The following is a 72,089-nucleotide window of genomic DNA, read 5'->3' as shown; positions in this document are numbered from 1 at the left end:
TAGTGATCTCCCGCTTGTTTTGTTAGGGGATTCTTTTGGGTGTTAGCTTTTGGAGTTCGACCGAGATTGGGTTGTTTAACCCCAAACACCATGCTCTAGTGTCGTTTGGAACTTAAACTTATATTTGGTCGAAACTTTTATTTTAGAACGAAACTCGTAAAATGGGCGATGTGGGCCCGTTGATGTAAAACTTGATTTGATGATGAAAATCTCTTAGTTTCACTTATATTGACTTGTGGTAAAAAGGTTTTCGTTTGAAAGTGTCGGGAAGCGAGTTTTCCGCTCGTGTGAGTTGGACCCGTGATCAGTAGCTGGAAGGCCATTGGGACGCCGTCCCAATTGATTGGATGCCGTCCCAGTTGTGTTGAGCTGGACGCCATCCCAAACTTTGGACGCGGTCCCATATTTCTGATCTGGACGCCGTCCAGGATTCTGGCCGCCGTCCAGATGCCCTGCCTTAAAATTTTTTTTTGGTACGCGTTTTTGGGTTTATGAAGTCGGGTTGTTACAATTTGTTTTAATTGTGGCAAAGCTGGTCATTACTCTCGTGAGTGCAAGATGCCTAAGAAGAAGGATGCAGCTTACTACAAGAAGAAAATGTTGATGGCTAAGATTGTAGAAACTGGAGGAGAGCTTAAACCGGTTGATGATACTTGATTTAACTGGACTGATGATTTAGATTCAGAGGTGGAACATGCAAATGTTTGCAAGGTGACTAAACTCATCAAAGCTAAGGAATCAATGGAGAATTGTGACTCAGCATCTGATGATGATGAGGTACAATCATCTGATATCTCACCTGATTTTATAAAAGTGCAAAATGACATGATGAAGAATCTGGTCTCAATGTCAAAAGAAATCAAAGGTTTAAAATCTGAAAACAAGGTTTTAAAGGATAAAATCAAACTTTCTGAGACCAGACCATCTTCATCTAAATTACAATCGAAATTGCAAAGATTGACTGTCCAACTCAGCACAACGGAAACTGAGTTGGGAGATCTTAAAAAATCAATTCATCCGATTAAATTCGAAAGGACAGATTATCGTTTAAAATCGGAACGACTTGCAGAAAAAGTTCAATTTTTAGAAAAAGATCTTTCTGATTTGAAAACTCAACATGAACCCACACTTTCAAAGCTAAACAAAAAAATTATTCAATTGGAAAACACCATAATTGAAAAGAACTCTGAAATTTCTTCATTGTCAAAATAGTCTTTTCAAATGAAAGCACAACTTGCTCGATATGAGGAAAAACTCTATCGAACAGAGCAATCCAAAGCTATCATGAATATGGAACTTTCAAAACAAACGATTTTCATGAATAGACCAAAAACGATTCATGGTGAAAAGTGGGGGTTGGGTTATGAAGATCCTAAGATCTTAGATAATGCTTCCAAAAAGATTCTAGGATTGTATCATTCTGATTACTTTCAAGCTGGTTTACCATCTCATTTTGTGCATGCTTCTGATGCTGATTTTGATGATATTATTGTTAATCGCAAATCTAGGAAATATCATCAAATTAGCTTAATGTATGAGAAAATTAATGCTAAAATGGGTAAATTAAATCCTGATTTCTTGAAGGAACTTGTTGAAACTAAAAAGAATATGCAATGTGAAAATTATGTGCCTAAGCGTAGACTGGTTTATATCTCAACACTCATGCTAGAGAAATACATTTTAATGCTTGAGAATGAAGTGTTTAACAAACCTACTTCTAGCATTATTGCCATAGATGAGGTGTTTGATGAACCAACTTTTGATGTGAAACCAATTCTACCGGCCTTACCTGCATTATCTGATAATCTTTTCCGTGAAGACCTAGCACATGAAGTAACTGTCTTCTTTGAGACAGAATCCCTAGGTCAAATTGATTTAGATGTAAAGGTAGAACCTCGAGATAAACCAACTGTTGAAAACTTGATAGACTTTGACACAACAATTGATCCTTTGAATGAATTTTACGCAAACATACCTGTTGTACGAAACTTGAAACGTATATTAGGTATAGTTGAATAGGAAAATGTTGATTTGCAACTTAAGTGTCAATCATTAGAACAAATGCTTGCTTTGTGTGATAAGTTGCCTCCACTTCCTAAGAAAGAATGTACTTATGATTTTAAGGAAGGTGAAGTGCTAGTTTCTGTAGAGGAATTATGTCTTGAAATTAAGAGCTTAAAACAAAAAAAAATTCAACTGAAACAGGCTAACACACTTAAGCAATCATCTACTGTTGAAACCATTGTGTCTGAATGTGTTGGTGGGATTAATAAGAAAGGGAAGGGGACAACAACATCTACGGATGCAAAACCCATTACTATTCTTCAAAACCCACTACGTTCTCAATTTGGTAAACGTGTTTCAAAAGTTGCACCTTCAACACAATTTGTTGTCAAGAGAGTTCATTTTCAAAATGGTTCTGTGATAACTGAAAAGATTCCTATGATTCCAATGTCAAATCGATCGAAGGAAAGTCTTTTAACGAAATCAGTCAAGTCAACACAACACACGAGTCCAAAAACTGATTTGAGTGAGTATGATGCAAAGGAATGTAAAATCAAATTAGAAATTTTACAAAATCAATCATCTCATGTGTCAACTGAAAAGTTTGGACGTCTAACTAACAGAGGTGTTTTTCGTGTCACAGGTCATAATCCAAATTTGACTTACAAGTCTGTATGGGTTCCTAAGTCCACGACTAAGAAAGTAGCAACCAAACCAAAGAAATCTGCTAGTCGACCTAGGAAATCATCTCCTGTCTTTCAATTTTCGTCTGTGAACAAAACATCTGCCTGGAATAAGTTGTGCGTTAAGACTTCTGATAATGATATAAAACTTGATATTGCGTATGATGCTTCATGTAATGTGGTTTTAAATGATGCTTTATTGTCTAAATTGCATGATGCTTTACGTGATTATCTCGTTGTTGATCCAAAGTTTATTGTTGGTACTAACCGTAGAGGACCCAAGAAATTTGGGTACCTAAACTCTTGGAAATTAACATTTATAGGATTTCAACGTCTGTGTTTGGTATATCAATTCCGGTTGCTCTCGACACATGACGGGCGATAAATCCTTACTTGTCAATTTTGTTGACAAATTCCTAGGAACGGTTACTTTTGGAAACGATGAGATTGCAGCAATAACGGGTTATGGAGATTTTGTGAAAAATGGCATAACGATCAAACGGGTCTCATATGTTGAGGGTTTGGGGTGCAGTTTATTTAGTGTCAGCCAATTTTGTGACGAAGATCGCGAGGTTTTGTATGAACGTCGTCAATGCTCGGTGCAATCCACCGATGGAAACGATCTCCTTGTTGGTAAACGTTGTGCTTCACTTTATACTATTGACCTCAATGATGCACCATCACATGAAACCATGTGTTTGGTTACTCATTCAACAAAGGAAAATTCATAGTTATGGCATCACCGGATGTCATACCTGAATTATAAGGGTATTAATCGACTGGTCTCTAAAGACTTAGTTGATGGTATTCCATGCTTTCAATATGATAAGCATCATGTGTGTCCATCATATGTGATGGGTAAGCTGAAACGGACTAATCATCCGCTTAAGCAAAACCCCAGTACTTCATCTCTCTTGCAATTATTACATATGGACTTATGTAGACCCATGCGTATTTCTAGCCTTGGTGGCCGAAAACATGTGCTTGTCATTCTTGATGACTATACCCGCTTTACATGGATTTTACTTCTAAGGACTAAGTCAGAAACCCCCGCCATTATCATTGTGTCAATTAAAAAGACTCAACGCTCTTTTAACAAACATGTTAAGAGTATTCGAACTGATAATGGGACGGAATTTAAGAATGACCTGCTTGATAGTTATTTGAATGACCAAGGCATTGAACATCAGTTCTCTGCTACACGAACCCCTCAACAGAATGGAGTAGTCGAACGACGTAATCGTACGTTGTGCGAAGCAGCTCGAACGATGCTTGCTTACTCCAAACTACCTCCGAAAATATGGGGGGAGGCCATTTCCACTGCATGTTATACCCAAAATCGTTGCATTAATAAACATTTGATAAAACTCCTTATGAGTTACTATATGGTAGACGCCCGAATGTCAAATATTTCCGTGTCTTTGGTTGTATATGCTATGTGCTTAACGATTTTGACAGCCTTGGAAAGTTTGATCCTCATGGCGATCAGGACATATTTCTCGGTTATTCTTCGAACAAAGTTGCCTATCGTGTCTATCACAAACGGACAAAGACGATCAAGGAAAGCATTAATGTAAGGTTCGATGAGTTATCGGGAATGGCTTTTTGAACAACTCAGTTCAAAACCCGATCCTAACCTGACTGCTACTTCTTCCATGTAAAATTCAGTTTTCTTGAAGAATGGTGTTCCTACGGTAACAACAGAGGAACTGGATATCCTGTTTGATAGTCTTTATGCTCCTCAACGGACTTCAAATGTTCAAGCCGTACCAGTTACACTATCACAGTCAACTACTGTAGAGACTCAACCAAGTCTTTTTGATGAAGATACAACACCAACTGATTCACCTGTTGCTTCTTCATCCTCTCTCCCACCCCCTGTTACTGATAATCTTGAACCAATTCAAGATTCACCAGTTGATACAACTCTAGTTGTTTCTTCAGATATTCAATTGAATCCATTAGATAGTGTTACATCAGATCAAGCAGATTAAGGCTCAACATCAACAACGGTTGATGTTTCAATGGATACCACTGATGTACAACCTCTTCCACATAACAACCGATGAACTAAAAGTCATCCAATTGATCTTATCATTGGTGATGCATCTGATCCAGTCTTAACTAGAAGGGAAACTCGGAATATCTATCTATACACTGCCTTTCTTAGTAAGATTGAACCAACAACGGTTGCTCAAGCTTTACTAGATCCGAACTGGGTGGTAGCAATGCAAGAAGAGATCAATCAGTTTATTCGTTTAAAAGTATGGCGATTAGTTCCAAGACCAACGGGTCAACGACCAATAGGGATTAAGTGGATTTTTAAGAACAAGAAGGATTCTGATGGAATTATGGTTCGAAATAAGGCACGTCTTGTGGCCAAGGGATATCGACAACAAGAGGGTATTGATTATGATGAAACGTTTGCTTCGGTTGCTAGGATTGAGGCTATTCGTCTTTTCCTTGCATTTGCTTCTCATATGAAGTTCACGGTGTTTCAAATGGATGTCAAAACTGCTTTTCTGAACGGTCATCTTCAAGAGGAAGTTTATGTTGATCAACCAGAAGGTTTTGTCGATCCCATTCATCCAAACCACGTCTACTACTTGGAGAAAGCTTTGTATGGTTAGGTACCCGAGAAGGAGTAAAACGTGTTTCCCTAGCCTTATAGAGGATCCTTTATACGAGGCTATATAAAGGATCCAAGACTCCCTAGATTAGCTAAGCTTAGCCACTGTTATGTAGAGATTTTCAAGAGAGTCGTGGAAAGTCAATCTTGACTGATTGACTTTCTCTCTCAATCTTAATGGTTAATCTTCACATTCGTTTATATTCATCTGTCAAGGGTCCTATCAATTGGTTTCAGAGACTAACCTTCAACGAAACGAAGGAGATCCTATGAATATTATGAATATTTTCCCTCCACCTTCAAACCTTCAAACACCAAACACATATACCTTCAACCAAAACCTTCAAATCTTCATCATGAAGATATAAAGATCTTCAAACTTTTTCGAAAATTTTTCGGACCGAATCCTTTTATCATTTACCGAATCTCACATTCGATTATCAAATTTAGATCTAAACCGCAACTTATTCTAAATTTCACCAACACTTATCCATATCAAATCAAAAAAATTCACAAATACTTAAATATTTCTGAATTGCTTCTCATTTTCACCTCATTAAAACATTAAACAAATTCAGATTCAGAATATTTCTGGCTACAGTACATGATTTTATTCTTCATCTTCAAACACAACAAATTCAAAATTCACAGTTGATGATTTTTACAACAATCAAATAGAGAATAGAGATCTATAACATCATTATAACTTTCGTGATCTACTTCATATGAATAACAACAACAATCAGTGGAGATTCAGACCGAGTTTTTCATTGATGTTCTTCGTAAATCGTTTTGGCTTCCGAATCGTTTCGGCTCGAAATCGCGAAAAGTAAAATTGCAGAAGTGATTCAAATCACTTCGTGATACTTTCTGGAAAGTTATAGATCTTAATTCGAGAAATCAAGGATGAATTTTTGAGTCAAAGTACGAAATCAAAAGTCAACAGTTTCTTCGTTCATCAAATTCGAATGTTCTGTGATGATTCAATGTATAAGGATGATTCACGAGTATTCCTTGATGATTTTTCAACATATTTCAAGGGGAAATCGTGACCTAATAACAAACAATTCAAAAAATTCATGTTGAAGATGAAGTTTGTCCTACGCAACTGTTCATCTTCGGATCTGCACTTTAGATGATGTTTTAATGCTGAATTAATCAAGCAACATGCTAATCGCTGCTACAGTGACCTGTTATGAGTGATTTGAAGATCTAATTCACACAGATTGATGATGATGATGGTTACAGTAAGGATGAACACATTCGGTACCAGTCTCTTTAATTTTGAATTCCATTCGGTATTGATTCTTTGCTTGTGAGTATTGATCTCTATTGATTCACATTCGGTATGGCAACTCTCCGTATTACATTCGGTATGATCAATTGCTTTTGGATTCGGTATGTTACACTAGATTGAAGATGATTCGGTAATGACCGAAGGGTATTGATGTTTATGGATTTGGTATGATTGGATTCGGTACAAGATGTGTTTCTGGTACCAGATTCATGGTTTAATAATTGGGCCAACTACGTATCTTTCAAGCCAAACAAGCCATAAGACCAAATCTACCTTGTTTTCTTAATGGGCCAACCGAATCTCTCAAGCCCAACATACTGAATCTGGCCTTTATTTTTCTGAAGTTTCAGTTTCAGTCCCTGATAGTTTCAAGGGTTTTGCAAGCTCAGTCCCTTTACCGAATCCGACTCACTTTTTGACACTTTTAGCCCCTGACTTTTGACAGAATTTTTAGAGGTGGTTCTTTTACCAAATCTAGCCTTCCAAAACATATTTTTCAACTATTTTCGAGGCTCGGATTCACACGGCTTTTCTCATAAGCGTTCTTTATGATATTTTGGAGATTTTCCGAGCACGTCAACCATTTTAAACAATGAAGCTCTTATTTCATGCGACCATCATTGTGGGGGAGATATGTATATGGTTGATTTGCGTGTGACTTCAATACACGTATGGTATTTGACTCGAACTTCAAAGAGACAAAGTCAAAGCATTACTTATTTGACTAGTGAGCAAAGGAAACTGAAAAGGACTTCCACATCCTTGGGGGAGTACTGGAGACGTAAGGAACTTCGAAGGAGCCAAGTCAAAGCCAACTATATTGATACTGGCAATATATGAATAATTGAGGCTATCAAAGATGTGATGAGTACACAATTAATTGGTCGTATGCCCCATACATTCTGGGGGGAGTTTCTCAAGTATTTCGAGCTTACTAATCAAATCAAGTGTTGGGGGGGGGGGGGGTGGGAGCTAAGTGATTTCAAAGAAGATCTTTCTCCATTGGGGTTAAGTTAAGAGCCGGGACTTTAGCAATTTTTCGATAATCGTGATAAGTTAGAAGATGCTTGTTTCAAGATCGTTCTTAGTTCACGTAGGAAAGCCCAAGTACTTTGAAGGGGGAGATTCTAAGATTTTGAGGTATTCTTCATCAACATGAAGTGATGCAATGATGAATGTCTACCTTGCGCATTCCGCTGTGCAAACTCAAAGACCGTTGAAAGAACAATGATATCAAGATTTAAAGATTCAAGATCTTCATCAACGGTCGTACATCATTCGTGGGGGGGGGGGGAGTTAGTTAGAAAAAGTTGATTCTTTCCTTGTAATGTTGTATGTTTACTAGGGAGTTAGTTTTTGGAAACCCGTCTCACTCCTGGGGGGAGATTTTTAGGTACCGGAGAAGGAGTAAAACGTGTTTCCCTAGCCTTATGGAGGATCCTTTATACAAGGCTATATAAAGGATCCAAGATTCCCTAGATTAGCTAAGCTTAGCCACTGTTATGTAGAGATTTTCAAGAGAGTCATGAAAAGTCAATCTTGACTGATTGACTTTCTCTCTCAATCTTAATGGTTAATCTTCACATTCATTGATATTCATCTGTCAAGGGGGAGTTAATTCATTTTCTTAGGAAAATATCAAAATGGTGACTTACTTTCTTGTATATCACATTTTGAGGGGGGAGAAAATGGGAGAAAATGAAAAGAAAATTATTTTTCAAAAGTGAATTTCATAAACCTTATGTTTTTTATCTGAAAATAATTCACTAAGGCTTGTATACATCTCAGTATGCAACCCATTTTAACAATTGGTATCACTGAAGATTTGTACTTTATACATATCTCAAAATTTTCTAAGTACAAATCTCATTTTATAAAATTCATAAAAATTGGAAAAGATAAAATCCAAAAAGATGTGAATTTAACTGAATAAATGCTAATTTTAGCATTATACCGAATCTGACAACCAACAGTACATATTCGGTAAGTTCAGAAATTTCAAATATTGTCTCAGAAATGTTTTTCATCAAAAATGTGATAGTCCTGAATGATTTTTGATAAAGATTTGTCAAAATTTGAAGTGAATATGTTTAAATCTGAAATTGGACTGTATTCGGTATTTAAGGCCCATTCGGTAAAGCCCATGTCTTCAAAACATTTGGTATCTATAAATAGCATGGTCAAAGTCAAACTTTCTCTCACTTTTACTAATTGCATACCGAATCTGATAAAACCTACCGAGTCTGCCTAATCTACCGAATCCGTCTCTCTGTATCTTCAAATCTTTGGTATATTCTTGTTTTAATCAAATTTCAGTATCACATGTTGTAGATCTGAGATAATTGAATACTTATAAACCAGAAAATAATGCAAATAACATGATTGTGACACTTAATTTTGAAAAAGTGTTGATTATAGCGAATCTGAGTCGAGTCTCTTAAATCTTAGATTAAACTCATCTGATTTGGTTAATTAACATGAAATCTTGTCAAATCTATGCTAGAATTGTTGATCTATCAATTGTTCGAGTCTGATTACATGTTTAATTGAGTATTTGATAGATTCTGTATATACCGAATATGTTCTTGCTATAATACGGAGTCTGTTCAAGTCATTAACATGTTTTTCTGATTTGTTTGAGTTGTTAATTGATTGTGACTATATTTTTGCATGATATAAGACTGAATATGCATGTTTGGGTGATTATGTGTGATTTTTGAAGATATCGAATCTGTTCTTGGCATTTTACCGAGTCTGTAATTTGGTACTTTAAAAATAATGTGATTTTCAACTTGATAAATCTTACATGCTTTATTTAAGTCTTTGGTATGAAAACTCAAGCTTATTTGGTTACAGAATCTCAAGTTTTCATGACTACCGAATCTGCTTGATTTGTGCTTAAAATTGACTAAGTGTTGTTCTGATTCTTTGTGATATATAATTGACTTTGCATGATGATTGTGTAATGAGATGAATATCATATGAATGTCATGTTTGTCAATTATTTGTTCATATTTGAAATAAATGATTTTTATAACTTAGAAAATCATAAAAATTATAAAATTTGAAAAATACAAAGTACTTCAAAGGAAATAAGAATAGAGATATGTGCTTTATGTTAAACATCTTGTGGTCTTCTATTTCTTATTTATACAGCTAAATGGCGAACAATCACTTCATCAACTCTGAAACCAACATTCCCTGCAACTACTGGACTGCAATACTAGAGAGGCATACACTCTGGCCTGCTCTAAGCTCAACTGCCAGTGTGCCTGTGACAGATCTGGAGCTCCTGAATAGAACCATTAGGTTTGTGGAAGCTACACAACCTACTGCTGCAAATCCAGAGGGTACACAAGCTCGATTTGAATTTGAGCTAAGAGGAGTTCAAGGGATGAGGAGTATCACAAAGGCTGACTTCAGGAGGATCTTTCAGCTTCCTCTTGTACAGAATGCTCCTGCTTTCCCTGCTACTCAGTAGATGATGTCTTCAATTTTTGATCTTGGTTATGTTGGAGCTACCAATGTTCCACCAGCTAAGTTTCAAAAGAAATACCTGCACTCAAGGTGGCATGTGATCTTCTCAATCATCAACAGATGCTTGCTAATGACAAGGAGTGGATCCGACAGCTTGACTGCGCCAATGCTGAGACTGTTCTACTCTTTCACAAGAGTAGAGACTCCTGACTATGCAGAGCTACTATGGGATTTGGTTCAGGCCCAACTTGATAAGACAAGGGGTTCATACATCCCTTGTGAAAGGTTTTTTTGTATCTTTATCTATGATGTTATAAATGCTTGTAGAAATGCAAATATTTTTATACCATGTACACATGGATTACTGATGAAAAGATTTGGGGAGCTGAATATGATTACCCCAATGGTATCTGACAACCAGTTCAATGTGCCGATTCCAAATTGGCTTGTGGGGCTAGCTGCACCCCAAGACGCTCGAATGCGTTCATATTTTGAGGCTGTAGGGATACCTTTTCCAAACCCGGTACAACAAGAAAAAATTATAACCGCCGCGGTTCCAGCCCCAGAGGTTGTAGAGGAACCTGTAGTACAACCACCCGGGCCAGCTAATCCTTCACTTAGGGTGAACCTCAAACGTTCTAGGGTAGCACATCAAGCTCAACCCATGAGGATCTGGGAACCTAGATGTGACGATCGCTCCAAATCCATATGGACAATACGTCATTCATTGATTTCATTGCGAGGTATTTGACCTCTATATGATACGTTTTGTAAACATTGCATTCTTTTGAAAAGGCACACCATAAATGAATATTTAAATTAAAGGTTTTCGACATCTGATAATTTCTACTTATAGACAATCACTATAAATAATAGTTTACAATAGTACTTCCGTTGACAATGCAGTCAAAATAAGATACATGGTGATGATTTGGTGAATGCAACGTTTCCTTGAAAAATATGCCATGTATGACTCCATGCACATAGCTTATCTAACATATAAGCAAACAGCGGAAGACTTCTAGGGAACCTGAGAATAAACATGCTAACAAGTGTCAACACAAAGGTTGGTGAGTTCATAGTTTTAGTGTTTCGCATAATCTGTATATAAAAGTGGATCACAAGATTTCAGTTGTTTCATCCAGAAACGTTTATCAATAGATTATATAAAAGTGGATCACAAGATTTCAGTTGTTTCATCCAGAAACGTTTATCAAAATATTCTACGAAATTGAGCACCCTGGTAACTAAACTTTAACGTATATATAATTTGTACCCTTTGTATAATCATCTTAATAATACACTCAAACCAACGTGTACGCTTCTCAAATAGCATACGTCCGTTAAAAGGCTAGCGCTCTAGCTCGGACGAGGATGTCAAGCCCTATGGATCCATATACTACTACTCGCGCCCACCAGTTCTTATAACTGGCAGTTACTAGTTACCAAAGCTAAGGGATTTTCGGTTCAAACTCAGTGTAGAATTTAGTATGTACTTGTATCCATTGCGTTTAAAATAAAGTGCATGTATTCTCAGCCCAAAAATATATATTGCAAAAGCAATTAAAAAGGGAGCAAATGAAACTCACGCATATATATATATTGTAAATCAGTTAATAAAGGATTTGCATGTATTCTCAGCCCAAAAATGTAGAGAGTAAAAGGGATCATATGAAACTCACCTTAGCAGCACATAAAGTTGTTCATCGTAATGTGACCGAAACTCGGAATATCAAATAATCGTAGATCTCAACGTATCAATATTGAGATTCAATATTGTAGGAAAGTACGTAGACATAACGGAGATGATAAACACTAGGTTTGACTCGCGAATATACCTCCGAACATTTCCCATAACCGCCTTGGCAATAACCCATAATTTCCTTAACTCTATCCCGCTTGAAAACCATTTTAAAAGTGACACGCTCATGACTTCGTCGTAGTATTTTATGTATAATACTAATAATAATAAGATTAATAATCTTAATAATCTTAATAATAATAATAATAATAATAATAATAATAATAATAATAATAATAATAATAATAATAATAATAATAATAATAATAAATATTTACGGAGTAAAATGAATATATAAGTGTGTAAAACTGAGCTGAAATTAATCGAATTTATAGAGAGTGCCTGACCCAGACTGCCATGCGATCGCATGGCCTTCATGACCATTTCCCATGCGATCGCATGGGAAGATTCTCCAGCTCACAACTTGTTTGTAATCTAGTTCGTCGACATAATAAAATATAAATATAATATATATAATTTAAATAATTAATTATATAATATATTATATTTACGTGTATAATTAACTTGTAATTTTGGTACCGATGATTCGTACGTTGTCACTGGACTTATGTCCCAGTTCCGGTTTTTCGAATGTCCCTTCGTACGCTGAGAAAACTTGTAATTTACATTTTGGGACACGTACCTTTGTCAAAATATAATTTTAAATTATCCCTAAATTATATCACTCAAAGTGTATCTTAAACTTTCGAGTGTTTTGGTCATTTACTTCTATAAATTATTGTCTCAAAGTAAATTTTACTGTAGCAAATAGTGATTTTTGAAAACACTGTAGCTTTTCGGGTACTGTAGCAATTCGAAAATACTGTAGCATATTAGTGTTTTACTGGTTCATCTTAAATGTTTTAGTTAACTTATCTAAATATTAATCAGATAATCAAACCAATAAGGTTAATGCACAGTATCATTTTCATAACACTTTGTTACGTTTTCAAGTTATAGTATATGTATCTATTTACATATAATTGTTCGCGAATCGTTGAGAACAATCGAAGGGTAATTGAATAGTTCAAAATTTTGAGATTCAACTTCACGGACTTTGCTTATCGTGTCGGAAACATTAAAGATTAAGTTTAAATTTGGTCAGAAATTTCAGGGTCATCACACTAGATCATCTAGGATTGAACCAACCCTTTCAACAACACCCGAAGTGAGCAGTGACACTGATTCTTCAGCAACTGAATCATCTCCCGAACATTCTCCTAAGAGAACTCGATTTATGCCCGATGAGATGATTCAGAATCCGCCAACCCAACGAGCAACTAGATCTAGGACTTCAACACCTATCGTCCGCCAAACAGTTCCTCCAACCATTGGTGATACAGATCAAGGCCTAGAACCGATTAGGTCACCCTCACCCATTTCCGTATCACATCCAATAATAACAGTAAGCCCTACACTAAATGAAGTGCAAGCTTCGGTAGGCAAGAGAGCTAAACGCACGGATGGTAAAAAGACCAATAAGCCCATCCACTCTAAACAGGACTTAATAATAAATCCTACTCAGCAAGATGCTTTGGCATCTAAGGAAGTAAAGTCTTACTCTGCAGTAAAGTCTGCATTTACTCAATCGATTGAGGAAACTCAATCATTGAAGTCCAGAACGGCTGAAGGGGAGTCAAAAAGTCTTGAAAAGGCACCCTTCGTATCGGCTGGAAATCCTCCTGTGCCTCAACGTACAACAGGGTCTCGAGGCCCAGCTTATCTTGATGAAAAAGATCTACCGCGTCCCATGAAAATGAGTCAACATGACAATCCTTCAGGATATTTATCAGACTTCCAGCAGACTGATCCCTTGGTTCATGAAAGTGATCCATTGGTTCAAACCACTTCTCTTCCGGATTCTGAATCTCAGGGTCTGGAGGAAGAGTCATTAACTGAAAGAGATGTACCACCTCATGGTATATCAATGATTTCAGGAGTCGGAGATGGCAATATCTCTGCGAGATCTAAACCGATGGGTAGTTTAACTACTTTGTCAGAGTCCCATGAGACTAAAGTCATGAAGGCGGATGCTTTGAAAGAAACTTCGCCGGCGACAACTCCGGTTGTTGCCCAACCTCCATCAGAAGGGGATATCACGAATCTGACTAGTAGTATGTACAACCCTACATATAAGAATAATACCGTACGTATATCCTTACCCACCCTCACGGCAAATCAGACACTTACACCGACATCACCTCCAACTGATGCTGCTGCTGCTGTTCCTATTGTCACTTTACCACCATCACCCTCGCGTTCACCAAATTTCTATGATGCTTTGGAGCAAGAATATTTTAGTCGTATGTTTTCTCGAGTTAATCTTGATGTTCTTCGACGCACTTCGCTTCAAGCATTGTTTCGCGCTCGAGTTCGATATCCACTTACTTCCTGCTCTTCTCCAATAAGTCCTCACCGTGATAATGAACATGATGATTCTGATCCTCAGAATAGCCATGAGGGGGAGATAAGAGTAGATGGAGATTATATAATGGTGAACATTTCAACTAAGGGTGGTGGTGTGAGGTCTTCATCAGCTTCTCAAGCTCAACAGGTTCAGACGGAATCAGAAATGGTTTCTACTCATGATGAAATTGATGATAAGGAGCCTGAGCAAGTTATAATTCCAATTGTACATTCAGAGGCTGATGGTGGACCAGTAGATGAGGATTTGAACTTAAGTGATTTTTATTTTGAAGAAATAGATGATGATGAGTTTGTCATTCTATGCAAATTATCTTCAGTATCTTCAATCCCGGAAAATGTAGAGATTGTGGATGAAGGGAATCCTGATCCAGTAACTGAAAGTGATGATGAAATGGATTCTTCTGATGATGATGAAGACAATCTTTATGTTAATCCAAATGATGATGATATCTTTGACCATATTGAAGATGATAATGTTCCAACTTATGATGCGACAAATCCTACCGATCATTCATTGAATTCCACACCTTCATCGAGTTCAAATCAATGCTAACGAAAGCTCAACTTCTGGTACATCTACATCAAGTAAAACAGTGAATCCAGATTCAAATACAACCATGGTATATTCTTTAAGAATCGGGAACAAAGATTGTTATTGAGAGTTGAACATAATTTCATAACTTTACGAAACACATTCATCGAGGAAAATTCTTACAAGATCTTCCGCATTAATGAGACACCAAGGAGTAAAAGATTTACTTATATAGGTTCACGATTACTTCCAGCAAGTGAAAGAAACTGGTATGAGTTTATGTGGAGGAAACACATCAACAAAGATGAAGATGATTTGTGGCTTCAAAGAAAATATCGTATTTCAGAAGTGTTAAATATTACTCGAGTCGGAGTAGAGATAAGTGAGAAAAGAGACGTCATCAGTTAGTTCCACATTATTAAAGAAGATGAGAAGGAATACAAGTTCACAGAAGCAGATTTTCTTAATCTAGATATGCTTGATATCATTCACATCTACAACTACCTCAGTATCATCATCATTCGACCTTTTGCTAAGGCTCGAGCTTTGGAAGCTGTGAAAAGATACATGATGGAGACAATCGAACTGATGAGACGTGAAGATTTTCAAATTGGTCTCGAAGCAAATATGAAAAAGATTCGAATAACCTGTCCGAATCAATACACAGAGGGACTGAAGGAAATGAGAATGTTTCAAATGCAATTTGAACCCGAAGGGTTTGTATTTGTGAATTCTCAGAAAGAAAAAGTGTTCATCCGCACTGAAGATTTGAACAAATACTCAGATGGTACACTCAAGGCTGCACTGAAGTATCTTAAAATTCGTCAAAGCAAGTTTAATGACACTGATATGAAAATGGGTCTTGGAGAGTTTATAAAGCATATCAGAGATCGTCTGAAGCTCCGAATCCGTACAAGATAGTTTGAGATTCTTCGTGGCCAGAGAAAGAGAAGGTATTTCAAAGAAATGGATGAATATCCATTACATGAGGGAGATCCAAGAAAAGCGTGGGGCGTCTGGAAACCTTCTAAGCAAATTTTAGAAAATCAAGTAGAAGTTTCAAAACGAGATGGCACACGATGGAAACTAACATTTGGACCTCTCAAGATTACTCAATAGGATTATATTGTAAAGTTCACATTTAATACTAAGGGGGAGATTGTTAGGACCCCGAAGTTGTATAGTGTTAATGTGAAATAAGCTTAAATGAAGGTTCCTTAGAAGAGGGCTATATAAGGAACCTAAGTAGTCCTAATTAGATAACCATTGCATTGTAATTGAGTTCTAGAAGCTGTGGAATGTAAATCTCATTGATTCTCTCTCATACCGAGTCTCCTTTACACTTACCGAATCTCATTCTAACTTGTCTTTTCTTCTAATCTCAACATGATCTAACCTATCAGTTTCCCAAGAATTGTTCGAGAAAGAATGAGGAGTATCACTAGCAGAATCAGCGGGTTCATGGGAGTGTCAATAGAGCCAATGGAACGAATCATGATAGAAGTGATCTTGGGGGAGTACCCGGCAATGCGCTCTGAAATTTTAGATTTCATTATCATAAAGAGTACGTCAAGGTACAACGCCCTAATTGGCCGAATAACAATGTAGAAATTTGGAGAAATCCCGTCCATAATTCATGACATGATGAAATTTCCAACCCCGAAAAGGCATCGCAACAATATTATCAGAACCGGTAGCTACGAACAGGGAGCCTTCAGTAGGATCAGAGGTTAGTCTACTACCTAAGATAGCAACCAGAAAATATTCGTGTAATACCAAGTCAGGAAAGTATGAAAAAAATGTGTGAACAGAGCTTAAAAGTTCCATGGAGGTTAGCCTCATCAGCATTCCAATTTGGGAAGATGCCAATTAGAAAAAGGATGTATGGGAAGCATGGAAATGATATCTGGGAGCATAGCACAATTGAAATGTTGCATTTATATGTGCATGTTTATCAAGCCTTCAGTAAAGAAGTACATGCAAATGAATACTAGCTCTCTGAGGATTGATCACCCTAACAAGAGCATTTAGCAGTAGGAATTTCATGTAAGATCTTATTATCCAGAGGCAATAAAATCTTAAGTTTTAAAATGGTTCTAGCCATTAAATTTGACTTAAATTTTATAAACTGTCAACGCATTATGCCGCTTAAAAGCACACCAATCTAAGCCTGATGCATCCGAATATGTGCCAAGCCTGCCCCATAAGGGATACATTACAACTTTAGCTGGCAGTGGTCTGCCTTAAAAGTTACAAGATGACCAAATGAGGACCGTGACTGGGATTTTATTGTTAGGCCGAACAAGTATCCACTGCATATACTGATATCGGCTAAAAAGTCACATTTTTACCTCGATATTCAGGCCCAAAAATAATAAAGTTCCAAGCTTTATCGCAAAAATAATCACTTTGTTAGTTGATTTTGTAGATTTAGTAATTACAAAGACGATGTAAAAAGAATCGAGCAAAACGAAGCTAAAAGGAAGATTCTAGAGCGAAAATGGTGAGAGACAAGTTACGACCTTGGAAACCAAGTTACGATCCCTGGAACAAACAAAACAATCCAAACAAATAGAAAACTAGCAAGCCACACTGGCCTACTAAACTGGGCTGCCACACTGACCTGCCACTTTGTCACCGGCTTGCCTGATGATTGGGACACCGGGCACTTGAAACGGCTAGGGAAAACGGGTTGCCTGGCACCGGCCACTGGCACCTGCCCTTGCGCCGGCCTGCCATGCCGTCCTGCTAGCCATTTTCCCAGTCACTCTCTACTATTTAAATACCACTTGTCATCCCATTTCCACACATCTCTTCGCATTCTCTCACTACAATACACTTTCTCTCACTAGAAGCTTTCAAGGCCTTCTCACCTCTGAGCGGGATATTAAGTACCCGGAGTCGAACACCAAAGATTGTACTAGGAGCGGTGTAGAGGATGTCAGCACTTGTAATAGTCCAGATCTTGTCTGTAAATAGTGAACGCATTCCTTAATTTAATAAAGTTATTTTGTTACTTTAAGTTGCTTTCATCCTGCATGCTTGTCTATCCGTTACAAATTTTTATTATATGTTGAATATCTTATCTGAAACTTATGCTATTATTACGCTGAATCCTTGACGAGTTTAGAAGTCTAATTTATGGACCACCCTTTCCATTTACTCACGTGTCTATAACCTAGTATTAGGACATGATCAACCTTAGGATACAAGGTAAGTAGTTATGCGTGCTTAACATCACAATGGAGAAGTATTACCTACGTACGGTTAATCACTTATCCGTCAAAGAAGAGCTGCCCATTTAGGTTGTGATTAGAGTAAGAAATATAGAGTTCGGTGAACACTGGCTTACTCAAAGCATGATTCTCGTTAAAAGCAATGTTCTTGAGATGTTGTAAGATGATCCCAAGTTGAGTAAGTGATCGCAAAGGAGAGACCTTTAACCAAATTAGTAGTACCTTAGAATATCTAAGATTGCACATCTGTTAATGTTTAAGGATATACCACTTTATTCATGTACCTAGGATTCCATCCTCACGGTCGTTTAAACCCTTTAAGATTAACGTTGGGAGTAGGGATATCCGTCTTAGCCAGAATCTTCAAAGCCTAAACTCTTAGTGACAAATTGATTAGGTTCTTAATGTAACACCCCGTTTTTCTAAGCATGACGCTTGGGGTGTCATACGGAGTCCAAGGGTAGGTATTTAATCATTAGGAAGTATTTACTTGACAACATTGGACTTTGGATGTTTTTAAAAGTGGAATTGGGGTGAATTAAGTCATCTGTCGCGTTTTAAAAAGGTTTGTCGCGTACAAGTACGTCGCGTATCCCGACAAACGTGACCAGAACGTTACAAGCTAAACACCCCATCCCTGCTCGATCTGTCACGTTTTGGTTGACCCCATCGCGTTTTGAGTAGTCGCGAACTGCGATGACGTGTCGCAAAACGCGACACATTGACAGATCAGATATCCAGCTCGTTTTTAAAAGGGATTTTTGAGGGTGTTTTGGTCATTTCACATTATGGACGAGTTTTAAGGCCACAAATCTGGCCAAATCTTATCTCATTCTCATTTTCCTTCATCTCTTCTCATTCTTCGAACCCTAGTTAGAGAAATAAGGTTTTAGAGAAAGAAAGTGGGTTTTAAGGAACAAGAAGGTTGATTCGAGTTAGGCGCAAGAGGCAAGGTTATTCATCTCGTCAACGGCAACATTTTGATGGTATTGGTAAGTCTCAACTCCGAATTTTGTTTTGTTGATTTGATATTCAAGTTAAGGTTTGAGCTTAATTGGTTGGAAAAACCCATTTAGACCTCAAATGGGTTATCTATAGCTAGTTATTGTTGTTGTTGGTGGGTTTTATGTTGGTTGATGATTTAGCCATGATTAGGGCTTTAATTTGGGTGTAATCACTATGATTAGTGATTATGTTGTTGATAGAACCCAAATGGGTGTTTTTGGAAGCTTGATTTTGAATTGGGTCAAAAATAAGGGTTTGTAAGCTGATTTTGGTGAAGACAAGTGTTTGAAACTTGTGGTTTAGTTAAGTTGGCATTGTTAGAACCGTTTTCACTAGTGTAGGTGATTATTGGTAAGTTTGGGCATGAATCGTGTTTGAAAGTGCAATTGGGTCGAAATTACACTAGGTGTCATTATGGGTTAGTTTGAAATCCACCCTAATCGTGTTGCTTGTTATGTGTTAAATGGAATAGGTACTTTCCATTGGCGATTGCGGATTGTGATATTGCATACATCAAGATGACAATGTGAGTGTCAATATACTATGTGCATATGTATGTATAGGATGGGTGCGAGTTAGGTGAAGTGATCCTCGGCTATAGAGCTCACTTCATATATAGGTGGATTTGATGGGCTTGTGTAATAGGTCCAATTGGCACGGTTGTGCTTTTTGGTTGACCACCTTTGGCGAGGTACACACTTTGTGTGTACGTTATCACATGGGCTTGTGATTGGGATAACCCCGATGATGTGGATTATTATTATATAATCTTGATGGCGTGGGTTTGGTCTTCGGGTTGCGGTTGATTAACTTCGATGATGTAGATTTTTATAATCCCGGGACCGTGGGTTATGGTATGGGATGTAAATATCGGGTTGTACGTATTCATAATTTTTCGGGTAGTACGATTGTCCCTTTTAGTTGGACTCATAGTTTGAGGTAGTGAATATCGGGTAGTTCGGATTCACTAAGGCTCGGTTTGCGCGGCCATCCTCGGTTATACTTTGTAGTAAAGGTAGTGAATATCGGGTTGTGCGTATTCACTAAGGCCGGGTTGCACGGCTATCCTTGGGGTGATTAAGGTTAAGTGGTTAACCTTGGATTGTAGGTTCGTTGGTTATATAGATATATGTATATGTTATTGATATTGTTGACATATACTTAACCCTCCGGGTGTAGCTTGATGGCGTTGTTCATAATGTTGTTGGTGTACTTAGTTGATATATTAGCTTGTTGTATAGCGATCGTACGGTATGCTTAGATTAGCTTGCCTTTATGCTTAGACTCCGGTATGTGCTATTTGATTATTATTGTGTGGCGTGCTCATCTTATGTATATATATGGATGTAGTATATTTTCATTCACTAAGCATTAGCTTACCCTCTCGTTGACTTTATTTTTATAGGTTCGCAAGATGGCGGAAAGGGTAAGTACCTGGATTAGTGAGCTAGCGTGTGATGCTTAGAGGACTTGGCTTTTGGATTACATAGGATTGGGTAGATCGATCCCAATCACCATGTTCGGTCTTTTGTCAAAAAACTTATTAGTGTCTTTTGGTTTTGTAATCGGATTTGATAAATATGATTTTAATTTATGTAGCGTGTGTTGTTAAAGTCATTTGTACTAGTAGGTATTTTAAAGATAATTGGAAAACATAAACATGGCGTCGTTTTAATTGTATTAATTGTTATAAAAGAAGGAAAAAAAATTTATGGGATGGTTTAACGGCGGGTTGGGTCGTTTCAAGTGGTATCAGAGCATGGTCTAAGGGATTTAGGCGACTTGATATAGGTTCCTAGACTTAGATTTTGCGTATGTGTTTATTTGTTGCGGGACTTGTAGGAGAACCGGTCGGAACGGGTTGTAGTTAGTACCTTAGCTTGTGGGTGGGCTAACATTTATATTAAAATGTTGATATTAATCATATATCATTGTGTTTTGTTGGATTATATCATCGAGCGAGGCGGTCATTGTACTAACAAGTTGATACGGCGTGTGCGCGTAATAATGACTAGCTACCATTGTTACGGGCGCAAATCGTGTTTATCAAGTGAAGTACAACGAGTGTTGAGTAAGATGGGGCGGTGTTGTGCGTGTGGTTTTATATGTTCATGGTCTAATCGTTTTGCATTCTTTAGAATGACGACGAGAAACGGGGTCGAGACGAGCGACGATGAGTTTAACGCTAGAGTTGCTGCCACCGTGGTGGAGCAAATGGGTGTGTTACGAGAAGAGTTTGATAAGAAGTATTCCGAATTTCGAAGTAGTGGTGAAATGGAGCGTTGTCATAAGAGCTTCATGAGGACTAAACCTTCTATGTATGACGGGAAATCGGATCCTTTGATAAGTACAACATGGATCTCGAATGTTGAAGGGTGTTTTCGCACTATTGAATGCCCACTCGAGAAGAGGACAAGACTCGCTGTTAGCTTATTGCGGGGTAGGGCGAAGGACTGGTTGGATGGTAAGGTTGACATTGTTGGTGGTGAGTCATTTATGGGGTTATCATGGGACGATTTTAAGAAGGAATTCTTCGAGGAGTTCTGGACGCAAGCCGATTTGTCAGAATTGCATGATGAGTTGCGAAACTTGCAACAAGGATCTATGGACTTGAATACTCTCAAGACGACCTTTATGGCGAAGGCACGATTTTTTCGGGAGTATAACGGGAATGATCGTGTGTTGATGGGAGATTTCTATCGAACCTTGAATGATGACTTGCGAAACAAAATTAGCATTGGTCAAGTGAACTCGTTTACGAAGTTATTCACCGTGGCTAGGGGTTTCGAATCACATTCGCGATCGATGGTTAGTGAAACCTTAAGTAAGAGAAGGGTTGATTCGTATGGTGCTCCAAGTAAGAAAACTAAGGGTGCAAGTGCGAGTACGAGTAATGCGGGGAAAGGCACGACGAGTTCTCGTGCACCTAGATGTTTCAATTGTGGTGTTAGGGGCCTGAAGTTATGGGAGTGCACAATGCCGAGGAGTGGTGACAGAATGTGCTACTATTGTCATAAGGAGGGACATCGCAAGTCAGATTGTCCCGAGTTGGCAGTGGCCAATGCCGCGAGGAGGCTTTAAGGTACTTTTTATGTCCCTAATTATTTATTTTGTGCCGATGAGTTCGGGTGTGTTGAATGTATTGTGTTGTGCGTGTTATTGTTATGGGTGACATTCCTAATGGAATTACCCTATGGTGACGTTTTGATAAATGGAAGAAGGGCGTAAGACTTGGTGTAACCAAGCATTCCTTAGTGTTTCGGAAAATGTTTCTACCAAGCCATGGAAACGGGCTTTGGTGTTTGGATGTTAGCGCGTGTTCGCTCTTGTGTTGAAGTTGATGAATCATGAGGTTCGTCGGGTGGATGGAACACTAGAGATCGAGTGTTTTTGTAACACCCCGTTTTCCTCGTATATGATTTAAGGTGCGTACTTAATCTCGTGAATGTTTAATATCTTAACCATGATCAATTTTATATAGTTTAAATGTTAAAGATTGAGTGATCAGGCCTTCTATCGCGTTTAAAGGTGATATACCGCGTTCTGGCGTTTAAAGGCCATCGCGATACTCATGTGCATTTAAAGGCCATCGCGGTACTCATGTGCGTTTAAAGGCCATCGCGATACGCGATGTAAGTGTTTGGGATGCGATGACTTCAGAAACCAGCCTCCTGTCCAAATAAACGTGATAGTGTCGATGTATTGACAATTTTAACCCGTTTTAAATGGAATCTTTTGGGGTGTTTTGGTCTTTTTACTTGGTGAACGGTTTTGGGAGTCTAAAAACTGATACAACCCTATCCTAACTCATTAAACACTCCTTCACCTTCACCAATTAAATTCTATAGAGAGAGAGATTGAGTTTTAGAGTGAGAGAGCTCACTTTGGGGAAGAAGAAGACCAAATCTCACCCAAGCCCAAGTTTTAAAGTTGTTCCCTACGTCTCTAGCTACGTCTTAATAGTGTTGGTAAGTCTTAACTCCGTGTTTTGAGTTTAACCTGATTTATGGCAAGGGTTGTTCATTTAAGACTTGTAAGACCCATTTGGGGGTTAAATGGGTGAATTTGGGTTAAACTGGTGTATGGAAACCCTAAGGCTTGAAATCTAGGGTTTGGTCATGGGTTTGGTGTTTGTAAGTGTTAATTGAGTTGTTAAAACACTAGTACACTTGTGTGTTAGTGAAAGGTTGTTAATGGGTTTAAGTTTGACCAAATTATGAGTCTAAATGTTAAAATGGGTTAAATGGGTAATGGTTGACCTAGCTGGGTAAGATGGGTATGAAATACCCTAAGTCTGTGTTAGTTGGTGTTGTGGGACTTTAAGCACTAGCTTTTAGTGATTTATGACAAGTCTTGACCTTAAATGGGCGGTTTTGGTGTAAATGGGTCATTAAATGCACATGAGTTAATTGTTGGTGTTTAGTCCAACGAGTTTGCGTATTGAATGTGTACTTAATGTATTAGGTACTTAACTTCGAAGCTTGCGGATTGTGAAATCGTCACCTAGGTGATAAGGTGAGTGGAATAATTATATGTGCGTATATATAATGTATTTTTTTGTGTAGCGTGAGGTGTGAAGTGTCGACGTGTTAAGACACCACATCTCACGTGACGAGTGAAGTGTCGACGTGTTAAGATACCACTCGGGGGTGAAGTGTTGACGTGTTAAGACACCACTCCGGGAAGTATGATGGGTGAAGTGTCAATATGTTAAGGCGCCACCCGGGGTGAAGTATCGACGTGTTAAGATGCCACCCATGGGGTTAGGGTACGACGTGTTAAGTACTCTAACAGTTGTTATGAACACCGATGGGAAATGCGAGTACCATTCCTTTGTACGATTGGTTAACCATGGTTATGTATTGTGGTGTAGCATATTATATTTTTTGTGTTATATGCTATTGTTATGCTAGCTTGTGTTGTCGGAGTTCTAGCGTCATACTTTGCGATGGTATGCTAATTTATATTGCTAGCATGTATGCGGTAAATATGTAAGTGATTGCAAGTGAGTAGGTTATATATGTATATGTATAAGTATTGCATTCACTAAGCGTTTTGCTTACCCCTCTCGTTGTTTACATTTTTAGGTACGATTATGGAGAAGGGAAAAGCGGTTGCCGGGGATTAGATATTCCCATGTTAGTTGCTAGATGAAGCTTTTGGAAGTCGACCTAGTGTTTTGGATAGTTTAGCCCCAAACCATGATCGAGTGTCGTTTGGATTAAAACTATCATTTTAATGGGTCGAACTTGTATTTCATTTGATTAAGGGCCTTTAAGCGGATGATGTAAACTTTAAACATGTTAAACGTTTAAACGCTTGTATGAAATGGTTGACATCTTATAACCAATCGAAGTGACGTGTTATTGGTTTGTTAATTTAAAAGAAATTTTTTTATGTCGGGTTAAATACGGGTTGGGTTGTTTCAAGTGGTATTAGAGCATGGTCTAAGGGATTTAGGCGACTTGAGATAGGTGCCTAGACTTAGACTTTATTGTGTATACGTTGTATGCGGGACTTGTAGGAGACGGGTAGGAACGGGTTTGGTTAGGGCCTAGGTTTAGGTGAACTAACCTTGCGCTACTTGTTTTGTGCTGTATTTGCAACTATCAAGTGAGATAGACGTTATACTAGCAAGTTAATGCGATGTGCTCGCGTAATAATGACTAGCTACCATTGTTACGGGTGCAAATCGTGTCAACGAGCGATGTACGAAGATTGTTGAGCAAGATGGGGTGGTGAGGTGTGTGTGTGTGTGTATATATATATATATATATATATATATATATATATATATATATATATGTATGTATGTCATGTCTTTTTGTTTCGTTGTTTAACCTATTCCATTTTATAGAATGAAGATGAGAAACGGACACGACACCGATAATGGGGGCACGAGTTCACGGCCAAAGTTGAGGCCATTATGCAAAGGCGTCACACGGCCTTTTTGGAGGATGTTAAGAAGATGTTCTTAGATTCGAGTGACGAGCAAGTAGTCAATCTAGTCAAGAAACAAGTAAAGGTTGTCATTCACGAAGATAATGTGGGAAGACGAGACTTTTTCTATAAGAATTTCAAAGATGCTCAACCTCCCACTTTTGAGGGCGAACGGGATCCCCTAAAGAGCAATCGTAGGATCTCTGATATGGAGGGGGCGTTTCGTACTTGTGAATGCCCTCTCGATAAGAAGACGAGGTATGGTTGTAGCATGTTAAGGGGTGACGCCAAGATGTGGTGGGACGAAAAGATTCAGCTTTCTGGTGAAGAACAATGTATGGAATTCATGTGGGATGAATTCAAAACGGAATTTTTCAAGGAATACTGAACGTCGGCCGATCTTTCTATGCTTAAGGACGAGTTGCGTGCCTTGAGGCAAGGGTCGATGGATTTGAACACTCTCAAACCCGTTTTCTTATCAAAGACCCAATTTTGCCCAGAGTACGTCGGTAATGATCATATGTTGAAAGAATATTTCTATCGAACCTTGAACGACAACTAGCAAGAAAAGATTAGTAGAAATTCGGTGAAAAATTTTGATGAGTTGTTTGACATTGCTAAAGGTTTTGAGTCGTTCGTTTCAAAAAAGAGTGGCTTTACGTTTGGCAAAAGAAAGTTTGAAGCTACTAGTCATTCGAACAAGAAGAGTAAAGGTGCAACCGAGAGTGTTGGTAGTGTGAAGAAGGGTGTTTCCAGAGGTTTTTCTTACACGTGCTATAATTGTGGACAAAAGGGTCATATGGCTCGCGATTTCCTGAACCCATCTTCCGCAAGCACACTCACGTGTTTTAATTGTCAAAAGCAAGGACACCGAAGGTCGGAGTGTCCCGAGTTACGGGGTGATCAAGTTAAGAGGTTGGAGAAAGCGGCGGCTACGGCTCGGGGGCGAAATTATTTGATGACCAATGATGAGGCCAAGCAATCCAATGAAGTTGTCTCAGGTACTTTCATGGTTATGGAATAGAGTTCTAAGTGGGGGAGTTTGTACTCCCGCACGAAGAGGTTTTTAGTGAGTTGATGTTGGATGGAGCACGTATAGATTTAGAGCTAGTGTTGACACCTACGTTGGTCGATTGGGGTGAAAGTACGATTTGGATTAAATTGTATCTATCAAAATGGATTTAGATTATCACCGAGGTGGTAATATGGTGAATATCATTGAGAGATAATGGACGTGTTCGACGAGCAAGGATAGATCCCTGGTTAAGGGATGTGCATGTCGGATTCGCTTCTAGAGAATTATTGTTTTGTGCCTAGGTGCGATATTGGTGGTTCTTGCTCGATTGTGATGGTGTGTGCACGCATACGTGTAATGCGTGTGCGAAGATTCCAAGTGAGTGGAATGTTTCGAAGTATGTGTATATACTTGTTGTGTGGAGGTGGATGGTTGGTGTATTCCGTTAGGATTCACTATGGCGTGTGTGCAGTGCGGGATGCTACACTACTCATTGATTGAGGCCAAAAGTGCGTGTGTGAGATTGGTGAGTTACGGTCGTTGACTCGGTCCGCTAACTTCATCTTGGGAGTAATGTTATATCGGCATGGTATAACATTATCGGGAAATGAGAGTACCGGTGGGAAATGAGGGTACCATTCCTTGTGTTGTGATTTGGGAAGTGAATATCGGTTTGCACGTATTCACAATGACTCGGGTTGTTGTGGTCATCCCATTTGTTGGAAATGTGGATTAGGTTGGTGAATATCGGGTTGTTGTAAATTCACTAAGGTTCGGGTTGTTTCGACCATCCTCCATATATGTTTAGGCTCGGGTTGTTTCGGCCATATTTTGTGTGATTAGTGATGCGATAGCCGTGTTTCGCTCACATGTTATTGAGGGTGTGACTATAGCCGTTTTTGGACACCTTAGGGTTAGCGTTGCCATAGCCGTTTTGAGCGCTAGCGGATTTAGCCGTTTGCTTACGATTTTACGGTAGTTGCGTATTAGTCGTGTTTTTTCACTACAGGGGATGTTAAGTGGTAAGTGTTATCCGTAAGGATTCGCTTTTATTCGGTCTTCATCAGTTTGGTTGTTGACCTTATTTTTGGGCGTGGTTACTTTAGCATTGTACTTGGTAAGGGTACACTAAAGGGGTGATATCTCGGTACGAGTTTGTTTGAGTTCTTCCCAAAGCGAGGAATTGAGCAAGTTTTAGTCCTCGGATTTGCGGATCCGATAAATTGCGGGTGACGATTTAGTTGTTAAAGGTGACTCATTGAGAAGAATTGCCTAGAGGAGTTGGAAGAATACATGGTGATTCCGCGTATCCTAAGTGATTGTTGTAGACTTCGAATGTTGTGTACATAGCATGTCTCAGAATACGTGCAAGTGTGTATTTGATAAATGGAATAATCTTCGGGTTAATGGAAATGTATTGGAAGTTGGATTGGAACGTATGTTTGAGGACCATAGAGTGTGGGTCTGAACGGTAAAGTGACGAGGATCACGGGAACGTGATCGAATTCAAGTGGGGGAGAGTTGTAACACCCCGGTTTTCTAAACATGACGCTTGGGGTGTCATACGCAGTCCAAGAGTAGGTATTTAATCATTAGGAAGTATTTACTTGACCACATTGGACTTTGGATGTTTTTAAAAGTGGAATTGGGGTGAATTAGGTCATCTGTCGCCTTTTAAAAGGGTTTGTCGCGTCCCAATAGTCGCGTATCGCGACAAACGTGACCAGAACATTACAAGCTAAAAACCTATCCCTGCTCGATCTGTCGCGTTTTGGTTGACCCCTTCGCGTTTTGAGTCGTCGAGAACCGCGATGACGTGTCGCGAAACGCGACACGTTGACAGATCAGGTATCCAACTCATTTTTAAAAGGGATTTTTGAGGGTGTTTTGGTTATTTCACATTATGGACGAGTTTTAAGGCCACAAATCTGGCCAAATCTTATCTCATTCTCATTTTCCTTTATCTCTTCTCATTCTTCAAACCCTAGTGAGAGAAACAAGGTTTTAGAGAAAGAAAGTGGGTTTTGAGGAAGAAGAAGGTTGATTCGGGTTAAGGCGCAAGAGGCAAGGTTGTTCATCTCGTCAACGACAACATTTTGGAGGTATTGGTAAGTCTCAACTCCAAATTTTGTTTTGTTGATTTGATATTCAAGTTAGGGTTTGAGCTTAATTGGTTGGAAAAACCCATCTAGACCTCAAATGGGTTATTTGTAGCTAGTTATTGTTGTTGTTGGTGGGTTTTGGGTTGGTTGATGAATTAGCCATGATTAAGGCTTTAATTTGGGTGTAATCACTGATAGAACCCAAATGGGTGTTGTTGGAAGATTGATTTAGAATTAGGTCAAAAATAAGGGTTTGTAAGTTGATTTTGGTGAAGACAAGTGTTTGAAACTTGTGATTTAGTTAAGTTGGCGTTGTTGGAACCGTTTTTACTAGTGTAGGTGATTATTGGTAAGTTTGGGCATGAATCGTGTTTGAAAGTGCAATTGGGTCGAAATTGCACTGGGTGTCATTATGGGTTGTTTTGAAATCCACCCTAATCATGTTGCTTGTTATGTGTTAAATGGAATAGGTAGTTTCCATTGGCGATTGTGGATTGTGATATTGCATACATCAAGACGACAAGGTGAGTGTCAATATACTATGTGCATATGTATGTATAGGATGGGTACGGGTTGGGTGAAGTGATCCTCGGCTATAGAGCTCACTTCACATGTAGGTGGATTTGATGGGCTTATGTAATAGGTCCAATTGGCACGGTTGTGCGTTTTGGTTGACCACCATTGGCGAGGTGAACGCTTTGTGTGTACGTTATCACAAGGGCTTGTGATTGGGATAACCCCGATGATGTGGATTATTATTATTATATAATCTCGATGGCGTGGGTTTGGTTTTTGGGTTGCGGTTGATTAACCCCGACGATGTGGATTTTTATAATACCGGGACCGTGGGTTATGGTATGGGACGTGAATATCGGGTTGTACGTATTCATAATTTTTCGGGTAGTACGATTATCCCTTTTGGTTGGACTCATATTTTGAGGTAGTGAATATCCGGTAGTTCGGATTCACTAAGGCTCAGTTTGCGCGCCCATCCTCGGTTATACTATGTAGTGAAGGTAGCGAATCTCGGGTTGTGCGTATTCACTAAGGCCGGATTGCATGGCTGTACTTCGGGTGATTAAGGTTAAGTTGTTAATCTTGGACTGTAGGTTCGTTGGTTATATAGATATGTTTATATGTTATTGATATTGTTGAGATATACTTAACCCTCTGGGTGTAGCTTGATGGCGTTGTTCATATCGTTGTTGGTGTACTTACATTGTTGATATATTAGCTTGTTGTATAGCGATCATACGGTATGCTTAGATTAGCTTGCTTTATGCTTGGACTCCGGTATGTGCTATTTGATTATTATTGTGTGACGTGTCCATCTTATGCATATATATGGATGTTATATATTTTCATTCACTAAGCATTAGCTTACCCTCTCGTTGACTTTATTTTTATAGGTTCGCAAGATGGCGGCAAGGGTAAGTACCGGGATTAGTGAGCTAGCGTGTGATGCGTAGAAGACTTGGCTTTTGGATTACATAGGATTGGGTAGATTGATCCTAATCACCATGCTCGGTCTTTTGTCGAAAAACTTATTAGTGTCTTTTGGTTATGTAATCGGATTTGATAAATATGGTTTTAATTTATGTAGCGTGTGTTGTTAAAGTCATTTGTACTAGTAGGTGTTTTAAAGATAATTGGAAAACATAATCATGGCGTCGTTTTAATAGAATTAATTGTTATAAAAGAAGGGAAAAAAAATTATGGGACGGTTTAACGGCGGGTTGGGTCGTTTCACTTAACCCGATTAATTGAGGTTTAGTGTTCATTCTAGGAAGTTAAACTCTTTTAACAGCTCTCCATTAGTAACATATTCTCCATACCTATCCCTTTTATCTTTATAATTCATACTACCCTAGTTAAGTTTACTATATCACCACTTGTCACTATGGTTAGCTATATAGGCACTTTTATCCCACATTACTGAGCAAACATACAAAAATACGAACCTAAGTTATAATTACCACTTACTCGTTAAAAGGAAGACAAGTAGGTGAATTATAGTAAGGAAAACCCAGCTAAATATAAATAATAAAAGTATTGCATCCTCTCCTGATAGCTGATTCTGACGTCTTGCGACCTAACGACACCGCATAAATAAAACCGTCCATTTTGGTCATATCATATACCACAATAACAATGTAGTCTGAATTTCTATGATCTGTTGACAAACAAACATACAAAAGAACTAGTTATATACAGATCCTATCGGTAAACCGAGAGTGATCACCAAAATGACATACTTAGCTTGAAACTCAGGCAAGAGTCAAAAACCGTAGCATACAGTATCGACAATGAGTCACAACAGTTATCAGCTGCAAGTCGGACATTAACATATCCAGATTTACATTATCTTATTAATTACTAAGGAAAAGAAGTTATATTCATACAAAGTTTAAGTCTACCAGCATATGGTCAACAGTAATGTTTATAAAATGCTTTCACAAATGCAAAGCATAAGTGCAAACATAAAAGACAACATTCTCAAGTATAATGTGAAAGGCACGTGAATAAAAAGCATATTATATAAAGAAAAATCATAAAAGATAGTCGCAAGATCTAACAACCTACAGCTTCAGCTTCAAGATGTCATCAACGAAGTATACAAATCTTCCAAAGAGGGAAATTTAAGCTCACCCAATTGAGCACCTACCACACGAGCTTGATCCATAGCATACGACACAATCCTGACGACAACAGAATTAGGGATCATGATATCATGAATTTGATGGCAAAATACTCCAACAACCTAATTGCATTCGTCCACTTTGCATAGAATTACATACTTCCTGAAAGGCTGGTTCACGGCTTCCGACCCAAGAATGTTGTTGAAAACCTTGGGGATGCCAGCTTTCAAATTAAAAAATTCGGCATCCCTAGTCGCCAACCTGTCCTCAGAAGTTTTACATCGAGACTGAAGATCTGTATTCTTGGTCTTCAGCTTTGCTCGGTCTCAACCCAAGCATACCGAGCCAGCTATGCTTTTTAGCATGCTCTTGATGAAACTGGATACGACCATAAAGTTCAGTGTTCGACTTCTTAGCTTCCTCCAGCTGCTCAAAATGAATACGAGATTGTCCCAAACGGACTTCACAATCCTCCCTCCTTCTAAGCTCATCAACAACAAGATGAGGACTCAAAACAGTCACATGAGCCCGGATGAATTTGACATCCACATCATCAAGGATCAAGAGCTCAACATCAAGGGAAGGATTGCCAAACCTACCCAAAACTTGCATATACACTGAATACTTAGATTTTGAGATAGGCAGGGAAGCAAACATCTCGGAGAGATGACATTCCATGAAGGGAGCATGAGAGGTACGAGGAGACAACTGCCGGAAACATTGGGAACCATCCTCCCCAGGAGAGCTCTCACGGGAGCTAATAATAATCTCTGCATAATGATATCACTCAAAATGGTCATGTTTTTATTAGTGATATCACTCATATTTTAACCTTAATATCAACAAAAAGAGTTATGAACATGCAAAATCATACAAATTGTAATATTAAGGGGTCAAAAGGCTGAATTGCCAAAATAAGACAAAAACGGGGTTTTTAACAAGGTTTTTAGTGCATTTTATATCCAAGAGGTGTACTCTACCTACTTAGCCTTAAAATAGGTATTCTTAGGCTCATATACACCTATGGAGAACTCTTGAAGTCTAGAATTTACATGCTTAAACGAAATAACAAGGCAAAGTCAGGATTAGGGTTTGCCAAAACCCTGATATCAGAGATCACTCTAAAACACTACTCTGGAAGATCAAGAAGACTAGCAAACTTACCGAAACTTAATTGAAGCTCATCCATGAAGATCTAACCATGACCTAGATCATATCTATATCCTGCTAAAGAAATCAAGAAGATACAAGACTTACACACACTGAAACACACACTAAACCCTTATCTCTCCTGCACTCATGTCCGGCCAAAAAGAACTTCAAGGATTAACTTAGGAACTAGTGTATTAGTAATTACAAGTCTAATCAACCCCGAGAAAGTGCATCTGCTGAACTTCAATTCAATATGTATAACGGTACTCACACAACATACTATCAGAAACTAGTATACGACAAACACGGAGTGCAACATTGCAACTGGCGACACAGTTAGCTAAACTGGAAACCCCGTTAGCTGAATTGGCGACCCAGTTATCCAAACTAGTGACCCCGTTAGGCTAATTGGTGACCCCAGTTAAATTAACCAAGTGAAACTAGCGACCCGTGGTTAGTTAACTAATTGAAACTGACAACCCATGGTTAGCAACTGGCGACCCCGGGCTCAAAACTGACGATCCAGGGATCAAATTGGTGATCCAGGTTAGTTAACCATGTGAAACTCGCGACCCGTGGTTAGTTAACTAACTGAAATTGGCGACCCAGGGATTGAAACTGGTGATATTGCGCATTTTATCTATTAATTCTCTCGCAATATCAGTCATATTTTGGTCCGTTTGGATATGAATTGGGGTTATTTAGTTGATTTTTTGAAGATTCGAGTTTAGGAACCGAGAAGCGTTGATTTGCATATTTTGAAGATGTTTGAGGTACAATTTACATCGTGTTATTATAAGTACCTATGTTTGTTAAGATGACAAAGTGGTTTGAGCTTTAGTGGATGAATGTAAAAATTTCAAGCTAGTATTTGGAATAGAAGAGGGCCGCGGTGCGGGTTCCAAGGGCCGCGACGCGTGTTTTAGTGTATTTTGTTAACAGACGATTTGTAAAAGAGGAGTTTCAGCTACAGGGGAGAGCCGCGACGCGGGGTCCTAGGGCCGCGACGTGGGCCAAAGGCATTTTTAAAGACAGAAGGTTTGTTAAAAAGTTGTTTGAATTTTGTTCAGTAGGCGCGGCGCGGCTTAGTGTCGGTCAGCATTTTTTTGGACGCCTATTTAAAGCCCGAATTTCTACCCTAATATTCATTCTGCTATCCAGATGAATTCCAGCAGCTTTTGAGCGAACTTTGGTGATTTTTGGGGACTCCCAACATCATTCAATCAACTCAATCATTCCAAAAATGCGTGTCGATTCGTTCATTATTCAAGATCACTATTTTCATTAGGTTTAATTCTTTATCAACATAATGAATTCTTTTAATTGTTTATTTATGATTTTGTTTTCAGCCATGATTGTTGGCTAAACTTTTAATGCTTGTCTAGATTAATAACCGAGGTTTTGGATGTTATGATTTATGATTTAAGAACTCATGCATGTTTATTTCAATAGTTTGAATAAAAGATCGATTCATATTGATGTTTAAATTTATAAACTTGATTGATTAGTGTATTTGTTAGATAAAGAGAACTCTTGTGGATTTAATACACTAGTTTATAATTGATTTGTCTTAATTGATTGTTTGCTAAACCGGACCAAGGGGGTAAATTAAGTTTAAACGATTAGACAATATAGGGGTGAATTGTGTAGAGCGAATGCAAAGGCAATTGTTATTCAAATCTTTGATCTAGTTAATTAATTAGTCATAAACGAAAAGGTCTTAGGTGCTAGGGAACCCTACATTTAGTAATTCTAGTTTGAGTACTTGCTAAAGAGAACTCTTGGCGGGTCGACTGAGTAATTTGCATGTATTGAGTATTAAATCGGGCTAAAGTATAAAAACATCCAATTCCGAGGGTAAAAGGTCTAGACGAGTATTTTCAGTCCATTTGATATCAAAACTATCTTAATTGCTTTCTTATTTTAATTTTTATAAATCTAAAACTCAAAAATATTATTCTTACTTTCGATCAAATCTTGATTTGGCTAATCGTTAAATAGCCACAAAACCCACTATCTCGTACTTTCAATTTTAATAGATTAACTTAGTTTATTTCCATTAGTTGCAATCTTAATTCTCACTTTTAAACTGTCCTTGGAACGATTTCGGATTTACCAACTTTATACTATCGCACGATCGGGTACACTGCCCGTTAGTGTGTAGTAATATTTAAACCGGTATTTTCCATTATAAATTATAGACACAATTTTACACATCAAGTTTTTGGCGCCGCTGCCGGGGAAAGTTGAGTTGAAAATTAAGATTGTTATCTAATTGTTCTTAGTTTAGTCTTAGTTTGTTACTTTATTTTTATTCTTAGTCTATTCTTGCTTGAATCGGTGCGTTTAATCAGTTGTTAGTTGTGATTTTGCAGTTTATAGTTAGTTTATGCTAGATATTCGTTCGTCAAATGCAGAGTTATATTTACCTTATCCGGAACCAGAAAGAGTATTTTGGAATCGTCATACGGACGAGTCATCTGAGTCTGACACACTGGATTCAGAAACTAATATTCCCACTGCACCATCAACTAACAACCCTGTGATTAATTTGGACAGTTTTACCGATTCGATTGTGTTTGAAACTCAGGAATCACCGGTTATTCAATGTAACATCCCGCGTTTTTTCGTTAAATTTATTTTTAACACTATCTTTTTTTTAAATAATACCTTTCGTTATTTAAATTCGTAGTTTCCGTTGACTAACGTTCATAATATTCCCGTTACTTAATTATAACATCACTCGTTTACTCGAGCGTTTTTAAAATATTCGTTCGGTAAATTCTCGCACCCGACTACAAACTCGAGGGACTAGTTTTGCCATTTAATCAAAAAGGTGACTAGTGGTTGACTAAGTCAACCACCTCCCACCATCTCATCCATTCATTTTTCACTTCTTCTTCTACCTCCTTTTCTCTCATCCATTTTTGAACTCAAACACCCATCTTCACAAAATCATCATCTAAATCCGAATCAAGAAGCAAATATCAAAACAAATTACATATTTGTGATCCTCTCTTCATCCTCTACATTTTGGTACCAATTTCATCTCGTTTGGGTAACATTTCTAAAACACTAAATTTCTCTAAATTCGTTTTATATACTTGAAATGGTATTAGTTAGTGTCTATGGCTCGTGTATAACATGAATATATGATTTGTTTGCTCGATTTGTTGTTTTGAGTCACTAGTTTGAACATTTGAAAATGAGTTTGCTTAATCTTTGATTTTGGATGAGTTAATGTTGTTAAATTGTTAAAGTTCATGTTTTAATTGTGTTACTAGTATCACTAGCTTCGTTTTGATGCGTAGGTTGATTAAGAAAACTTCAAAAACATGAATATTGATTTTTGTGGATTTTGGTTAGGGTTTGATAGACTTAAAACGAGCTTTTGATGTTTCGAATGCCATGAAATGTTATTAGTAAGTGTTTAGTTGTAATGTATGTTTCATTACCTTCAAAACGGCATATCATATGTGTAAATTGGATTCCCGAAACTTAAAATGCATTTGATGAACTTGAAACTTTGAAAATAAACCTTTATTGATCACTTGATGAGATTTCGGTTATTGTAATTGATGTTTTTGCTTGGTGAAAGGTAGTTAGTTGTATTCCTTGTCAAAAGAGCTTTCCAACGATATAAGATACGCATTCTAAGTGTTTACGGTTTGTATTTTGTGCTAAAATGAATTTGGATCAAGACTTGAACTTTTGAAACTGACCAGGCATCAGGCCACGCCAAGTGGCGCGGCGCGACACCTCTGGCCGCGGCGCGGCATATGCCTTGTTCCAGAATATGTTTCACTTTTTAATTTCACGCAAAATGTTTGCTATACTATGGACCTCCGATTCACATGTAACTTGTTCTAACATGCTTATATATGAATAATTAGCACAAAAAAATAGTTCGGGACCCGACCCGAACGTGTTGACTTTTTTGTTGGCTTTGACTTGACCGAGTTTGACTTTTAGTTAAACTTAACCAAACGTTTATGCAATCGTTCTAATCTTCTTTTATACTTGATTCTTGCATGAAACTTGACAACGTGATTCACATGCTATACTATTCGAGTCGTAACGAGCCATAGGACTAATTGAACACATTTCGACCGACCTTGTTTGTGTCTTACCCGGTATTGATACAACTTAATTGTTTAGGTCAAGGCTAAGCAAATTTCATGCACACGTTTACTTTGTGAAGTACTTTTATACTCTTGCACTCGAGGTGAGATCATAGTCCCATCTTTCAACAACTTTTATACTTTTAAATCATAGGATGAGAAACATATACGGTTTTATACTACATACTTTTACACTTTGAACACAAGTACGAAAACGAACATTCCACGTACGGGTTTGAACAAAAAGCCTCAATTCAATTATCATTAGTTACACTTGCAGGGTGTAAACGTGAACTTATATTATGTGATCACATGGGCTTGACGAGCCTCATTCGGACGGTTCACTACCGTTAGCGGATGAAATATATTTTTGGGTCTAATGTATGTTCTAACACTACGCAAAGGGTGCAAAATAGTTAAGTTTGATAATTTGGTACCCGTGATACAAATAAAAACTTTGGAATGCAAATGATTTTGATAATCATCTTATATTAAATCTTGTGGTTCAAATACAACGTTTACTAAAACACCTATGATTTCACCAATGTTTTTCGTTGACAGTTTTCTATATGTTTCTCAGGTTCATACTTGGCTATTTGTTACATGCTTCCGCGTACACTCATACTTGCTTGGAGTCAAGCATACATGCATACACTTTGATTTCGTGCTTGGAGTCAAGCATACATACATACATACGCTAGTGATAGCACCTTTGGATTCAAACTTTTGTCTACAGACTTACGCTATTTATAGCAACCGTGATTTTCAACTTACATTATGTCGCAAGTTTATTTCATTTATACATTATACTTTTGTAAACTTAAACTTGTAGTCAATCCGTTTGGCAAACTAAACTTTGCAAGTCTTGTACTTTTCAAATGAAAGCGACGTAATTTTGGTCAAACGAGTCTCATATAGGGACTACGACCACGTAACGGGACCTAAGTTAGCGGCGCCGTCAATGACAATTTTGTCGGTTCGCCACATTCAACCCCCACCAGTGGTACTTAATACTCGAATTGTACCTGAGCTTCCAGTTATACCTGAGCTTCCAGTAGCTCATCAAATGGCTCAACAAGGTCAGAGTATGGCGGAAAATATGAAGGCCTCCCGAGTAGGCCAGGGTCACGCTATCAGAGTTCCAGAAGTTAGGCATTATATTGAGATCAAAGGCTCCATTATCAGTATGATTGCGACGAAATGTCAGTTTGGAGGGGAACCACAATAGGATGCTAACGAGCATATTCGTATTTTTCTGCAGATTTGTGGGTTGTTTAAGTTTAGTAATGTCCGCGATCATGTCATTTACTTGAAGCTTTTCCCATGGTCTTTAAAAGGTGAAGCTAGAGTTTGGTTAGACAGTTTACCTGAGAGGAAGATCAAGGATTTGAATACTTTGATGGAAAAGTTCTTGAGCAAATACTTTCCTGCATCCAAAGCTACTCACCTTCAATAGGAAATTTCTCAGTTTCGTCAAAAGCCTAACGAGACTCTTTATGATGCTTGGAATCGCTTCAGTCGATTGTTGTGATCTTGTCCTCAACACGGGTTAGATACTTTTGCCAAGGTACAAATATTTTATAAGGGATGTACCATCAATACTCGTATTAATATTGATCAAGCAGCAGGAGGTATTCTCATGAACAAATCCGAAGAGGAGGCGTATGAGATAATTGAGAAGCAAGCTGAGTACTCTCATGAGTGGCATGATGATAATGATTTGGGTCGTTCTTCTTCTTCAGTTGCAGTCGCCGGTGCATTCGATGATTTTGCTTCTATTAATGCTGAATTAGACAAGTTTGGAAGACACTTAGAAAAGGTGGACAAAGACATCCACGAGATGATGGTTGGTTGTGAATTCTGTGGTGGTTTTCATTTGGGTAAAGATTGTGATGCGGGTTTGACTATGTATCAGAAAGAAGAGATTGCTTTTATTAGTCAACAGAACAACAATCAGTTTCAAGGACGGGTCCAGTTTAACAGAAATTTCAATAATCCTTATAATCCTCAAGGTAATCAGGGTTCGAGGTTCCAGCCAAGTTCTAGTGGTGGTTTTCAGCAGCAGGCTCTGGGGTATTTCCAAAAGCCCTAAGCTGAAGAGAAAAAGTCTAATCTTGAAGCTATGATAGAAAAGCTTGTGGTATCTCAAACTCAGCTTGTTACTACTGTTAATCAAACCAATGAGAAGAATGATCAAATGTTTCAAAATCAACAAGATGCTATTCAAAATTTAAAGAAACAAATTGGTCAGTTTGCTAATCAGCGGAATGAGAGGAAACCCCGAGAGTTACCGAGTAACACCGATACTAACCCGAAGAATGGGCACATTAATGCTATCACCACCCGAAGTGGTTTAGCATATGATCCACCGAGGAAGCCCGATGAGTATGATTTGCGGGTTCCGTTAGCTAAGGATAGTGAGCCGGTTGTTGTTAGTGAACCAGAGGGGGAAAAGGAGTCGGAATAGGTGATTGAGAAAGTTGTAAAGGCACCGAAAACTGTTGCTGATAAACCGGTAGTTAAAGAGTATCAACCACCGCTCCCATTTCCGAGGAAGCAGAGACTGGAGAAGCTGGAGGCCGAAAAGTCCAAGTTCATGGACTTGATTAAAAAAGTTAACATAAATATGCCTTTTATTGATGTGATTGCAGGTATGCCAAACTATGCAAGATTTCTTAAGGATTTGCTCATTAACAGGAAGCTGGAGAACGTGTCTTCAGTAAAGTTGAATGTCGCATGCTCAGCGGTGGTTGCAAACAAGCTTCCCGAGAAGCTTGAGGATCCTGGAAGTTTCACCATGCCTTGTTTACTTGGTAACTTAGATTGTATGAGGGCATTGGCGGATTTGGGGGCTAGCATAAATTGAATACCTTAAACTATTTATCTTAAGCTAGACCTGGGGAGTTAAAACCCACTCGTATGGCTATTCAGCTAGCTAACCGCTCTATTAAATTTCCTCACAGAATCATAGAGAATATGCTAGTTAAGACCGGGTCATTGGTTTTCTCGGCCAATTTGGTGGTGTTGGATATGGAAGTGGAAGAACGGATTTCACTTATTTTGGGTCGGTCATTTTTGAATACGGCTAGATGTATCATCGATGTTAAAACCCACTGTGGATGTCCAGTCTGAGTTTTTGCAGGAATTCCCAGAATTACAGGGTGATATGTGTAAAACACACCTAATCTTATTGTAATATACTTACGAATTCGTTCACAGGGAGCAGAGTTTAGGATTAAAAAGACTAACAATTATTCTAAAGATTTAAGTTGTAAAATGTGGTTTTGATTTAAAACTAATTAAAACAAAGAAAAAAATACGAATTCAATAGATAAAGGGGTATTCACTTAGATTCATTTCCCTAGGTTTCGGATTGCTTTTATTAAGAACAATGTAATTAAATCCCTAAGTATAACTCTCGTTAACTAAGTTCATTAATCAATTAGTAAGATAAGCTGGTGTCCCTCACTTAGATACTAATTCTATCATGAAAGTGTCAGTTTTTGACGTTGGTCTCCCATACGCTTCTGAAGAACACAATCAATTAATATTAACTACTCAAGATTATGATACAGTGAAAGGGTAAATCGGTGTCCCTATTTAGGCTTCGCAATTACCTACTCAATTGATGGGATTAATTACTAATCTAATTACACCGGACTCCCGTATGTAATTCAACTTATCTATTTATTTCTCAATAACCTAGATAAATTAATTGATCTAGTAACTCTCGTTACATCAACCAACAAACTAGTAATCAATGGGATCAATTAATGGGAGTAATTAAGAATCACAATCCAAAATAATTATCAATACATATAAAAGATCAAACAATCCTTCACCTAGGTTCAATCATCTAAGCAAATACTAAGAATTTAGCTACTCATAATGATAATCAAAGCACAAAAGCAAAGAGATAAACAATAATCAACCATTGTAAAGATTAAAATAAAAGACAAGAGTTTACCAATGATTAGCAATTGAAATCCTAGTATTTAGATGCTCCAAAATACCTTAGAAAGCTCAAAAATTCGTAACCCTAGCTAAAATATTCATAAAACAAAAACTGCATACCCTAAAAAGGGTTAAAAACGAGTATTTATACTAATCCAAAAATCTGAGTCGGCTGCTAAATCTCGTGACCGCATTAGAGGAATCGCGGTAGCGAGCCTTCATCTCAATCGCGGCTGCATCACACTAAATTGCGACCGCGAGATTGCCTTGTTCCTATTTCTGAAGTTCTATTAACGTATTGCCAACGTGAGACTTTTATCATGAGAAAAGGTCAAACTCGCAACCGCATTAAGGTGAATCGCGTCAGTGAGATGCACTTATTCGACCAATATTTTTTCTGTTTTAAGTCTTTACTTGGTACTCCGTTTCAGCTCATGTTTTTTTCTTTAAAACAGCAGAACTTTTAACCAAATAACTTCAAAAACCATATAACTCTTCTAACCATTTCATAGGAATGTTTCGACTCAAACATTAACATTTCTTTCACCAATTCCTCAATTATTAACCAAAACTCAATAGAAACTAACCGATATTGCGAGTAAAAATATGTATGAATGGAGCAATATCAAAATCCCCCACACTTGAACCTTGCTTGTCCTGAAGCAAGTGTATCTTCAAATAATAATAACTCAAACAAAGATAAACAAACTTGAACAATTCTTCAAAAGTAATAGAATCAAGAACATACTGATATCGTCTTCAAAAATCATTAACTCCATATCATGTAGTCTTCACAAAATTAGTACAAGGCTCAAGTCTTCAATCAAAACCATCAACATTCAACACTGATATCGGCTAAAAAGTCACGTTTTCACCCCGGTATTAAGGCCCAAAAACAATAAAGTTCCAAACTTTATTGCCAAAATACCCGCTTCATCGGTTAAAATTGAAAAACAGTTGATTTCGAAGATGTTGAAAGAAGAATCAAGTAAATCGGAGCTAAAACGAAGATTCTAGAGCGAAAACAGTGAAAGACAAGAAATCAAGTTATGATCCAGTAAATCAGCAAGCCAAACGGGCTGCCAAACGGCCTGTCTGGCTTGCAAATGGTCTGCCACACGCCCAGATCAAACGGGCATGTTAAACGGCCTGCCAGCCATTTGCAGGCAAATTTCATACGACCTGCCAAATGGCCCCTGCAAATGGCCTGCCAAACGGCCTGCCAGCCGGTTGTAGGCGAATTTCAAGCTTATTTAAAGGGTCTTTGCCATTCATTCCAACACACATTTCAATTCACTTCTTTCTCTCTCTTGTACAATATTAGTCATACTCTCAAGGCTTTCAACTTCGTGCGGGAAACCTAGTACCCGGAGAAGAACGCCGAAGATTGTATTAGGAGCGATCTGGAGGTTGAAGTTGTCACTTTTGTATTCAGAACTCGTTTAATCTACTGGTACTTCTATCCTCTGTCTTTATATAATGTCTTTCATTATTATGCTTTGTGATACTGTTGCAATGATTAGCAAGTAGTTATCTTTAGTGTATGTTATGATGTAGTCAGTTATAATGCTGAAATTATATTATTACTTGTGTATGTTGTCAAAATCCTTTCCGATTATACTTTGAACTCAATCGGTTTTCCAACTAATAGAACGTAGTTATTGGCCCTATTATTGGGAAGTCACGAACCCCAATTCATAGTACACTATCTGTGTCACCCCTTGGTAAGAGAAGTCTATCGGATACAACGTGAGTTTGACTGAGGCACACCGGTTGTAGTAAGTCCACCGAGCCTTGGACTCCAACTGAGGACTCTTTCATAGTGAAACATCTAAATAGACCCCTAGTACATTGTCGGTCCTAGAACATGCTAGTGTAGTCACCAAGCATATAAACTTCGTACGTGCACGCTGAAGCACAACGGTTGTTGTAAGCTGTACCTCTGCTAAGTAAGGCCATAAAACACGGTTAGTGCTGACTAGTACGCTTCACCATAACGCGATCTCAAGCATTGTACCCTGCTTGAGGGATTCTTGGTTAATTAAGGAACTGTTTGTTTGAACACATAAAGGATTGGACCGTTATGATAACTGAACGTGTTCATGGAAGTCACTAGACTTGGCCATGGTGTTCTTTATGGCTGAACTCTTATTAAGGGCCTAACTATCTTTTAAAACCAATCATTAATGAAAGCATCGAGGCACATCACGTCTCTCGAATATGGAAAACCATGTATCCCATTATGCTTAAGAAAGTTTAGACCATTGTGGAATGTTAATACGTCACCCAACCGAGTCGCTCAATTGGATGAGCCGTCTGAACGTGTATGCCTGTAGTCAGACTGCACGGGCGTCGGGGGTAAGAGACGTTGCTGTCTATTTAGAATCTTCAAGCCTATCGCATTACCCAGTGACATGTCTTCTGACAGGGGCGTTTAGGACTAGTGTAATGAATACAAGGTCACTGCCTATCCATGAGCCAGCATTCTATAATCTCGGCAAAGTAACTGACGAAGTCATAGCATGCACTTGTTTTAGCCTTATCTGAATTACAAATTTTATCGTATTTACTTTACTTTATCTTATAAATTAGAAAACCCAAAATTAGGTAATAAACCACTACTCCTGCACCTTAGAATTATCTTAAGTTTTAGATATAGGTTCGATTCTACTGATATCTTAAAAATACGACTCTAGGTCATACTTCCCTTACTCATAATAAGGAGTAGTAAGATTTAGGCCCCACTAAATATAAATTTAAAACCATTACCCCTTGTTGGTGGTTGATTCTGATGCCTTGCGGCCTAACGACACCGCATAAACAAAACCGTCTGTTTCGGCCATATCAAACACCTGTTCAAGCCTAAGTCTACCCAACACAATCATTCCCCCAGTCAAAGTCAACTACATCTTCTAAAAGGTCATCAAAACATCAATCATCAAGTAAATACTTTTCATATTTCAAAAGTTGACCTCCTTGACTTTGACCGATTATGTAGGATTCACGGAATAGCCATTGACTCAACAAATTACCAATCAAAATCACCCTCAATATTGTTAACAATTTACTCAATTTCACCAAAATAAGTTCAAGGTATCAATCAATATGTATCATGAATTATAGTCACCTTGAAAATCATAAAGTATAACCAAAATGAGTACAACTTTAAGCATCATAAAAATTACCATTCATCAAGTGTACGCCTCCAAAAATATGCTCCTCTAATCAACCCGTATTGGCTATCCCTCTTTCACCTCCATGCCCCCAAAACACCAATAATCGTCAATTCCAAATATAACCGTCAATTCCAAAATCTAGGTTAAGGTGGGTGCGCCAAAGCGTAGGGGACTGGTTACCCTATCTTTATGGTCAATCCGGGCACAGGATGACCGGCACTCATCAAGCTTTCTATCACAACTCTATGGTTTCTCTCATAGTAGGGCGAAAGTGTTGACGGAGGTTCGTGGAATTAGTGCCCCACGTGGCTAATTAAGAGGTCCATCAATTCCATGATTTGGCTCAAAAGCATGTGTACATACATGCCTTCCCAATTATGGGACAGCTGCATGGGTAGTTGCACTGAAGCGAACTACCTTGGGTGTAATTTTTTCAGAGGGTTTATTGCACAAAAACCTGAAAGACTTTACTTTCAAGCAATGGTCTTTTGAAACAAGCATAACTTGTAATTTAAGGTCCTTGGACCCCACTTCCCACGCATCTAGCTTTTATGCTAGTTTTAAGAAAATGTAGGAAACAAATACTACATTCCCGTATTTTAAAGGTTACCATGGCTTTTGGCCATGGTGTGTGTTGTCTAGCAACATTAGCATGAAGCCATTGCTCTTCCTAAAGAAGATAGCACATTGTGAAACTCAAGGCTCCTCTTCCCACCGTATGATACATCGGTGTAACACATCGTGATATGATGAATTAACCAATGTCAGTATGAAATGATGTAGATTAGAAAGTCTCCTACACCAAGTAAGACGGGTATTCGAAAGACTTAACTTCCTTTAAGGATGGACTTGAATCATCCTACAATTTGGATTTTTTTTTTTAAATCCTGGAAGACATTACTTCCTTATTACATACACTCACGCAAAAGAAAATACAAAACACAAATAACCATTGAGGTACATGCACAATTTAACTTACAATAGTGATAACATTTGCTTCATAAAAACAACTACACTAGCCTTTTGAATGAGTCAAAAATTTAAAAATTCTCAATTTTTCAATAATTAGTCAAAAATATTCAAAAATAAGACTCCAAGCCAAGTGTACTACATCCAAGAGAATTTATATCTCTCCCCCCACACTTAAAATCATGTAATGCTCTCATTTACATGAAATCAGATAAATCAAATATAAATTCAAGAGGACAATAGAGTGAAAGAGAAAAACATAACCGGATGTAGAGCAATATAATCGTGAAACGGAGTGATAGACGGCTCTGCACTGACAGTCATTCCTCGATTTTCATCACATAATGGTACCTGTAATGATTACAAAAGAACAAAACACAAAAAGAAATTTTTTTTTTTTGGGTATTTCAATTTTTTAGGTTTTTTTAGTTTTAAAACACATGCAATATACAAGTTATACAAGGATATACACTGTGCAAGTTTATTAACGAGTCTTGCACTAGACTCCACCTCCTTCTCAACTAATGCCCGGATGGTGGGTTCCCTCCTTCAAACCATGGGAACCACACTTTCCAATACCATTACCTATCATGCTTATTAACCAATCATTAGCTGCTCTTGACTCCCTAGTCAACTCTCTTAACTTTTCTTTCTCTTTCTCCGATAAATTAGAAACTAACCAGAGTCTTAACCGCTCATCTTTCTCACTCATAGCTTTCTTAACCCGCCCGAATAACGTTATCATAGACTTATCAACAACGCTATCATCGGGCAGTTAAACCATGTGTTTTTCTTTAACAACTCCACCCCCACACTTAGGCTTTCTACTAGTCTCAGTTTTAACATTATCCATTTTACTAGTCAACACATTCACAGAATCAATGGGTGTGGGTGGTGGTTTAACTCTAAACTTGGTTTGAAAACTTAAAGTTTTACCTCTATCCCTCAAAATTAATTTACAAGTTCTCCAGTCAGTTAATGCACCTGCAGTTTCTAAAAATGATCAACCTAAAATAATGGGTACAACCTTATCCTCCGGCATATCAACAACCACAAAATCCGCTGGAAACTCTAATTCACTTATTTTAACCACCAAATTTTCAGCAATCCTTTTGGGTTTACTAACTGTCTGGTTAACTAATCTAACTCCAATTTTAGTCGACTTAAGCTCATTCAAACCCAAACGTGAATAAACAGATAACGGCATAAAATTGATACTCGCACCTGAATTAGTTAAACACTTAAAAATTCCAGAGTCATCAATCCTACAGGGCACTATGAATGGACCGGGATCACCTAACTTTGGTGGCATATCACTCTTCTTCAAAATAGCAGCACATATCGCTTCAAGAAACGCGGAGGATCCCTGCTTATGCTCACCCTTCTTCGCCATTAAATTATTCAAAAATTTCCCATAATTGGGCATACCTGCAAGAACATCAGGCAAAGGTACACGCACACAAATATTTTCATTAGTATTAATAGACTTACAAACAGTGTCCTTCGACTGCTCGGATTGAATAGCTTTCGGATATGGAATGAGCGGATTGTAAACTTTCAGCTTAGGTGAAGGTTTCACCTTGATATCGGAAAAATAATCGTTTTTTGGTTAAATTTGCAGATAAAGTAATTACAAAGACGATGCAAAAAGAATCAAGAGAATCGGAGCTAAAACGAAGATTCTAGAGCGAAAACGGTGAAAGACAAAAAATTAAGTTACGATCCAGCAAATCAGCAAGCCAAATGGCTTGCCAAACGGCTTGCAAAATGGCTTACCAGTATGGCAAATGACCTGTCATACGTCCAGATCAAACGGGCATGTCAAACGGGCTGGCCTGGCAAACGGCCTCACCAAACGGCCTGCCAAACGGCTTGCCAAATAGCCTGCCAGTCGTTTTCAGGCCATTTTCACTTTTATTTAAAGGGCTTTTGTCATCCAATTTCAACACACCTCTCCTCACTCTCTCACTACAATACACTTTCTCTCACTAGAGCTTTCAAGGCCTTCTCACCTCCGAGCGGGAAATTAAGTACCCGGAGGTGAACGCCGCAGTATAGAGGATGTCAGCACTTGTAATGGTCCAGATCTCATCTGTAAACGGTGAACGCTTTCCTTAATAAAGTTATCTTGTTATTTCAAGTTGCTTTCACTTTGCATGCCTATCTATCTGTTACAAATGTTTATTATGTGTTGAATACTTTATCTGAACCTTATGCTATTGTTATGCTAAAACTTTGACGGTTTAGAAGTTTAATTTACGGATCACCCTTTTCGCTTACTCACATGGCTATAACCTAGTATTAGGACCTGATCAACCCTAGGATACAAGGTAAGTAGTTATGTGTGCTTAACGTCACAATAGGGATATAGTACCTACGTACGAATAACCATTTATTTGTCAAAGAAGAGCTGCCCATTTAGGTTGTGATTAGAGTAGGCATTATAGAGTTCAGTGAACACTGTCTTGCTCAGAATCATGATTCGCGTCAAAAGCAACGTTCTTGAGATTTTGTAAGATGATCCGGGGTTAAGTAAGTGATCGCAAAGGAGAGACCTCTAATCCAATTAGCAGTACCTTAGAATATCTAAGATTGCACATCTGTTAATGTTGAGACATAGCATAGTATTAAGTGGTGGAATATTGCTTTAGTCAGACTAACTAGGATTAAGAAAATATGAGACTTTCCTTTAAGGATATACCACTTTGTTCATGTACCTAGGATTCTATCCATAAGGTCGTTTAAATCCTCTAAGGTTAACGTTGGGAGTTGGAATATCCGTCTTAGCCAGAATCTTCAAGGCCTAAACTCTTAGTGACAAATCAGTTAGGTTCATAGCCTAGTTGATTGAGGTTTAGTGTTTATTCTAGGAAGTTAAACTCTTGCGATAGTTCCCCATCAGAATTATATTCTCCATACCTAACTATCTTTATCTTTATAGTTATATTAAAGTTATAGTAGTTAATCTTAATCTATCACCTCTTGTCACTAGGGTTAACTATATAGGCACTTTTGTCCCACATTATTGAGCAAACATACAAAAATACGAACCTGAGTTATATTTACCGCTTACTCGTTAAAAGGAAGACAAGTAGGTGAGTTATAGCTAGGAAACCCTAGCTAAATATAAATAATTAAACCATTACTCTCTTTTGGTAGCTAATTCTGACGTGTCGCGGCCTAACGACACCGCACAAATAAAACCGTCTGTTTTGGCCATATCATAAGTAGAAGTAAGTTTTTAGCGCCGCTGCCGGGGACTTATTTCTGTCTGTTAAGGTAACCATTGATTCTATCAAGATATCTGAGATTCTTGAGTGGTGTCTAAGAAAGACAATTATACACGGACTTGGTTGTTGGATTTTCCGAACAGTCTCCAATTATATTGGAACCAAAAGGATCCTGCCTCTCCGTTGTCGGCCTGGCCACTTGTTTCCAAGATAAATTGACAAGAAACACACATGATTAACAAACAGGGAGTTTGTCAGTATAGGATTTAAAGTCGCCATTATAAGTAAACCCTTTTTTAAACTATAAAAACAAAATATTAATTATGGTATTGATTTCTGTAGATTCCAGTTTAAACTTAACCGACTACGAAGAGAGTGCGAAAGGCAGTTGTTCTCCCACAACTTCGGAAATCGAAGAAGTTTTCCTTTATAAAACCAAAAAAAATCTAGACCCTGATGAATCTCATCAAGAATTAGTTCTTGATCCTTGTAGTCCAAGGAGCCGGCTGACTTCATCCGACTTAGAGATTTCATTGATTTTAGAAAATTTTTACTCAAATGAACCAGGATTCGACCCTCTTCATGATCCAAAAGGGAGGCTCAGTCTTAACGAACTCTTGATTATGGAAGATGAAATACAGATAGAATATCCAACTATTTTCAATTATCCAGACTTGTTTGAATTTAATCCAAAAGAGAAACGACACATTGATAAGATAAAAGTTCGTTCTCTTCACAAACTATTAAAAGAATGTAGGGATGATATTTTAGTCAAGTATCGGGATGCAAAAATTGATTTCAAATTCGATTTAGAATCATTCGTCAGTTTTCTACCTCACATCAGTGATAAGGAATTTTCTCAAATTCATATCAACCGTTATGTCGCCACAATGATTTATGAATTAGAATTTTGGATTGAAAGCAAAAAAACTCAACCCTATTTCAAAATATGGAGATCGAGATTTCTTTTACTTTGATCCAGCCTCATCTCTCATCAAAAGATTAATTGAAGTTTTTCCGAATTCAACCAAGGAAAGAATACATCAGAATTTCTTCACAAAAAGAAAGAAAATATATTCTGAACTCGTACAAATCCTCACTATGTCAAAATTTCCATTTACAACTCCGAAAAGAAAGATCATTCGAGAAATATCTGAAAACTTTAAATTTACTATCGGTGATCCTGACTGCACGGAAGATCTTTTATTTCAAGACACAGTGTCTAGACTTCTTTTCGAGCTTAATTATCGAGATACTGGACCTAGGGATGGAATTTCAAACATTAAAAAAGTTAGAAGGGCTTTGGTTAAACTTATGGACGACATCGGAGATTTACAAAAGCGTGAGCATAAAATGTTAAGTAATTTTGAAATATTTTCAGTACACTCCGATGATTTACTCTGGATGGTCAAGGAAGCTTTAAACTTATCTTTTTTTCCGCGTCATTTTTGGAACTTAGTTGTGGAACCTGTGTAATTTATGTTTTTAATAAAATAAATTTTTTTTACTCCGTCCATTTGTCGTTTTCTTTTATATTTTAGTTTAATTAATAAAAATAACCGGATTAAGATCCGAAGTAAAATTTCATTTTTCTTTTATTAATCTAGTGAAAATTTTAAAATTTTCAAAATATAAAAATTCGCGAGTCTGGTTGGGAAAATAAGCCCGTGAGTCACACGGGCCAAATTTTCTTCTCCTTTTCTTCTCCTCCTCTTTTCTTTCCTCTCTCTTTTTTCATTTCTCCTTCCCTTCTTCCTCCTTCGGCCGACGAGTGAGCACACCACCACCACCATTTCTTTACCAATTTTCACGATTCAAAGCTCTAATCCACATCTCTCGTACCTCCTAAACGCGCTTCCATCATCAATTTTGCATAAAATGTACTCTTTCACGGTTAAAATTCGAGTTTTATTCGGAGTCAAATTTTTGACTTTTGAGAAATATTGTGTATTATGCCCAATTTTGGATTCTTATATGTTAGTTAGATAATGTGATTGATATGTGTTAGTTTTTAGGTTCGATTGAAGCATTTTGGTTCACTTTTAGCTTTTGATTCGTTAGTTTAGGTTTTAGGCTAGAAATTGGTGAAATTTTTGGGAACTTGATGTTTTGCTAGCTCATTTAGGCTTAGTGATTCATCTAGAGTGCTTAGAAACTAGTTTTGGAATAATTTAGACTTGTTTGCTTGAAAATTGAAGTTTTGGTAAAACTACACTAAATTAGGCTTAGGGTTATTCCAATAGTTAAAACGTTTTTTTAAAACTTAGGATCGCTCGAAAATTAGCCTAAATGAAGATATCATTTACTTATAAATGAAAATTGAGCCTAGTCTTTGACTTTTCTTATTTTGTACGTTTTAAGCAAAATGAATATTTTTCGGTAAAAATGGTCTTAAACCTTGACTTAAGGACGTTATAGATAAAGTTTGATGATTAAAAATATTTAAGGTAATTTAAAATGGTCATTAGAATCATTGTATGCTTAAAAATCATCCTACTTTAATCAAAGTTGCTTATTACGACTAACTTGCTATAATTATTATTTTTAGCATTATTTATTGTAATCACGGGTACGCTTTGAATTTTGCTTGAAAATAAGTTTGTAGTAAGATTACATATTGTTTGCGGTAATTTTGACTATAATTGACTACAACAGAGAATTGGAAAATGCCATTTTAAAGCCCTCATTTCGAATTTTTTTTTCTTCGAAAAATATAAGCATTTTTCATTTCTAAATATTATTATAAGTCTTATTATTTTGGAACATAACCTACATTACTTGACTTTTGTAGATGGCCAATTATCTACCAGAAGAGTATGAGTTGCCCCATTATCTCCGCGGGAAAGACAACCCGGCGGATAACGAACCGTTCATGCGGAATTGGATAAACCGACAAAAGGGTGCCAACAGATACATAAACTGAAAAATAATGGAGCAATATGGTTGGGCCGATGAGCTAAGATAGATTTTGAGTTTTACAGCACACAGGAAAGTAAACAGCGCATGGCAAAGGCTGTTTGAAATTCATGAATGGGTGTACCAGGAGCCGTATGCAGAATTCATGAAAACATGGAGATCTGAAGAAAATGTTGACCAAGAAGAATATAACAATCATGAATGCATCCATTTTCGCCATCAGAATCAGATGTATCACCTGACTCTTGAGCAGTTTGCAATGTATCTAGAACTGTACAAGAGAGCACACGTTAACCGGTCTGTGTTTAAAAGGGGATACACCACCCTTAACAATATTGATCATCAAGATTTCTGGTGCACCTACACCTCCGAGAATGAATCCTGGAGGTCAAGTAAAAAGGCTTTAAACTTCACCAATCACGTTCAGCGCATTCTTCACCACCTCATCGCCAAAACCCTTCACTGGAAAACCCAACATGGCGGTGCCGTCACCGTTAATGATATGCGCTTAATGCACGCCATGATCAGTAACCAAAATATGCAAGTCGCACACCTTCTAGCTCAAGCATTTACCAATGAAAAAAATGCCTCGAGAAAAGTTTTGCCGGTTTTGGGAGCCGTTGTCACCAAACTCCTAGTGGAAAGGTGGCCGTATATAGCGTAGTTTTTGAGCGGGGGAATATGCGCACTCCCCTCACAAATTTTATTTTGCGCGTGCTTTCTCATTTCAACATTTGTGTGGGTCTGTTAGACCCTGATAGCGCTTGTCGCCTAGTTGTAATCTAGATGTGGTGCAAGGCGCATGATTTTATTCCTACGGTGAACTTGTTCAAGAATATATTTTCTTTTGAACGGCACGATACGGGCTGGTTCTCTTTTCACAACAATGTCCGCTTTACTGGTGAACCACTAGAGGAATGTCCACCGGACTGGAAAGAACGCTTCTTCTTCGTGGATGATACCTTCATTCCTCTAGATTTTTCGAATGTGGGTTCCTGGCAATATGGTTTTGACCGGAGCTTAAATACAGCGCCACCTTTAAGTTCAAGCGAAAGGTCAATGTTGGACACCTTTAAGTTCAAGCGAAAGGTCAATGTTGGACAAGTGCGTGGGTCACGCGCTTCCCTTACGTGCGTATAGAAACAATGTGCTGTATGCTAGGGGGATATCTAAGCATTGGCCAGATCCCAACTACTATCCTCACTTCAGTCGCCATTTGCAAGGTATGCAGAGCTTTTTACTTTCTTCTCTTTTACTCCTTCCTTAACATCTTCATCTTTTGTTGACAACAATTACCTTCTCCGAGTACCTTGAATTCTATTCTTCCACGTCTGTGGTGGTGGATCGTATGCCTTTGTGGAAAGGTTTTTCAGTTAAGCGCCCCGTTACCGCAGCCTCCGCCTCTGGGTCTTCGCGCAGGAAGAAGAAGAGGGTTTCGACGCAATATGCTGATTTACCTAAGCGATGTCCTCGTGGGAAACTTGTTCCGTCACATAATGATGCTCCTGCTCCGAAGAAGCGCAAAAGACCAACCGCTTCTTCTTCATCGAAGCGCGCTCGTACTGGGAAACTTGTTACTCATCATCATTATTCCTACCCAGATGACGGGTGCAGGCGTAATGCAGAAGGGGGCGTGAACAAACCTCTCCCGTCCCCCATTCAGGTTGATAGTGACTCCTCCGTTGAAAAACAGCGCCCTAACTCGACGGGGTCTGCTAAAGGTAAGAATGTCCAGAGCCCCGGGCCGAGCAGTGGGTCTTCCGGTGACGAAATGTCTATAATGAGGGACACCTTAATGCACCTTTGTGGCAAGCTTGAAAATGCGCAACAGGCCAATAAAAAGATACAGGCACAACTAGATTGTGCTAACTGCCAGAATAGTGACCATGAGGAAACTATTCGTGCGCTTATGGCACAGTGCACTAAATCGGAGCGACGAGCGAAGTCGGCTGTTCATGAGTTAGGGGTGTTAAAGGTGGGTCTTTCTCGTATAGTGGATCACTCTTTGAATAGCGATGCCGTAAATGATTGCTATGAGAGTGCCTTGAAAGCTATACAGGATGTTGAGTGCCTCCACTTTTGGGACATCGTGAAGGAGCATATTCAGGTGCCCACCATTCTTCCTAAAGCTATCCTGGATTGCCTTATTCCTGAAGCGCACAAAGCTGCTAGGGAGGCTTGCAGAGCCTTACGCCACATTCCTATTCCCCGGCTCGAGGAGTTGTTACGCGATTCGCGAGTGACGGCGCAAGATTTAGTAGATTCTAAATTGTAATTTTACTTTGTAATGTCATAATGCGTTATGACGCGTGTAATATTTTGTACCATGTGTATTTTTTGAAAAATAGAAAATATATTATCGTGATGTAGACTTGTGGTACATCAATTTCTTGTATTATTGCTTTGTTATCGATAATCATCATTATTTTTTTACTCTTGGCGTGTCATCGCTAATCTTTATGTGCGTTGATGTGCACTCAACACACATTTGGATCACGCGCTCGTAGTCGCGTCGAAGAGTCTTCCAAACTTTAGTTTGGGGCTGTGGTCAAGCATGACCAACGCTTTTTTGTTTATAGTCATTACTTGCAGATCCTTAGGTCTACTCGGGTGGAACTAGGTCAACCCAATGACTGTCGCATTCCGGTAAAATAGTCTAGTCTGTCACCAAACAGACTTCTGCCTCGCGGGAGTTAGGGAAAGTCATCCCTTAAGTAGGCAGGAACGCGCTAGTATTGTATTGTGCGCATGCAGTTCAAGTCATAGAGCTATTCAGCTCCGAGAGGTACATGAAATCATAACCGAAAATGACTTAATGCTTTAATATAATCGAAAAAAATGATTTTACAGTAACGCAGCACACGGTCGACCTACAACGGCGCGTTGTTTAGTAATTACATGTAAATCTAGACAAAGTAGGTGAGTGATCAATTCTCCTATTTTCTATATTACAAGTAGCATTTTTTAAGCGCGGTAGCATGCCAGGTCCGCTTGATTGGATTTCCCTTAAGCTCTGTCAGTTTGTAAGTTCCAGTGTTACTGATCCCAATGACCTTATAAGATCCTTCCCAGTTTAGCCCAAACTTCCAGTGTTTTGGGCCCTACTCGCTTAGTTGTCACGCCACACAAGATCTCCTACCTTGTAAGTTCTTGCCCTCACGCGCTTGTCATAATATTTTGCAATGCGTTGCTTATTGGTGACTTAGTGGATCGCTGCCATTTCCCTGCGCTCCTCCGCATAATTTAGATTAGTGCGCAGCCTTTCGCCATTTTCACCTTCACTGTATGACATAATTCTTTCCGTTGGGACGGTTATTTCTGTTGGGATTACCACCTCTGAACCGTATACCAAACTGAACGTCGTCTCTCATGTGCTGTTCTTGTGCGTTGTTTGTGTGCCCATAGGACTTTGGGTAACTCATCCACCCATCCGCTGCACTTTATTCCCAACCTTGATTTGATGGCGTGCACAACATCTCTATTAGTAACCTCACATTGGCCATTAGCCTGGGGGTGCGTGACGGAAGTGAAACGTTGTTTGATGTTCAAATCCTGACACCAGCTGCGGAAGGGGTTGCCTTCAAATTGTGTACCGTTGTCGTTGACAATTTCGTTAGGTATGCCGAACCTGCACACAATGCTTTCCCATAAAAAATCTCTGATCTGGTTACTGATGAAGGTGCGCAGGGGTTTCGCTTCCACCCATTTGGTAAAGAAGTCAATAGCGACCACTAGGTATTCAGCGTTCCATGCGCCCTTTGGGAAGGGTCCGACTATATCTATAGCCCATTTGCAGAACGGCCACGGTGACGTGATGGGTATCATAGGGGGTTGTGGTACCCTGCTAACGGGTGCGTACAATTGACATTCTTGGTAAGCTCTTATCCTCTCTGCTATGTCAGCGTACATTCGGGGCCAATAATACCCTAGACGTTTAATCCTCTCGGTGACTGTCCTCGACCCAGAATGTAACCAGCAAGATCCCTTGTAAATCTCTTCAATAATTGTAGCGGCCTCTTTGGGTCCCACGCAGCGTAGGGATGCGCCTAGATAAGATTTTCGATATAGAATTTTCCCTCATAGTTCGTAATTTGGCGCTTTTACCCTGATCTTCATTGCTTCCTTCTCACCTTCAGGTAAAGACCCAATCCGCAGGAATTCTATGATGTCTGTCATCCAAGTCGATTCTTCTTCTTCAACGGATGTAATCGTTGTCTCCGGCTCGATGGATTTCTTGAAAACTTACTCCACTAATATCTTCTTTTTCAGATGGTTGAAGGAGAGAGCTGCCAGCTTACTGAGTACATCTGCCTGCTTGTTCTGACTCCTAGGGATTTGACTGATCCTGAAGTCGATGAATGTATCAGCTAGAGAGTGGACTAGAGCCAAGTATGATTGCATGGATTTGTCATTGGCGTCAAACGTGCCATTTATCTGGTTAACGGCTAATTGCGAGTCCACATAGGCTTGTAGCTTTTTTACTCCCAACTCTCAGGCTATGCGCATTCCAGCCAATAGCGCTTCATACTCTGCCTCGTTGTTTGTCACCTTAAAGTTGAACCGCAACGCGTATGTGTACTCTTCCTGATGCAGACCTGTAAGGATTAGACCTGCACCAGCACCCTCAGAGCTTGCTGTACTATCAGTGTAGAGTTCCCACAGCTCGGGAGAAGGCACGGGGAGTTGTTCAGGGTTGCAGATTACTGGCATATCAGCGGCTATTTCGGCCAGATAGTCAGCCATCACCTGTCCCTTGATAGCGCTTCTGGTGTAGTACGCGATTTCATGTTCGCCCAGCTCTATCGCTCACTTGGTCAGTCTTCCTGATATCTCTAACTTGTAAAGCAATTGTCGAATAGGTTGGTCAGTGAGTACCGCAATTGGATGCACCTAGAAGTGCCTGCGCAGATGACGAGAAGTGATGACGAGCGCGTATACGAGTTTTTCTATGGGGAGATAGTTTAGCTCGCTTCCTGATAATGCTTTGCTGACGAAATATATTGGCATTTGGGCGTCTCCTCGGTCGGCAACTAGGATTGAGCTAACGGCTTCCTTAGACACTGCAAGGTAAAGTATCAGGGTTTCACCCTCGATAGTCGCTGTTAATGTAGGGAGATCTTTGTGGAGCGCCTTCATCTCTTGGAATGCCTTTTCTGCCTCGTCAGTCCATTTGAAATCTGACTTTTTAGCACAGTCTTTCAAGGTATGGAAGAACTAGAGCGATCTTTCCTCGGCCTTAGACAGGAATCGCTTTAATACGGCTAATTTCCCATTGAGGCTTTGAACTTTCTTTTTTGTTTTAGGAGAGGGCATTTTCTCCATTGTTTCTATTTTCTTTGGGTTCGCTTTGATTCAACGCAGAGTCACGATATGCCCCTAAGAAGTTTCTCGCTTCTTCTCCAAAGCTACACTTAGCAGGTTTGAGCTTCATATTGATGCTTCTGAGAGTGTTAAATGTTTCGAGGATATCTGCTAATAATTGCTCCTCGATGTTACTTTTAATGACAAGGTCATCGACATACGCCTCAAGGTTGCGTCCAATTTTTTTAGCGAACGCTGTATCGATGGTGCACTGATAAGTAGCACCCGCATTTTTCAGTCCAAAGGGCATTTTGGTGTAACAGTATATCCCTTGGTCTGTGTGGAACGCGGTCTTCTCTTCGTCTTCCTCCGTCATTTGTATTTGGTGATATCCTTTGTAGGCTTCTAGGAAACATTTAAACCTAAAACCTGCAAGCAACTCAACTTTCCAGTCTATCTCTGGCAACGGATAATTGTCCTTGGGGCGAGCTTTGTTGATATCTTTAAAATCAATACAGAGCCGCCACATTCCATCGGACTTGGCTACCAGCACGGGGATAGCCACCCATGTCTGGTAGTTAACTTTGTGCAATATGTTAGATTTCACCAGCTTATCAACTTCGCTACGCAACCACTCACTTCTTTCTGGTCCCATCGGTCGTTTCTTTTGCTTGATAGGGGTCAAATTGGTGCTAGCGCGGAGAAATGCTGCGCTATCTCTCGAGGTACTCCGGTCATATCGGCATCGCGCCAACAGAATACATCGGAATTGGAAATGAGTATATTCGTCAGTTTCTCTTTAGTTTCGTGAGTGAGGCTCCCCCTATATTTACCTTTTGTTCCAGATATTCGGGATTTACTACGACCCACCATTCATTCGCGCCTTTTTCTACGGGTGTAGTGCTTCCTTTGTCAGTAATAGATGCGTATAAGGCATCTAGCGGCGTTAATTAGAGGGTGGCGACTCCTTGCTCTGTTGGAAATCGGACCATCCCGTGGATTGTGGATGGTATAGCACCGAATTTTTAAATGGAGATTCTTCCCAGTATAGCATTGTTTCTAGAATACGATTGCACTACACAAAATTCTATGCTCTCAGTGCGTTTTTTAATTTGTCCTTGCTGTCCCTTAGCTCCAGCCTCAAGTCTAGAATTCCAATGGGCCACGCTGATTCTCCTGAAAACTCGGACACGACCATGGTTGGAGGCTTGATGGTTCGCCTCGTCATTGTGGGCGGCTGTCGGAAGCAATGCTCGTACATGATGTCAACGCTACTGTCGTTGTCCATATGAAGGGACTTCACGCCATGTCCTGACTCGGGTAAGTATCCCTGCAGTACAATGGGCGCACAGGAAGTGTTGAACATTCGGATAGTGGGGAATGATATCTCTGTCGCCTTCGAGTTTTCACCAGCACCAGCTTTGCACTTAGTTCCTAGCTGCTGTCGACAGTTGGCCATTTAATGCACTTATCTTTTCGTAACAGATGCCTGTATAGAAAAAATAAATGAGTAATAGACATATAGAGAAAAGATTAAATCAAAACCTTTTAACTCGTATGTCCCACGGATGGCGCCACATGATCAAGCATAGATTAATCGGGTCGGGTTCGGTCCATGCTTGACATCAATGTAGGGGGATTTAAGGGTCAATTGGGATTAACTCTCTGGTCTGGAGTACCTTGAATTACCCCCTGCGAGATAAGGATCTCAGCGGGGGTTGTTAAACATAGACCCATCATTGACGGGTCGTCCGGTTAGGGATGTCTCGCGCTGGGAATAGGGTTTATGTTCATAGAACGTTACCTGTATATCGAGAGTATCTAGTGATATGCTGTGAGTCCGATAGCGCGGGTATAGAATGCGCTATGTGAATAGCGCACTTATTCCATACGTGGGTACTAAAAATAGTATGTGTGTAACTTCCCAAAAATGGATCTTTTGCATTGTGATTCGAGTCCGTTATTTATAGCTACAGTGCTGTTTGCCTATTAGAGCCACATGTTCCACGTTGCTTTCTTGTTTGCACTACCTGGTAGTCCAGGGGAGGGGACCAGGGAACAATACTATTACTTTTTGCTAGCTGTCGATCTTTGTACAGAGATCATGGTAAGTACAGGACACGTCATCTTTATACAGCGCGCTATCCTCATCCTGGCGCTCCCTAGCGTACATATACTTGCGCCTGAAGTGCCAGAGCACGAGGGATTTGCACATATGGTGCAAATGTGATGCGCAACATGAGGCAATCGGCGGTATGAGTATCATTACCATCTCCTCCAAGGGAACCGAGGACAATGGCAGAGGATTTGGCTAACAACATTTTTGGAACCACCAACGTCAGCACCCACAGAGATACGTTCGCTGATGATCAGAACAGTGCGTGGGACCAGGCTGCGAGTCGATATATGGCCGAGGATGTTACACAAGGAATGGTAGGTATGGGCATAAACTCGAATTTGGGAAGAGATTTAAAAGAATGGAAGAGTTGGCGTACAGGGCCTATGATTCACACGAGCACCTCATCGCTCACGGGACTGATCGCACGATCAGACGAGGTCCAGTTGAGGATATCCCCGGGGATGAACATGGCATAATTGGCACAACAATTCACTACAGACGAGGAGATGACTGATGAGGGACAGTCTGCTTTGAGGAACCCGACGAGGCCACGCACGATTGTATCTTACTCTCTTCCGTACCATCCAGGTCAGCCATAACTTTCCCTATCTCTGAATTATTTTTATGATTGCTTGTGATACAGTATTACATTATTAAACTATGTCTGTACACCCGATCTCGGGCATAACTACTTTTATGTTTTTAAGTTTGTATGATAATTAGAATAAAATCGCATGAATAAAACGTCACAAACAACCGACGATCGACATCATACAAGATGGAAGCATGACTTGGAGCAAGGACGTACTGAATGAGGATGACGCCAGCACGAGAATAGAAGAAACCATAATCGGTAAACCATCCATCGCACGCCTTGCAACCATAGGGGAGTACTACATCTTCACCGCTTTTTCAATAGAATATACGCAAATTACTATACCACTTTAAACACTAAGTGTGGGATTGGCAACCCCATCAAAATAAACTTTTAATAACAAAACGCCTCTTTCAAAACCTAAGTGTGGGATACGTCGTATCCTTTACATTGAGGACAATGTTATTTTAAAGTGTGGGATAGCAAATATTGCACATAATGATTCTTGTAAAAATCCTCAAGTGTTTTTCACAAAATTTAAAACTTTTCGAACTATAAAACACTAAGGATTATAAATTATATAAAAGATCAAAAAGATTTTGCTACAAAATAGACAAAAGAGTAAAACAAGGTGAAAAACCTTTTGCGAAAATCAGACCGAATTTTCCAAAAGAGCATTGCATAACGAAAGGCGCGATTCGACCCATTATAATTATTGTGAGGCACCCCCAAATAAGGCTTTATAAGCACTCATTTTTAGTGCTTCACTATACTTCCATTGAGGGCGCCGATGTTAACATCTCGGAATCAGAACTTGCTCTTGATCTACATTTCGGAATCACATATTTTGACGAGAACTACTAAGTTAGAAACTCGGCTATTCGTGAAGACCAAAAACACCCCCATTACACACCTTCATTGCCATCTTCACTCCAAATCACTACAAATTCCATCCACCACTACCTATCCATTCTATTCGCTTCATAAATAAAGAAATAAATCCTAATAAAAAAATCATTCCTTCTGGGAAAACCTCTAAACCGAATTTGAAAATGCGAGCATCCAAGCTAATTACTAAGGAGACCGCCAATAAAAGGAGACCTCGAAGAGAAAAGCAAAAGATGCTTGTCAAAAAAAAATGTTGATGAATAAAGGTTCTGAGAAAAGGAGCAGAACCAGAAAAAGACTCGAGAAAAGAACTCCTGGCAGTCAAAAAGAAGGATGCTCATCTTCAAATTTCTGACAAAAAGCTAAAAGGATCACCGAAAATCTATCTTTTAAAAGAACTCCTATCTATCAAACCTTTCACACCCTAAAAATCGCATCTCTTCACGGTACGAGCTGAGTCCATAACTGAAAATTCTCTCAAAAAAGTGATGGAGATTTGAGTCTTGATCAAGCCTATGACGAAGAATGTGAGCATGACTAGCTAAGAGCAATTTCATTTCTTAGAACTATAGGACACCCAAAACACTTTAGTGAATTGAATGACCCGAGAGAGATAGCCTCAGTTATGTAACCTCCTCTCATGCTTGCAGGGAAAAGGGTTGGGAATAACAAAAAGAATAGAACCAAGTTTTCGCTCCTGCGTCTTACGGAACAAAGACCACTTGATCACTACGAATAAAAATCTTTTGTGTTGAAAGCTCGATAGTTTACTTGAGGACAAGCAAAGTCTAAGTGTGGGATATTTGATATCGGCTAAAAACCCCGATATTGAGTCCCAAAAGCATAAAAGTTCAAACTTTGTCGGCAAAATAATTGCTTTTTCGGTTAAATTTGTAGATAAAGTAATTACGAAGACGATGCAAAAAGAATCAAGAGAATCGGAGCTAAAACGAAGATTCTAGAGCGAAAACAGTGAAAGACAATAAATCAAGTTAAGATCCAGCAAATCAGCAAGCCAAATGGCTTGCTAGTATGGAAAACGGCCTGCCATACGCCCATATCAAACGGACATGTCAAACGGGCTGGCCTGGCAAACGGCCTCACCAAACGGCCTGCCAAACGGCTTGCCAAACGGCCTGCCAGCCTTTGCAGGCCATTTCACTTCTATTTAAAGGGCTTTTGTCATCCAATTTCAACACACCTCTCCTCACTCTCTCACTACAATAAACTTTCTCTCACTAGAGCTTTCAAGGCCTTCTCACCTCCGAGCGGGAAATTAAGTACCCGGAGGCGAACGCCGAAGATTGTAATAGGAGTGGTCTAGAGGATGTCAGCACTTGTAATGGTCCAGATCTCGTCTGTAAATGGTGAACGCTTTCCTTAATTTAATAAAGTTATCTTGTTATTTCAAGTTGCTTTCACCTTGCATGCCTATCTATCTGTTACAAATGTTTATTATGTGTTGAATACTTTATCTAAACCTTATGCTATTGTTATGCTGAAACCTTGAAGGTTTAGAAGTTTAATTTACGGATCACCCTTTCCGCTTACTCACGTGGCTATAACCTAGTATTAGGACCTGATCAACCCTAAGATACAAGGTAAGTAGTTATGTGTGCTTAACGTCACAATAGGGATATAATACCTACATACGAATAACCATTTATTCGTCAAAGAAGAGCTGCACATTTAGGTTATGATTAGAGTAGGCATTATAGAGTTCAGTGAACACTGTCTTGCTCAGAATCATGATTCGCGTCAAAAGTAACGTTCTTGAGATGTTGTAAGATGATCCGGGATTGAGTAAGTGATCGCAAAGGAGAGACCTCTAATCCAATTATCAGTACCTTAGAATATCTAAGATTGCACATCTGTTAATGTTGAGACATAGCGTAGTATTAAGTGGAGGAATATTGCTTTAGTCAGATAACTAGGATTAAGAAAAGCTGAGACTTTCCTTTAGGGATATACCACTTTGTTCATGTACCTAGGATTCTATCCATAAGGTCGTTTGAACCCTCTAAGGTTAACGTTGGGAGTAGGAATATCTGTCTTAGCCAGAATCTTCAAGGCCTAAACTCTTAGTGATAAATCAGTTAGGTTCATAGCCTAGTTGATTGAGGTTTAGTGTTTATTCTAGGAAGTTAAACTCTTGCGATAGTTTCCCATCAGATTTATATTCTCCATACCTAACTATCTTTATCTTTATAGTTATATTACAGTTATAGTAGTTAATCTTAATCTATCACCTCTTGTCAATAGGGTTAACTATATAGGCACTTTGGTCCCACATTATTGAGCAAACACACAAAAATACGAACCTGAGTTATATTTACCGCTTACTCGTTAAAAGGAAGACAAGTAGGTGAGTTATAGCTAGGAAACCCCAGCTAAATATAAATATTAAAACCATTACTCCTCTTTGGCCATATCACACCTCTTGTTCCACTTTAATCTCATCAACACTAAACTTAGGATACTCGGTAGTCTCCACACTCTTAACTTCCGACTCTTGATTACCCAAATTAGAAGAACTCCCCGTCATCAAACTCATTAAGTAATTACCATAGGCGGGAGTTATATCACTACCTCTAATCCAACCATCTACACCATTATGAGTATAAGTTGGAATAACTCATCAGAATCATAACCCTCAAAGCTAGAAATAGCATTCACCTGTGAATAAGTAGAAACCTGAGGCTCTTTGTTCTTCACATCACTTCGGTTGTTATTAGTCAAGATTTTTCGGGGTGGCCCATTGACATTTGGATTAGCTTGTGTACTTGAAGGGAGAGCACCCGGTGGTCTCTCCGTTAGCGGCTGAGCTATACGCCCCACATCTAATTCCAAATTCTATATCGAGCCCTGCTGACATCTCACTTGCTGTTTTGTTGACTCACTATCTTGCCTCAAAGCCGTGATGCTTTCATCTGTCTTTATAATAAAACCCCGCAATAAAACCTCTAGTGAAGGACCCTTATCCACATACAATTGATTCTGAATGAACCCCGGTGGTTCGTTCCTTTGAAAACCCGAACTACCTCCGTGGTACTGATTATTGTATTGATTATCCAAGTAGCTCACCCGCTCTTCCATAGTTGCCTGATTACAATCCTTTGTAAGATGTGGTCGCTGACATAATTCACAACCAACCCTAATAGCGTGCATCTCTTTAGTCATTGATTCCATTTTTCTTTTAACAGCTGCAAGTTGTGTTCTAACCGATGCGAGCTCATCACTAGTTTCGGTACTAGGGACATGAGATGATCGAGAAACATCCATCTCTTTGTGCCAATCATATGAGTGCGTAGCAGTTTTAGAGATTATGTTGTAAGCTTCATTCGGTGTCTTTTTCATCAAAGAACCACCCGCAGCAATGTCAATTTCATTCCTTGTCGGCACATTAACACCCTTATAGAAAATATGGACCTTATTAAAATTGTTCAACCCGTGTTGAGGACAATTGCGAAGCATTTTACCGAACCATGTCCAAGCATCGTAGAGTGTCTCATTTGACTTTTGAACAAAGTGATTAATGTCACTCTGTAGTTTCGCGGCCTTTGAAGCGGGAAAGAAGCGCTGCAAGAACTTATCTTCCATAACCGTCCAACTGTCAATTTCATCTTCGGGCAATGATTCTAACCAGTCCTTTGCAACATCTTTAAAGACCAAGAAAAGACCCTTAAATAGATAATCGAGTCTGCAACTTGGGCAATTTTGAACAAATTACATATGCTCTTGAAATAACGAAGATGCTTGAATGCATCCTCTCTCGGTGTACCCTGAACTGGCATTGTTGAGTTATCATATTTAGAATCTGCCCCTTAACCTCAAAATCTTTATCAACTACCGGTTGGGTAATGGCATGTCCATTACCAGCCCTCGTGGCTTTCATCATTGCTTCCATGGTTTGACCCCTTGTTGGTTCACCCATTTTAACCTCTTCCTTAATATACTCAAAGTTCGGAATATAAAAATGTAATTCTAAGAAACCTTCGGCGATTTCTTGCTCCTCTTTAGCTTTGCTGCATGTATGGTAAACTCTAGACGGTTCCAGAGTTATTAGTACCTAACCTGCGATCACACCACAATAAAATCAAAGCGTAAAACTGATAATAAAAATAACAGAAAAGTAACTTTCGCGAAAACAAGTTTCCACGAAAGGATCGAATAACTAAAAGCTTTTAAAATCCTAAGAGACACCGCTCCCTGGAAGTGGCGCCAAAAATTTGATATGCGTAAAACACACCTAATCTTATTGTAATATACTTACGAATTCGTTCACAGGGAGCAAAGTTTAGGATTAAAAAGACTAACAATTATTCTAGAGATTTAAGTTGTAAAATGTGGTTTTGATTTAAAGCTAATTAAAACAAAGAAAAAAAATACGAGTTCAATAGATAAAGGGGTATTCACTTAGATTCATTTCCCTAGGTTCCGGATTTCTTTTATTAAGAACAATGTAATTATATCCCTAAGTATAACTCTCGTTAACTAATTTCATTAATCAATTAGTAAGAAAAGCTGGTGTCCCTTACTTAGATACTAATTCTATCATGAAAGTGTCAGTTTTTCACGCATGTCTCCCATACACTTCTGAAGAACACAATCAATCAATATTAACTACTCAAGATTATGATTCAGTTGAAGGGTAAATCGGTGTCCCTATTTAGGCTTCGCAATTACCTACTCAATTGATGGGATTAATTACTAATCTAATTACATCGGTCTCCCGTATGTAATTCAACTTATCTATTTATTTCTCAATAACCTAGATAAATTAATCGATCTAGTAACTCTCGTTACATCAACCAACAAACTAGTAATCAATGGGATCAATTAATGGGAGTAATTAAGACTCACAATCCAAATAATTATCAATACATATAAAAGATCAAACAATCCTTCACATAGGTTCAATCATCTAAGCAAATACTAAGAATTTAGCTACTCATAATGATAATCAAAGTACAAAAGCAAAGAGATAAAAAATAATTAACCATTGTAAAGATTAAAATAAAAGATAAGAGTTTACCAATGATTAACAAATGAAATCCTAGGATTTAGATGCTCCAAAATACCTTAGAAAGCTCAAAAATTTGTAACCCTAGCTAAAATATTCGTAAAACAAAAACTGCATACCCTAAAAGGGTTAAAAATGAGTATTTATACTAATCCAAAAATCTGAGTCAGCTGCTAAATCTCGCGACCGCATTAGAAGAATCGCAGTCGCGAGCCTTCATCTCAATCGCGGCCGCATCACACTAAATCGCGACCGCGAGATTGCCTTGTTCCTGTTTCCGAAGTTCTGTTAACGTATTGCGAAAGCGAGACTTTTATCACGAGCAAAGGTCAAACTCACGACCGCATTAAGGTGAATCGCGGCCGCGAGATGCACTTATTCAACCAGTATTTTTTCTGTTTTAAGTCTTCACTTGGTACTCCGTTTCAGCTCACGATTTCTTCTTCAAAACAGCAGAACTTTTAATCAAATAACTTCAAACACCATATAACTCTTCTAACCATTTCATAGGAACATTTCAACTCAAACATTAACATTTCCTTCACCAATTCCTCAATTATTAACCAAAACTCAATAGAAACTAACCGATATTGCGAGTAAAAATATGTATGAACGGAGCAATATCACAGGGTTCAGGAGAATGTTCTTTGGTTAAAATTGATGAGGAGTTACAGGTTGAGGAGGTGGATATTTTGACCGCCTTGATGGAAAACGGCTGAGCCGACTGAGGAAGAGTTCAAAGAACTCGATCGTGATGCTGATTACCGGAGTAAGTCTTCAATTGAAGAACCTCTAGAGTTAGAATTGAAGCCGCTTCTAGATCATCTGGAATACGCTTATTTGCAGGAGAAATCTAAGCTCCCGGTAATTATTTCTTCTTCTCTTAATACAGGTCAAAAATCTAAGCTTGTAACCATGCTAAAGGCCCATAAACCGGCCATTACGTGGAAAATTCACGACATCAAGGGTATTAGTCCCTCTTACTGCAGCCACAAAATCCTAATGGAGGATAATTCCAAACCTGTGGTTTGAACCTTCACATGCAAAGATGTCGTGAAGAAAGAGATTATCAAACTTCTTGACGCAGGTCTTATTTACCCGATTTCTGATAGTCCGTAGATTAGCTGGTACACTGCGTACCTAAGAAAGGTGGTATGACTGTTACCACTAATGATAAAAATGAGTTAATTTCCACTCGGACTGTCATGGGGTAGCGTGTTTGTATTGACTATCGAAAGTTGAACGACGCCACACGAAAAGACCATTTTCCGTTACCTTTCAGGGACCAAATGCTAGAGAGGTTAGCGGGAAACATCTTTTACTGTTTTCTTGATGGTTTCTCGGGCTATTTCCAAATTCCTATCTCGCCCGAGGACCAAGAGAAATTCACTTTCACATGCCCGTACGGGACATTCTTATACCGTCGCATGCCCGTTGGCCTGTGTAATGCTCCGACCACTTTTTAAAGGTGCATGATGGCCATATTCCATGATATGATAGAAGATTGCATGGAGGTGTTCATGGATGACTTTTTGGTCTTCGGTGACACTTTCGATTCATGCCTTCTTAATTTAGAAAGGATGTTGGTACGGTGTGAGAAATCTAATCTTGTTCTCAACTAGGAAAAGTGCCATTTCATGGTACGAGAGGGCATAGTCCTCGGACACAAGATCTCTAAAATGGTATTGAGGTGGATCCCGCAAAGGTAACTGCTATTAAAAACCTTTCACCTCCTACCGATGTCAAGGGTGTTCGGAGTTTTCTCGGGCACGCCAGTTTTTACCGGCGGTTCATTAAGGATTTTTCCAAAATCGCTAGCCTGATGAACAAACTCCTCGAAAAGGACACACCTTGGAACTTCTTCGAAGAATGCCAAAAGGCATTCGAACTTCTTAAGGAGAAACTCATCAATGCACCTATCATAATTGCTCCGAATTGGTCTCTTACGTTCGAGCTTATGTGTGATGCATCCGATTTTGCTGTTGGCGTTGTTTTGGGCCAAAGGGTCGAGAACCACTTCCGACCCATCTATTATGCAAGCAAGACTTTGCAAGAGCACAGTTGAATTACACTACCACTGAAAAGGAGCTCCATGTTGTGGTCTTTTCATTCGATAAGTTCTGGTCTTACTTAGTCTTCTCTAAGACTATTGTTTTTACGGACCATTCTACTCTAAAGTACCTCTTCTCAAAACCGGATGCAAAACCTCAATTGCTTAGATGGATCTTGCTTTTGCAAGAATTCGATATCGAGATCCGGGATAAGAAGGGTGCCGAAAATCTTACGGCACCACTTGTCTAGACTCGAGAATCCAAATCTCGAAGTCCTTCATGAGTCGAGTATTCATGATGATTTTCTTGAAGAGTATCTCATGAAGGTGGACAAGGTGGACGAGCCATGGTATGTGGATATAGCTAATTATCTTGTTGGCGGATTCTTAGAGAAAAGATGGTCACATCAACAGAGGAAGAAATTCTTCAGTGACCTTAAACACTATTTCTGGGAAGATCCTTATCTTTTTTGTTGTTGTCCGAATGGAATCATTCGGAGGTGCGTTTTCGGTGAGGAATGCACTCGTATCTTATTGAAGTGTCATCTTGGCCCAACGGGTGGGTATTTTGGTCCCCAAATTACGGGGAAGAAGGTGTATGAGGCCGGTTTTTATTGGCTTAGTATTTTTAAGGATGCTCATGCCGTTTGTAACTCATGTGACGCTTGTCAACGGGCCGGAAAAATCACCAAACATGACGAAATGCCTCAACAAAGCATCCAAGTATGCTAGGTTTTTGACGTTTGGGCCATTAATTTTATGGGCTCGTTTCCTAAATCCCATAACTATCTCTACATACTCGTTGCAATCGATTACGTGTCTAAATGGGCGGAGGCAAAGCCTCTCCCTACTAATGATGAACGAGTTGTAATCACGTTCTTGATGGGGCTTTTTGCCCGTTTTGGTACTCCGAAGGCCCTCATTAGTGATAGGGTCACCCACTTTTGCAATGCGCAAATGGAAAAGGTTTTGAAATGATATGGAGTAATCCATAAGATTTCTACCTCATATCACCCGCAAACTAGTGGGCAAGTTGAAAACACCAATCGGTCGGTTAAACTAATTCTTAAAAAGACCGTTGGTTCAAATCCTAAGGAATGGTCTAACAAACTCGATGATGCATTGTGGGCGTTTCGTACCACCTACAAGACTCCTATCGGGACCACTCCTTTTCGCTTAGTTTATGGCAAAGCATGTCATCTCCCTTTAGAGAGATTGGGCTCTTGGGACATGTAATCTCGATTATCATGAGGCGGGTCGCCTTAGGTTGACCTAATTGAATGAATTATATGAGTTGAGGCACGATGCCTATGAGAACTCACTCATCTATAAGGAAAAGATGAAGCGGTGGCATGACAATCGGATCAAAGGTCCGAAAAAATTTAAGGAAGGTGACCGTGTCCTTCTTTATAATTCACGTTTTTAATTGTCACTGGGAAAGCTTAAGTCCCGTTGGTCGGGACCGTTCGTGATTAGGAAGGTGTACCCATATGGTACGGTGCAGTTGTATAACTCTAATGGTGAAGGATTTAAGGTGAATGGCCACCAGGTCAAACACTATATGGATGGTCCCCTGTTTACCTCGACTTCGATCCGAAAGATGCTTAATATTGGGGAATGAGTCAAGTGAACGACTCGGAAATAAACTTCACATTGTTGTACTTTATATGTATATTTTGCCTATTTACTTTGGGAAAACGTGCATAATGATCATTGGGTCGTATGGTTTAGGTGTTACTTGGATTTAACGATTATAAACTTGAGCGTTTGAAAAAGAAAAAAAAGGTTTTAACACCCAGATTAAGGCGCGTCGCAGGCTGAAAAGGCACGACGTGGGTTTTAGTGTAATTTGAAAACAGTAATTTTTGAAGAAAACGTGACTCTCATCATCCAGCTAGAGGCGCGACGCGTCTAAATGGGGCCGCGACGCAGCTTTACATTATAATCGGTAACAGAAGTTTTGGGAAAATTGGCTTCTGATTGCATTGCGAGGCGCGGCGCGCCTATGGGAGGCCGCGACGCACCACATCTGTGATATAAATTTTTCGGGTTGGTTAAATAAATGCAAAATTGGTCAAACCCGACCCAACACTTAAACCCAATGGGATTTCTTAATTATTTAGGGTTAGATGCAGTTTTAAAACACACACTTATCCTACCAAACACAAATACACTCTCAATTTCTCTCAAAACCCTAATCACTAATCTTTAATATTTTCTTAATTACTTCATCAAAGCTCTAATCCAAGCCTTCAAAGGTCCAATTTTCACTTTCTTTTTCTTTTTCTTTTTCTTGCCTAATTACATGCTTGATTGATGTTTACTTTCGGATTAGGTTTTGAATTAGTGTGGGGTTTTTGATGTTGGTCTTATATGCTTAAATTAATCATGGATCTTTGTTGAATATGATTAGTATGTATGAAATTCATAATCTTTTTGTGTTTTTGATACATGTCTTTGATTCTAGGGTTCATGGTTGCTTTAAAATCAAATTAGAGATGCTTAATTGAAAAGTTAATTATGGGTTTTGTTAAAACTGGTTTGATTTAGATGATAAGTGTGGGGTGTGTTAATTTGGTCGGGTCATTGGTGTTTAGTTTTAATTTAATGGCATACTTATGTTGAATTGCTTTTATATAATACAAATGCCATGATATTGATGCTATATTGAATTGTTGCTAGGCCTTAGTCGATTATGGAATGATATTGTTGATTTTGGTGTCTAAAATTATTTTTCCAATAATGTTGACTAGCTCGAGTGTTCTAAGTTTATGTTAAGATGCTAGTAATGAATGCTACTTGTTCAATTATTTGGAAAGATGATTTGGATTTTTAATGTTGGTAGTAACCTTGTTTAAGTTTTGGCATGAATGATTTGATGTTCGTGATGGATTATTAACCATGTTTGACTAATGCTATAACGTGATTTAATGTGATGATGTATGTGATATCACAACTTGGATTTTGTTTTGTGTGAGAGTATTGAGTTAGAATTAGTTTTGGTTAAAATGAGAATGAATTTGAACATGAGCTAACCTCTACTTCTAATAGATATGTTTGTATGTTGTTTGTTGTTTGGTGTTTGTGTTTTCAGAGACATCGAGCACAACAACGATGTGATAGAGAGGCAGAGGAGAAGCGAACTAACCCGCTCATTTGGTTACAAGACATTCAAGATAGTAGGAATTATGATAGTTCTTATGCGTGGATTACCCGGCGACCAATTCGCTCAACTTGGTATTTGGATTATTTGGTGCTTAGTAAGGGTCACGCATCAATGTGGATGGACATTTCGAATATGCTAATGGTAATTAAGCAACCGGGCAATGTGGGTATTGATGCATGGGGAAGAGCATTTATGTGCACGGATGACATATATGAGGAATTGGTTTTTAAATTTTACTCTACTTTGGACTACAATCAAAGGAGGGATTGTGAGGAGGTGTCATTCTTGACTTTTCGTTTGGGAGGTGAGGATCGAGCTATGAGTAGGTTGCATTTGGCTCATACATTGGATTTATATCCTAATATGAGTGATAATGATTTGAAGGCATACTTTGGCATGACTAAGTTTTTCGGCGATAGTAGTCTTTATGATAATATGTATTGGGAGAGATTGAGTGGGCAGACCCAATTTATTTCTAGTACTTCCAAGGGGTCCGATTTGTCGAATAGGTTGGACTGCATTTTTTTTAAAATGATCGCATGTACTTTTTGCACGAGGATCAATGGTAATGATAAGGTGATGTCTCAGGATTTATGGATTATGTATCAAATAAAGAATCATAGGCATGTGGATTTGTGTAATTTGATTGGTGCTTATTTTCACAAACACGCGAATGAGGAACAAGCGGTTAAGCCAATTCTTGGGGGCCATTATGTGACTAAGATAGCCAGGTTTTTCGATATTGATGTTAGTCGGTGCACGGTTGATAACGCTCAATTTATATATGTTTATCTCGCGATATCTACCTCACTTTGCTCGGTTTTTGACTATCTCGAGACCCATTTAGTGTGTTATTGAGCTGTTTGGTAAATATTGGGCTAAGGAGTTGGTTGGTGTAAAATTGACCAAATCTTAGGTAAAATTGGCTTAGAAAATGACAAGTGCAGGAAATAGCTCCAAAAGCGCCGTTCCTGGCCTAAAAGCGCCGCTCCTACAGGATTAAAAGCGCCGCTCCAGAACTAAAAGCGCCGCTATTATGCACGATTTGTCTTCATTTCTTATCAGTAGGCAAAAGCGCCGTTCTTCAAGCTAAAGCGTCGTTCCTGATCAGAGCCAAAAGCGTCGCTATTCATCAAAAGCACCGCTCCTGAATATAGCCAAAAGTGCCGCACCTGAAGCAAAAGCGGCGCTCCTGTCGCTGTTTTAGCCCAGATTTTCAGCACTATAAAAGGGACGAGATTAGGTCATTTTTCATATGCACCTTTTGTAGCAGCTGCCTAGGGTCCGAATTTCACACACAAAACCTTAATTTCATCATCTATTGGAGATTAAGATATGATTCAAGGGAGATTGTTCAAGATTCATCATTACTTAGCTTAGATCTTCATCTTCTTTACCATTTTGGTTTGTAATCTTTACTTCACTTTAATTACTTTGCAATATTTAGTTGTAATCATTACTTTAATCTTAATACTTTCTTTGATTACTTGTAATAGCTTAAATATGATGATGATTTACATTTCTATGCTTATTATTAGTTTAGTTTTAGCCATGATTGGCTAAATCTCTTGTGTTTGCTTATCTATGAATCTCTAATGCTAGTGTTTGCCCCAAATCAATTGAATATTGTTGTTTGAATGAATTACATGATCATGTGTTGTTGAGATTGGCTAAAGAACCATTGCTATAAGTTTGTTTTAGGCTTGAATTTGATTACATATGTTGAGTAGCTCTCTTAGTGATTTGAGAAGTGAATCAATGTGTGCTTCAACACCTTCGGTGATCTAGACAACTAGCTAGGGAATTACAAGTGATTGTGTTCTTGATCTAAGTTGGTTTTCAATTGGCCTTTAGTCAACATAGTAGTGCCGATAATCTTAAGTGATTTCGATAGTTGGGAGTTTTAAGTGATTTTAACTCAAGCTCAATCTTAATGACCAAATCATGCTTAACTCGATCTTAGGATACAAAGCTTATGTGAATTCGTGGAGTATCATTCGAATTGAGGTTTAGAAATGATTCTAACATTTAATAGTTCAACAACTTATGAGATAACAAAATAGGAAAAACAGGGGAAGCCAAGCATAGAGAGGATTGGATAAGTGAACACGTCTTAGTTAATTGATTTAAGTCTTTAATACTCGGCTACTTTGTTAATTTAAGTTTGTTTAATTGCACAAGTTTTAGTTGTTAGTTAATATCAATCAAACCCCCCCCCCCCCCCCCCCCCAATCAAACAAACCCTGGGACAGTTACTAGTTTCAAATAACCAACTTACACCGCTTCCCTTGGGACGAACTTGATAAGAATACTTGCATTAAAGTGCTATAACAACCGGGTTTTAAGTGCTCATTAGTTTTTTGTGCTTGATTGTAGTGTTTAAGTCAAATATAAATTTAGAGGGTAAAAAGATGTATTATAACGCACGCAACATCAAACTTTCTTGGCACCGCCGCCGGGGAATGCGGTTAGCCAAGTGGGTTATTTGGTTTAAACTTTTAATTGTTCGATCCTTTCGTAAGGGCTTGCCCTTGCGAAAGTTACTTTTTGCATTTTATATATTATTTTGTTTGGAAAAACCGTTGTATTTGTGTTGTGATTTAAGGATAGGTGCCTTTGGTGTATGAAAACAAGATCTCACA

At 38.7% G+C, this 72,089-nt stretch overlaps 1 protein-coding gene and 1 non-coding gene across 2 annotated transcripts; both read right to left on the bottom strand.

The window, feature by feature from the left end:
• Positions 1-37,505: 37,505 nt before the first annotated feature.
• LOC139845806 (small nucleolar RNA R71) lies at positions 37,506-37,611 on the bottom strand. The gene has a single exon (XR_011758562.1). It is a non-coding gene; the product is annotated as a small nucleolar RNA R71 (small nucleolar RNA).
• Positions 37,612-45,162: 7,551 nt separating this feature from the next.
• Positions 45,163-49,182, bottom strand: LOC139842046 (uncharacterized). Its single transcript, XM_071832223.1, has 2 exons — positions 49,066-49,182; positions 45,163-45,738 (listed from the first exon to the last, which is right to left on the bottom strand). Exons 1-2 carry the CDS (start codon positions 49,180-49,182, stop codon positions 45,163-45,165), a joined length of 693 nt encoding a protein of 230 aa, XP_071688324.1.
• Positions 49,183-72,089: the final 22,907 nt, after the last annotated feature.

Source organism: Rutidosis leptorrhynchoides, chromosome 4 (assembly GCF_046630445.1).
Source record: "Rutidosis leptorrhynchoides isolate AG116_Rl617_1_P2 chromosome 4, CSIRO_AGI_Rlap_v1, whole genome shotgun sequence".
NCBI classification, from domain to species: domain Eukaryota; kingdom Viridiplantae; phylum Streptophyta; class Magnoliopsida; order Asterales; family Asteraceae; genus Rutidosis; species Rutidosis leptorrhynchoides.
The sequence above is the reverse complement of the archived record's forward strand: the minus strand, read 5'-3'. Positions and strand labels throughout refer to the sequence as shown.

Excerpts from the sequence above, each read along its gene's own strand:
- LOC139842046 (XM_071832223.1), bottom strand. The coding sequence starts at position 49,182 with ATGGTGGTGGTGGTGTGCTCACTCGTCGGCCGAAGGAGGAAGAAGGGA. Across the intron at positions 45,739-49,065 it reads GAGAAGAAAATTTGGCCCGT|GTGAAACCTTCACCTAAGCT; the intron begins GTGACTCACGGG and ends TCCGATATCAAG.